Raw genomic sequence first — 71,337 nt, forward strand, 5'->3', positions numbered from 1 at the left:
GGGAGATGTTGTTATTTTTTGCTGTTGTCAGTCTCTGACGTCACATCCACCTGCTGGGTAAACAAGGCTCCGTGCAAGGGAAAAATAATTAAAAAAAAAATAATAATAAAAGCGGGGGGGGGGGGGGCTTGGGGGGGGGGTGAGGGGTGGAAGCCCCGCCGGCGCGGAGCTCCGCGGAGGACGGCCGGGGGAGGCGGGGCGGCCCCGTGGGGAAGCGAAAGTGGCCGCGGAACGCGCTGCGCCGCGCTGCGCGCCCCTGCGCGCCGCCGGGGAGAGTTCAGCGCGGGGGCAGGCGGGCCGGGGCCGCCCCGTCGGCGGAGGGCCGCGCCGCGCCCCCCGAGCAACTTTTCCGCAGCCGCCCCCCGCGGGGGGTCTGGGGGTGGTCAGGCCCACATAGCTGGGGGGGGGGGGCGCGGTAGACCTCGCAGGGCCTTCCGCGGGTGCCCGCGGAGCCCGCCTTACCTGCGCGGAGCGGCGAGGCGGGCGCTGCCTGCGCTCCCCCTCGCAGCGCACGCCGCTGTTGGCGCAAACACTGCTTAGAAACACTGCGCGGGTGCGCAGCGGCGCGCACCGGCCGCCGAGCGGGAGTGACCGACCCGAGGGCCGGGCTGAGCGTGGCGCCGCTCCGCGGGGGCTGCCCTGGCCCCGGCCGCAGCCCGGGCCGCGGGTCCTCATCCCGGTGGGTGCGCGGAGCGGCCCCGCGGACCGGCAGCCCTGCCGGCCGCGCCGTCGGGGCTCCCGCGGAGGGGTCGAGCGGGGGCGAGAGCCGGGACCGCCCGGCCCCCGGCTCCCCCCAACCCCGCGGCTCCGGCGCTCGGCACCGGAAAGTTTAACATCACCGGCGGCCTCAGCCCGGATAAGGAGCAACCGGCGGCCGCCGGACAGCGCGGAGGTTGCGCGGGCGGGAGCGGTCCCTGCCGGGCAGCATCCTGCCTTGCCCCGGGACCCCGACCCGCCGCCCCGCTGCAGGCAGGCCGGGACCTGCCGGCGGGAACGCGGCGGCGAGAGGAGCCGGGGCCGGGGCCGGTCCGTTGGCGGGCGCCCCGCGGGGATGAAGCCCTCCCTGCCCGGCGCTGCCCGGGAGCGGGGCGCTGCAAGGCAGGAGTTAGCGGGCGGCCGCCGAGTTACTGAGCGACCGACTTTGTTCGGGGAAAAACTCTTTTCTTCGGACCGCGGGGACCTGCGAGAACCCAATTTTCTTCCCTTCCTTTGTTTTTTTTTTCCTTTGGGCGATTGCGTTTGGCTTCCCGCAGGAGTGACACAAAGCTCCCGGGCCGGAGGGGGAGCCGCTTTTAAACACCGCCAGAAGCGATACCGGGCAGCGAACCGCTCCCGCGGGGAGAACCGCGCCTCCGCGGAGCCCCGCGCACCCCCGGCCCCGGCCCCGGCCCTCCCCGCCCGGCGCCGGCCCGGCCGCCCCGGAGGGCTCCGGCGAGCAGGGCCGGGACCGCGGCGCCACCTCTCGGCAGAAGCCCTCCATCGGCGCGGGGAACCGCTCCGGTAGCAATTAACACCTTAAATTACAGTAATGGCAAGGTACTTATGCCTAATTCATTATATTTTAAATAATTAAGAGGGGAAAATCGCTGCAAATAAATATTTGCGAAGATGATGTTTGCGCCGTACTTGAAGAGGAGTCTTCTCAGACCGTCGGGGGAGCGCTCCGGTTGCGCCGCCGTGCTGCTGGAAAGGCAGGGCGAGCGAAAAAGCTCCAGGAACGGGGCGCTTTTGCAACCCGGTCCCGCCAGCCGAGGTACCGCAGAAAACATGGGGGTTTGTGTCACTGAGAGGGACCGCCAGCCTTAAACACAAATGCTTCCCGTCATCTTCTGTTGTTTAGATTTTTTGGGTCATCTGTTTCTTCAGTAGGAAGGAGAAGGAGATGAACCTATTAAAAGAGCATTTTTTTAAACACTCCCCCCCACCCCCTTACCGTTCTAAAAAATATTTGTTTTACGTTTCATCCTGGAATAAACGTTGTTTATTGGAAACTTCTTCGTCTCCTGTTTTTAACTTCGCGAATCTAAACCAGTACATCAAGTCTGTAAAACATGATTAATTCCATAGGCAATACCAGCGGTGGGACTTCTCCCTCCCCCTCCGCCAATGTAGCTGCTAATTGTACTTGAATTGTTTACTGCTGTATGGTTTTACAAGTGCCTGGAGAAAGATGCTTGCTATTCCCACCACCGGCAGAACCATCCCAAGAGCAAATGCTTGGCAGATTCTGGCAAGGGTGTACACGGGCTACAACTACAGCTTGTTAGCTAAAAAAAAAAAAAAAACCATTATGAAGGTGATGACGCCTCCGTAATTATAGGTGTTACTTGTTTTAAAGTCAGAATGTTTTCCAAGCTACTGCAGTGCCACACCTCCGATGTCCCAGGAGCCAGGCCTTGGAGTCCTTTCCGCTTTAGTCACTGGTTTATGAGGCTTTGCAGAACACATCACCAGGCTGCACGGTTGGTTCCCAGGCCACTTCGTGCTCCTGCCTAAGTGCAAAGCCCATGTGGGTACCGGGCTATTATTCTACCTTTTATATCAGGCATGAAAAGTTGAGGTATATACTATATCCCCCCCAAAAAAGCTGGTGGACATATCAAGAAGAGAAATGTACGTTGGTTTCGCGGCCTGGTTTTATGATTTTCTGACTTGGTTGCAAATAAGTCCAATGTTCTCACAGTGCTTTGTAGGAGAAGAGAACATGCGAGTACCCTCGTACTGCAGCTCATGGCAAAACCCGTCCTGGGGAAGTCGGCGGTTGCTGCTCGCCACGTTCCCTCGCCTTGTGTTTAGAGTCGGGGCGAGTCAGATCAGTCTGGCAACAGATACCCTTCAATGAGGCAGGAGATGCAGCTCTGCCCATCACACGCTATGCATGTGAGGTGAATAACGCCGGACATTTCTTTTGCCCAGATAACTTCAAGGATGAGAAGGGTTGACTTGGTGATGAGGGGGGAATTTTAAAAGGCATAAACATCCAGCTTAGAGGCTGAGCCCAAGGCTATTGGCAACGCTTGCACCAACTTTAGTGGAACCAGGATCTGCTCTCCAATTGGGGAAATCCCACAGAAAGATAAAAAAATGACACAGCTAAAGTCTCAAGTCGGCTTGGCTGACAAAAGAAAATGTCTAAGTAAGTCCTCCCCAATGAGGACTGTAACCAGACCCAGATAATTTTTAAAATTAAATATTGTTTTATATCATCTCTATGAAAAAAAAAGTTGGGTTTTTTTTTCAGCATCCCAAACTCTGATGCCTGCTTTGCAAGCGCGTTCGCACCCCTCGTCTGCTTTTGTTATTAGACTTTCTTGATTTCCCCGGTCACAGTGGAAGCCACGCCCTGGCCTGCGCCGAGAGGACGAGCTGGAGCAGAACCGAGGGCCGGTGCGGGGCTGGCCGTGACACAGGAGGCAGTGAGCAGCACAGCCTGCTTACTGCTGCTTGCAGGGAAGACAAATTGCTGTCCCGCCCCGTGGCAGCATGATCTGGGGAGAGCAGGCTGGAGGCTGGCTTCGTGCACAGGGCAGCGGGAGTCGGGCACAAAATAAACTGCATTTCACTCCGTTGTGAGTCCAGGGGAGCCCCACCGCGGTCGGAGTTGCTTTGGATTTGCATTGGTAGTGCAGAGACATGAGTTTCTGATTCACCCCAGGCTCCTCGGGGTTCCTCAGCGGACGGGAAAGGCTCCCCACTTCCGTACCCACGCTAATCCTCTTTACTCCTTGAGGTGTCCCTCCAGCTGCCCCTGTATCAGAAGCCACCCAGAGATAAATTTTCTATAGCACATTTCCATTTGTCCTGAGCTGCCAGCCAATACATATTTCCTTTTCCTGCGGGGGCAATGAATAGCCATTGTATTTGCATTGGACTATTAATCTGCCTGAATTTGGTAGGGATTCTTAAATGAATATTCATGGCAATTAATGTCATTTAATTCCTATTGCTTCCTGAATATAATTACGTGCTGTACGTGAATTGGCAAACACCACAAGACATCCAATCTTGTTGAAAGTCTATGACCAATTAATTTGAAACACCACAAGCTGGACACTCGTGCGGTACTGAAGATGCACAAAGCGCTACCAAGATGCAGCCTGGCTTCAGGAGAGGAGATGGGCTGGCGAGGAAGCTAATGAAAGAGGGAAGATGTACACTGTGGAAAGCAAACAATGCCTTTAGGGATGGAAAGTAAGATTAAAAAGGTATTTTAATACAAGCTCTTCCCCGGGTATTTGTCTACAGATAGGGACTACCCTAAACATTTGTATTCTTTTGCGAAAGAGCTTTGATTTTTCCCTTTCTCACCCATAGAAAAACATCTTTCAGGGCCTCCTGGTCCTGGTCCCTTTCGAGACGCAGCATCTTTTGGAAGACCTTCAGCACATCCTACAATAAGAAATGCCCAAGTCCAATCCTCCTTCCTCACAGCAGCCCGCCTGCCAAAGTTCACGCTGTTCCTCCAATAATAAAGCAGTAATCAGCTCAGTATTGAAGCAAACCCCGTCCCCAGCATCAGTGCTACCAACCCCTGTCGTAACATAACAAGGACTCTTCCCAAAATATTTGGGCTTGCCCTGTCACAGTGAGAGGCGTTCAAGTTCAGCACTCTGTCAACAATGCCAGGTGTCTCCTGAACCTCCGGCGCCCGAGCCAAGAGGGAGAGCTCAGAAGCACAGGAATAATCATTATTCACATTACTAAAACATAACGGAATGTTTAAACAGATAACGTAACAAAATCCTTCACAGCAAAAAAAACCAAAACCAGAAACCTGTTTATTATTTATCCCAGTCAGATAGAAAATGAACTCAATCTCCTGGAAAGCAAAAGCGAGGCTCTTTTTTTTTTTTGCAACTGACAGCCATGGAAAAAAAAATATTCTATTGTGCCGGCTGTGCCCCTTCGAAGAGCCTGACGTTCTCTGTGGCTCTTGATAAACCAACTTCAAATTTGGGGGGGGGGGAAGAAGTGACTCAAAGCCAAACACAAACATCTAAGAAAAAAAGATGGTGAAACCAAAAATCCAAAAGCAATTTCATTTTGAGTCAATCGGAAGATTTCATTTCAATTTTGATTTTTTGGGGGAATAAGAAAAAAGACACACACCCCCTTGCTTGAAAATAAAATTAAAGGACATTTTGAACACAGAGTAGTTTCAAAATGAAAAATCAAAGTGTTTCATGTCAGAAGTGTCAAAACTAACAGCTTCAGCATTTGTCAGAGCTTTTTTGGAGTTTTTATAAATGACAAGTTTGGCATGTGTGCACAAACCGTTTTGGTGCTGCTGAAACTGCATTTTTGCATGCAAAAAAAAGGGTCAGGCAAATTTTTCTGCGCAGAAGCCCTGTTTGCCGTTCCCTTTGTGCGGAGGCCAGCGGCGCTCTCCCCGGCGGCTGCGCTGCGACGGAGCCTCACTGACACCTCTCAGCGCCTCTTTGGCTTATTAATATTTCACCATTCGGTTTGCAGGACTTCGCAGGCCTGGTCTTTTCCAGAACTAGTTCCCTGGTTAGCGGGAGGAGGTACAAAGGTTAGGAGAGACCGACTGTGCATCTCCGGCTTGACACGCTGCTGTGTGACAGGCTGCCGCGGACCTATTCTAAGGTGACATTAGGTAATTTATTAGTTCATTCCAGCCTTAACAAAGTTGCAGGCTAAGCTCCCTTTCATCGGCTCACTGCCTTCCCAAAGTGAAGGTTTTCAAAAAGTGTTTTCTGCCGAGAAGTTTGGAGAGGTTTCGGTCAGGTTTACAACTTACCTGGCAGGAGGGCAGGGGTGGAAATAGGAGTATGTAGCACCTGAAATACAGCATTTAGTTTAAAATCTCTGAATTACATAAAATGCTATTGCTATAAAAATTTACCACGAAGCCTTTACAATATTAGCAACTGCATATATTCTTGCTATGAAACCAGCAGCCATCCGGATTTTGCGTGTCTGCTTCCAGTAGAGCTGACTTTGCTGCAGGTTTGGGACAGTGCCTAGTCCCCAGGGAAGGCAAAAAATAAGATCTTTGCTGTAAGCACCATAGGGCCTGCAATCGCTTCTGCAGATAACAGACACCTACCTGCCTTTTGCTACCAGATTTCTGTAACGCTTTCTACGTCTCTCTGGTGACAGCACCGCTTCTTGCTGTATCTTGACAGCTTCTAATTAACCCAGTCTCAGAATCTTTGAAGCTTCTGTAGAAAACCAATGTACTTCCCTAGAGCAAGAGACCCAATTCAAAACACCATCTCCTCCTCTGACTTCCAGGACAGCCTTTACACCACAGGGGCTTCAAAACCCGATCATACATAGTCTGACTCGGCTGAAGGTCAGCCCAGCTCCTTCCTTGCCCTTGTTGGAAGGCAGTATTGGAGGCAAGCGGAGATGGAAACAGGTTTCTCGCATCTTGTTGGCATTTCTTGGACTGCTCGAACTCCTGCTGCGGTACACACACAGAAATCCCCACAAGGACATGTTGCTTTTTTAGCTTCTAGCGGGATGACCAGTCCCATCTGAACGGGATGGTCTCCTCACTCCCTGCCCGCTCTCCCCATGAGTTAAGCAGTCCTTCCCCAGAGCTACGCTGTGAAGGCAATGCAGTAATTGCAACTTTCCTCATGAAGGATTTTCTGTTGATGCTGTCTCAAAAGCGTACTATGCTGAAATATTATTTCATCTTAAATTTTGCACTATTATGACTTTTTTAATCCAAAAGTCCAATATCAACAAAGATTAAAGCTTTTACTCTAGTTACATATCTATGAAAACAGCAGTCTCCTGTGTCTTGGGAGATAAACACTACCAGATGCTCTAGTAAGCACCAGAAAGGGGAGAGAGGAAAAAAAAGAGAGTGGCCAGGAAAAGGAAAGGGTTGAAAATAAGTTAGATGTAGCAGACGAGGAGACCAGAAAAGTAAATTCCTGGTGGTTCTTGCTATGTGGCAGTGAAGAGGTTAAACCCCAGTACACTGCCATCTCTAGACAGAATTGGATGTTATTGCACTGATAAAACCCTGGGTTGTGTTTTCCTTGTCCATTTTGACCTGTATCTGACGTTAGCATTGCAAATGATGTCTGCTGCCATTCAACTAGTCAAAGTGAGCGGACAGAAACAAGACAGAGAGCTCAGCAAAGACGATACTAATGGAAGGGGTGGAGAAAAGTCTGATTTACATGTAATTAATTATTATTTATGTAAAAAACATATCATTGTGGTGGTTCTTGACATCATTTAAAGCCTCTTTTCAAAAGAGGAGTCTCCCCTGTTAGGGCACTAATCTTCTTTTCTGTGCTGCAAGTATGAATTGTGATATGGCGGTAGCCGCGTTGGCCCATCACCACCACTTGCAGGGTTGACATCTGACTGCCCAAAAGAGCTAAGCAGAATAATCCTGCCTCCTCCTAAACAGGTGACTTTGCATCACTAGGGCCACAGGAAGATAGCAAGTCATTTGGTAGGAAATCATCAGAGCTAAGGCCAATGTCATGCAGAAGATGACAGTCACGCATAGCCATTGTGAAGAAGTTTCAGATTAAATAAATGTATTTTCTTCTGAACTTGTAAAATGCTAAAATTAACTTATTTATTTGGTATCAGCATCTAATCGCAAAATAATTACCTAGCCCAGCCCCAAGGTATCTTGACAATGGTGTTTGAGAAACACTCCAGCACAGACAAAAGCTCCCGTGGGAAGACATCAGTCTTCTTCCTGTGCAAATGAAACTGGTCCACAAAAATGAAGGGCACAGCTCCACCCCAGGTCTTTCAAAATTCAGCTGTCTCAGACATAGCTCCAGTCCAGCTTCCAGACACGTCCCTGCCCACTAGTTTTCACAGGAACTAGATCAAACCTCAAGTGCATGGATTACATATGGCAGCATGACCTAATTTATTCAGGCTCCGCTGGACAAAATCTATACGGTGGAGAGCTTATTGGCAGCGTCTCGCTGGTTCTCTCTAATTTGCCAAAGGAGGTGCTGGGCAGGAAACTCAGTTTACCTCAATGTCGGTAGGGACAGATTAAAGGGAGCTGGACTGAAAAAACAGGCAGGTCTCAAGCAATCTTCTTAATAAAGAAAAACAAACCACAGCACTAATTGCAGCAATTGGATGGGGTAGGAACTTCGTCTTGAGCCTGGGAGTGGAGGGGACGGGCAGTGCTCATCGGAGGGAGGAATGTCACCTGGACGGATGGTCCCACGCACCCGATGCACTCTCTGCAGAGCCCACGAGCTGTGCCAAGGGGGTGTCCCCAGCCACATCTCCCCCATCCTCCATCTCCCCCACACCCACCTCCACAGCATTTCTACACAGCGTTTCCTCTGCCCACTCTGTCAGCTCACGGGGGCCACGCAATGATGTTAGCTGGCTGCTGAGCCCTCAGTACGGTGCTGCCCAGCTTCTGGAGGACACACAGAGCAAGCCCAGGTTTGCTTGCCATAGGCCATGCAGACAAAACCAAGAGCACTGCAGGCAGAAATCTGCCTGCAAGGCTCTCGCCTACCCTTCTGCTTTTAGGAAGAGCATAATATTTCATGTTCTCCCATTGTTGTTTCCTTGTCAGCTGCTGGGAGCACCAAAGCATAGCTAATCCCACCTGGGGTTGGGAGGGCCAAATCTCCCCCCAAACATACACCTTTGTCCCAAGCAAGCAATTTCCAAACAGCAAAACCCAGTATTTCATTCAACCCTTGTACACCCCAGAGCCGTGGTAGGATTTTCATCCCGGGTGAAATGGCTTGTCCAGCCTTGCCCAGTTTGTGAACGAACTCTGATACCAGGCAGGGACCCGATATCCCAGTTGGAAGAAAAAAAAAAAATTTCTCCTAACAGAGAATCATCTTCCCCTTTGCATTATTTCTTTTGTCAAAAGCAGCAAAAGCTACTGGCATCAGCTTGAGACCAAGCGAGCTCAGCTCACGCACAGGGCACGCTAGGGCACACTTGGCACAGGGAAATGCTTTCATCTCTTGGAGCAGGCCCTAAGAAGGTCAGCTCGCCTTGCTACCCACTCCACTTCAGACTTTAAATGTTTTCCAGTTTGGTTTTGGTATTTTTTGCCTACATCATAATCAACACATTCAGGTTTTTTGTTTTACTTTTAAGCCTTTTTTAAGTCACATTTACCATACGGACAAGTAGGCTGATATCTCTGTATTCCAACCTTCAAACTTTGTAAAACTGAATGAGGTCAGTAGAGGGACTGTTTTTCCTAGCGAAATTAGCACAACCGTAGGGCAGAAACATTATCAGAGCTACCGAAAGCTTTCTTTATCTGGTCGGCCTAGAGGCCAGATGTTTTGCTACAAATTCTTTGGCTCTCGGTGGTTCACAGCTGCTCTCTGCCATCTTTGCACATCAAGCGTCTGCAGAGTAAAGACAGTGTTTTGAATCTCAGCAAAATTTCAGACTTTCAGGAGGGCTATTATTTCTGCTGTGGGTTTTTCAGAGGGAAGAAATTATTTCAATGGGAAACCTCACACCCAAGAACCTTCTGGCTTTTTATTCCTACACAAGATAATTCTCTGGCTAACACATTACAGCTTCCACCCCAATACTGTGAGAGTCAGAGGCACGTTTCCATCAACCTCTGACTTGGTTAATCACATCAAATAATTTGTTTATGAAGTTCAATTCTACAAAGCCCAACCTGGAAGCAGGTATTCATCCTCCCAGATACAAGCGCTTTTGCTATAATTTCTTTTAAAGTCAAAGCTGATCTTTATCTACAAAAGGCCAGAGCAATAAGTATTTAGTGTGTTTAGAAAACACGGCGCTCTCACCACACCTGCAGCCCGGCTGCCAACTGTCAGCCATGTGGACTCTCCACTGCTCTGGGAGACTCCCGTGCAGTAAACAAAGTAGTTATCCCTGGCTTCCCTTGTACCAGGTACTTCTCCCAAATGTCTTTACGTACTCATGCCATAAAGGTCTTCACGCAGGTCCTGTTTCTGCAGCATTTCCAAGGGCTCGGATTTGGTGGTGGTGGGAGTTGACGGTAGTTGGGTTTTCCTCCACTTCCTCTAGGTCGTCCTGTTAATGACTTTGCAATAGATGCAGAAGAGCCTTCACTGTTGAACAAGAGTGGGACCTGTTTCAGGAGCTACTCCTAAGATTTCCGCCCCCCACCTCCCCTTCATGTAAGAGACAAATGAAATCCCATCTTTTTCAGGCTTCTGAGGGAAATTTGTTACAGCACCCAAATCTACAGCTGTCTCCCACAAGCTGCTTCTATCTGACTCAAGGTAACATCCCGTAAGCCTCTCCCTTGGCATCTCCAGTGTTCATTTTGGTCATAGCAATGCCACTGAACAAACAAACTTCAAAGTAAAAAGCAATGCCAGAGCCAGGGAGACGTGCCTGGGGGTGAGAGAACTGGGATAATAAAACTCACGGCATCGCCCCGGTGCCAACAACCCTGTACTTTTTGTGCCTCTAATTTCTGCAGTTTCTTGGAATGGTTTCCTAAGACACCATTTCATTTTAGAGATGAAAGGAACAGGCAAGGGTTAAATCAGAGCCGCCATCCCCCACCCCCAGTCTATTCACAGCAGAAGGAAATCTGTCTCTCTCCCACCCCTCAGCATCCTGTCTCTGCTGCCTTGGAAAACACACAAATCCCTTACAGCTTCCTGAGGGGCAGAGACCTCAGCCTGCTCCCAGCCGCCCTCCTCCCCGGTGGACCCTGCAGCATCCTGGTTTCCCCCATGGCAGAGCACCCTTCCCGAGGGGCTCGATGCCCCATGCCGCAGCAGCTCCTTCCCTCCCGCCTGGCCAGAGGAGCTGCTCTAGCAGCACCAGCTGGGTCTCCTGGGTGTAACCCCAGCAGCTGCTTGTCCTGGCCAAGTGCTAGAACTTGGCCTCGGATGCAGCAAGTACCCAGCAGCTAGCACAGCTCTTCCTTGATCACGGGCTGAATGATTCCAAAGTGGCTTTTGTCCCCTTGTCCCCCTTACCAGGTCTACCCCAGTGGCTCATTTTCCCTTTTTTCTCTACAGTTGATGAGGACAGCCAGAAGGGACTTGAAACTGCTTCCTCAAGGTTGTCCCGAGCTTGTCCGATGTGTTCCCCACTGAGCATCCAAGACTTTCCCCTTCCCACTGATGCCTACCTTGTAGCTCCAAGGAGCCGAGACATGCTCATGGCAATCAGCCACTGGAGATGGGGAACCCACAGGCAAGTTTCAGTGTTAAACAAAGTCACCCAAGCCTCGGGAAGTCCCCCAGAGGTCACACAGGTGTCACTGCTTTCCCACACACGGCCCTTGGGTACTGCCGAGCAAGCCTGCATCTCTGCTGAGCGGAAAGGCCAGCTGCAGAGCCACAGGTCCTCACCCTCTTCCCCTCCAGCAGGCTCAGAGAATGGGCCAGCCATCCAGCTCCCCCTCGAGATACAGGGGATGGGTGCTACGAGGAGAAGACAGCCCTGGGCACCCAAGGAGGCTCAGCACCGCTCAGAGCGCCCAGAAGGCATCCCACCCACCACGACCGCACCGCACGGCAAAGCCAGGTGCTCAATGTCTGCACAGCAGCATCACCTCGGAGCTGTGCCCCTGCTAATAAGTGCAGTTTGAAGCACGAAATGGCTGTGCTACCTCTGGTCCATGAGCTGGAGCACGTTGCTGTCGGCTCTAGGGCCTCCGAACTGCACGCCATATGTTACTCACATAGAGGCATGCCCTGAGAACGCTTTCAAAGGGCAGGTACTGCACACTTTGCATCCACGTGGGGAATCTGTGCAGCGTAACTAGGGCACTGTAAATTCACACCCCGGCTCTCTGTGCTGTAACTTGTCCGTGGAGACAAGCCCCGCATGGCTTCTTCCAACGCTCCTGGTCACAGGGGAGCGGCACAGAGAACTACAGCATTGCCAAATCTAAACATTCAAAATCATGAGTCATAGTTTCCAAAAATTGTCTAACTGGTGTTAAAAAAAAAAAGAAAAAAATTCCTTTTTTTCATCTTTCAGATGACACCCAAAAGTTTCTCCACAGTTCTCGGTGCTAGAAACTCAAGGAAAAACAAACACATGACAGAAAGCAGAAGTAGAGATTTTCATGCATTCTTATGATTCCAGAAGCTGGAGCTTTAAGGGAAAAAAAAAAGCAATAAACAACAAAAGGCTTATGATATAAGGATTATGACTTGGCTAGCAGCAGAAGCAAAACCTCATGATTTATGTGACAAACCTGAACTGAACAACTCAGCTCAAAAACTTGGAAAAAGAAGGTGAAACATTCCAGCATCATTTTGGCTGCCAAAATAACAGAAACAATCATGCAAAATTTCAACACAAGAAAAAAAAATTAATGAGATTTGTTCCACTTTCATGAACTCAAAGACAAACAGATGTTGACAAAAAGATGTTGCAAACAGTTCTTGCTGTTGTTCAGCCGAGCCCAACTTGCAGCGATGCGAATGCATCTCTCCTTCATTATGTCACCCCCTTTGCTCTCGCTTTTCACTCACTCACACAGAGCAGCCAGTGTCTTTGCACGCTGTGTGTTCTTTCACGTCTTTTACCAACACAATGGGTTTAATTTCAGTCTCTTGTACGCCACGTTAACAGTCGCAATTAATTATTCTCATTTATTCTGCAAGAACACACCTGTACTGGGTATTTCCCTAAGAGAAAGAGGCACAGACCCTGTTTCAAAGACACATGAAAAATCCCCACTCCTTAGTAACATCTGCACTTTAATACGATTCTACAATTTGGACTGCAAGTACCAAAGGGCTCAGCTGGCTCCTGTGTACTACTTTCTGTCCTCCTTCAGTACTGAAGCAACCCTTAATTTTATTTACTCTAGATTAGACCTGTAGGACCCAACCTGAACGATACTGAGATCCACGAGGTGCTCTCCTGGAAAAAAGGCTTCAGAAATGGATCCCATGTCCAAATTGAAGATGACGCCAGCACTGGTTTCATTTCAAGGCAATCCAGATGTTCAGTAAAGTGATTAGGAAGTGGTGTGTATCAAATATAAGATACTCTGCATTGAACTAATGCATTTATTTGCTCTGAATGGTTTTCCAGTTCAGGGCAGCACTTTGCCTGTCACAAGTAAAGTGCTTTGACAGAACACATGGACATTTCTGCTGCTTAAACTGAGCCAGCAAACAGAACGGCCAGCAACTCCCAAGTCTCAAAAGAGTCCAAAGAAGTACTGTCACTCTGATATATTTATTTCCTGGTCAACTAAATGCATGAGTTCAAGTCCCATTTGTCAGCATCCTGCGTATCCACGGCCATTTGAAAGGAAGCAAATAAACATAATGATGTTATCATGGGGTCATTGAGTTTTCACCCTATTACTGGCTAGCAGGTGTCCAGAGCATCACTAAAATCAGGTAATACGGCCCTTTGCTTTGAAGACTGGAGGCCAAGAGCTTGTCCCAGCTATCGGTGGTACAGCACCTCCGCCCAGACAGACTTGGTTTGTTCCAGCACTGCCTCCGAGTGTCCACGCTTGCAGGCACGGGGCTCTGGTACGTAACCTGGCCTCGGTTGTGTAACTGTGACAAGGTAGGTGAGACCTGTCCAGGGCTAGCAAGAGGCGGTAAAGCCTTGTCTCAAATTGCTGCAGAGGGCAAGTGCCACCTGCCTCTCCCACAGGAGATAAACCCTGTTGGTGGGTTTATCATTCCCTTCAAGGAGGAGGAATGAGGATGAAGAACAGCTGAGAACGAAATGGGTGCATCTTCTCTTTTGCTGCCATATTTAGTAATCTGAGAGAAAGGGTAGCCCTCTTCTTCCCCTCCCTCCTTGGTGGAGAAGCCTTCAGTGGATGTGTTGACTATTACCCCTGGCTGCCTTAGTTTTCTAGGGAGAGTTTCAGAAACAAAGTCTCCAGGCAATCACAAAAACACTAAATCCAGAGGCATCACATCCTCTACTAATATAAAACACTGTAGCTCCATCCAGCTCAGAAAAGGCACCAGCCGCACCATCCCATCCAAATGCAGCATCCACAGACATGGGCAGGATCTTCTGTGCTGCCAGGGTCCCTTTTGACTTTGGGCCTATGTCTCTTTTTCTCACTCAAGTTTCTCTTTGCACCTTCTACTTGTGAACAGGGGAAGAACTCAGGCACATGGGGGAAAAAAAAAAAATCCAGATAAGAGAATGCAGCTGCGTTGTAATTTGTAGTTTCACAGTCCTCTGTGGATAAGCCCCAACACAATACATCCATTTGCCTGCAAATTGAGAATTGTGTTAAACCCACAGTAGTTCTGATGTAACAATATCTTCACGCTGAGAGACTTGAAGACTGCTGAGAAATACAGCACTTAAGCAGAACAAAAAGCAAATTCCCAGCAGCACCTTCCACCCCCATGTTTTTGTTGAGTTTTAGTAGAAAAAATTTCAAAAATACAGAGGGCCTGCAGACCAGACTAGGCATTGTCTGCGTTAATTTGGGGTATATATTACTTTCAGCTGATACTCAGATGAGAAGTTAACCCAGCATTCCTCCATGGTTTGGGATTTCGTAAGCGAGTTTTGCAGACACATCTCTGCTCCCTGGACCTGGTGATGATGATTTCCAACTTCCATGGGCACATGGGAAAAGGAGGAACAGCTCCGCGTGTGTGTGTGCATGCATGTTGGCAAGACAGTCTCCCAGATGAAAAAGGAACATGCAGAATAACAGCAGCTCTGAACACGAGAGCTCTTCTGGAAGGGGTAGTGGTAACGTGGCTTTTCCACCAGCTTGAGTGACAGCAGAATCTGGCCACCAAGACGCCTGATCTGTACTGGCCATGCAAAAGCATATATCAGAAACTGATTTAAGTGGCACTAAGACTTTTTCAGTAGTGTCTAGAGGAGCTGGAACCCACATCTTCCTGCACGTTAGGGGGTCTTGGGCTCCTCAGTTTTTATCCTAAGATTTTTCCTTAAGGCAAAAAAAGTATTTTGGGTTATAAGGGTACTATGCTCCCAGCTGCCCTTATCCCATTATCATGAGATTCTAATTCTCAAAATCCATAACTTCACAGTTGTCATTTCATTACATAGAATGCAAAACAGAGCACTGCCTTTATACAGATTCATCAGTGGAACATATTTACATTTTCTAGCTTATTTCTGATGGAAGCTAAATTTTTAGCAGCCACATGTAAATTCAAACACCTAGGGCCCTCCCTTGCACCAGAGTTTACAAACTTGAGCCACTTCTCCCAAGGACCTCTAGGACCAACAAATTCTTTCCTGAAGGGGCACTAATAAGCAAAAGCTCCTTCTGTGAATGAGAGGGACGAAACGCGACTGTGGGAGGATCACAGGGCATCAACACGACCCTGCTGAACAAAGCACATGTTGAGCACTCCATCCAGACACCTTCAGCAGCAATCCCACATGCTTCACCATCCTGGAAGGACAGGCTCCCTCTCCTAGCCACAAGCCCCTGATGCCCATGGAGCAGATCTCCAGGGCCCTGCAACACCACCACTGTGCTCCCACCTCCCAGGGAAAGGCTGACGGTCTTCTCCAGTAGTGCCACCGCCAACACCCAGCCACCTGGGAAGTACCACCACAAAACTCACCGAGTCCCGCTACTAAACCCTGCAGCCTCCCAGGGCACACAGATCACTCCCGGCTCTACCAAAACCGCTTCTCTCCCAGTATTTCATGGCAGCCCCCTCCCAGCAGGCAGTAAAGCCCCCCCGAGCAGAGCCCAAGGAGAAGACCTACCTCCCCACAGCAAAACAAGAGCTTCCCTCTCTCCCCTGGCTTCAGTCCCACCAGCCTTGATACATAACTGGCAGAAAGCTGAAATGTACGGGACCCCCTTCTCAGGGGCTGCATTTATCCTTTCTCCTTCCAAACCACCTCCTTGGAGGGGAGCTCACCTTCCTCATGGGCTCTTATAGCCTTGGGGAGCTCTGGGAAAACAGCTTGTGCAGATGAAGCAGGTCAGGCCCGTTCCCCCGCATTGTCTGCTCACAGGTGTAGGCATTTTCCTCTCCTGAGCAGGAGCTGGAGGTTGCAGAAACACTGTGTGAACCGTCGCCCTGCTCTGCTTCCTAGGGTGGGGTGGCTGCCAGAAATACAGGGACCTCAGCTCCAGGCTTTCTTGTCTGGACTGACACCTTCCAGTTAAAGGAGTTGGACCCTTTTTACATGAGGCAGACAGGGTGGCAAAAATCAGGATTAAAGCAGGTCAAACATTGGGTTTTCAAAAAAATATAGTAAAAGTAACATCAGTCGCAACTGATTGCCAAGAATTAACATGGGCACCCTCACTGGAGCGAGATCTGCGAGCCGTAGCAGATAAATATGGGCATTTCTATTGGGCATTGCTTTATATACACCCTGCAAAAGCAAATCGTTGGGTGGGAAATGAAAATCAAGAAGGAAAAATATATATGTTTCTGATTATTCTACCCTAATGTTGTGTTCTGTCATTATGGCAGATTGCTTAATTGTGCTGCTGATTACTTTTCCTGAATTCTTCCTCCAGCTGTAGCTTTTGCAGTGCCGTGGAAACACTAATTAGCAGGAGGAATGCTGCCTTAAATTGTGTTACAATGTATACAGGTAAAAAAATAGAAATCCTGGGCATTTACTTACTTAGTCCCCTTCTCTTGTTTATTTAACCCATCTCACTCCCTGTTCATCTGTCCCTCCTGTAAACCGTGCCTGGGCAAAGGTGGAGAGGTTGCAGGCAGACACGTCCCGCTGCTGGCTGGAGACAGCAGTCCTTTCCACCCCACAAAATTCACCTTGTAGAACAACCCAAGCGTGCATTCACTGTAGGACGGGCTAGTCTTTGCGTGCATTTGCTACTAGGAATTACCTATATACTTTGCAATATGCAAAATAAGCTGCCTGTTATAGGAACATCTGCACGATGCTGTAATCTTACCGCACATTTAGACTCCACATTCTTAATGATCCATCACGGGGAATGATTTGATGTTGTTTAACTCTTGTTTCACTAAGCTGTGGCATGTGTTTGCCCTGATTCTTCTGCAATATATCCACTCGCTAAGGAGAAATGCTTCTTATTTTGTGTAACTTAATGCTGTGACATTTTATTTTTTTATTTTTTTGTCCTTAAGTGCTAACTGCCGGTTCAGCCAACCTTCCTCTTCCTCCTTCTCTTCATCCTCTCTCCAGCAGATGCAGTGGGAAGAGTGCAGTTGCTCTTCACTCAAAAGCATGTATGGAGCCCTCGTAGAAGTTATTTTAAGAGGGGTCAGAGGGGATCCCAGTCTTACACTTCCATAAACCCACCAGTGTGGGACTGTTGGGATTGCCAGCAAAATTTGAAGGGGGGTAAGCAGCACAGGGGGTGCTGTTTGTAGGATTTACTTCTCTCTGAAGTGACTGATCCATTGACCCGATCTAGTATAGCACTTTGTGCTTCTCTTGCACATTTAACCACGGACTGAGCCAGCACCTCAGTTGTGACCTGGGGCCAGCCAGCTCTGTTTAATCAGTATTTTAAGCCTCCAACACAGGAGTTTTTTGCTCTGGGTGCTTGAGACTACAGCTATTCTGTCAGCTCAGTTTGGGTTTGACTCCCCAGGAGCTCGTGCAGCCCACGCGCCCCGGCACAGCCACCTCGCTTCCCAGGAAAGGAAACTCGGGTGGGATGAGAAACCTCTTCAGGCGCCCTCGCTGCCCAGCACGGCGGCGGCTGACTCACGAGCGATGCCCGCAGGGCTGCCGCCCATCACTGTGAAAGTTCGGTGGCTCAGCTGCCTTCCCCCGGGCAGCCCTGCCTGCGCCCTGAGACGCAAGTGAGCGATGGGTGTTTCGGTTCACCAGCAGCACCAAAAAGTCAAAACGAAGCAAATCAAAAGCAGGTTGGGCTGAGCTGTTTAACGGAATGAAACGCAAGGCGAGGAACGCAGTTCAGCTCAGCTTAGCAACTTCAGTGGGTGAAAAGTGCCCAAAACTCACTGCAATGGAGTTTGACCATCTGAAAGCTGGGAAGGAAATCAGAAATCTGGGTACAGTCAAGGGCAGCTCATTATGTCCCGTTTACAAGCAAGAAGCCAACCTTGGGGCTTAGAGCAAGTGCTCGAGGAGCAGAGGCTACGCACTGACACGGATCTCTCAGAGGCAATGCTTTATGCATGCGCACAAAATCCATTGGCTTCTTCCTGCGTATGTTTTTCCACCAATATATTGCTCCTGAAACACTGCTAAAATGACTTGAACAAATAGTGCTGCACACCAGGACAAGGACTTCAGGATGCATCACACCAACTGAAGCTGGCTGTACCACTGGCACAGTGTGTAGGCAGAAACCCTGGCATCTCTTGGGCTTCCTACGCCCTCTTAAAAGGACCAGACAGCACGTGCACGGCCGGCCCTGTGGTGCTGGAGGCACTGGACTTGCTTTGAGCCTGCCGTGGAAGAGCTCGTGCATGCTTAGTGGGCGAGGTCAGCGTCTCTGGACATCTGGCAGCTCCCAGCAGGCTGCCAGACATCGGGAAATCTGAGACAAACACACAAAAGCCTCCAAATCTGCCTGTACACAACGTTCAGGTGGAAAATGTCTGGGGAAACCTGCATATATATAGTAACCCTCCGCTCTGCAGCCTGCTTGGCTTTAGCCGTGACTGAAATGCAACCAGTTCTGGGACGGGCTTGGACACCTGCGGTGCCAGGAGCTGTGCTGGGCTGTGGTGGGAGGCAGCAGCCACGTGAGCTGAACGTTATGGACCGGCCAAATGTTGCTTTTGCGATACAAACCTCAGCAGCCCCCATGCTGTGCACGTCTGGCCATGCTGCTGGAGCAAAGCGAGTACAAGAGCACAGCAATGCCCGGCATTAGTACTGTACCAGTCACTGCTGGTTAGAAATGCTCCCACCGAGTCCTGCTTCAGAGCTCGGGCTTGTCTGGGTCTTGGGTTTTTGGAGCGAGCATCCCTGAAGAAGCTGCACAGCACATCCAGGACAAGCAGTACCTGAGACATCCCTCTGCATCACAGCTGGGTGTGAGGAAGTGCCCCAAGGCTTGGGGTTTTGTGGAGTCAAAATTAGGACCTTTATCCGTGAACCCACTCCAGGGTCAGGTTCACTAAGGTATTTAGGCACAAGAATGTCATTGAACAACTAAATCCCATTGATTTCACTAGACCTCTGTTCGTAGGGAGCAAGTCCCTACCCAAAAGAGCTTGCAGGTGAGGAGCAGGAATGTCAGGTAGTATGGATTATTAAAAAACAACAGCACATAGAGCAGATTATTAAAAGCCAACAGCAGATACGTGTCCTCTAGGAGAAAAGCCTATTCCTAGTAAGTACAGGAAGATGTTTCATGGTCACCGTAAGTATTAGGATTGAATAATGTTTGGCTATACTAATCTGAAGTGCACAGCAGGGAATAAGGTATTTTTTCCATCCTTCTGATTATATGTAAAAATTTGATATGAGCTTTTTGTGGATTTGATTGCAACAACTTGGGATGTTTCCCAATTTGCTCCTCTCCCAGGACCGTTTTTCTGGATCAGCTGCTAGCAAGCCCTGGTGGAACACATGGTATTAAATATTTGTTGCTTTAACATTTTAAACAACTTAGAGAGAGGAGGTCACACTCTCCTGGCCCGTGGCCCGTGCGCAGTGCCTTCATTGTCTCAGAGGCCCTCCTTTAATATCTGCTGCAGCCGAGCAGCAAGGAGCGAGATGGTCCTACAGCACCGTGTTGCTCACAGGGACACATGTGCAAACATAAATCCATGCTTTCCTTCCCTGGCACTCTCTTGTCGATGCCACCTTTCAGTTTGGTTAAGGCTGGCTAAGAACGGCCTCACCCACCCTCTAATGGCAGCGCATGTAAGTCACTTTGTTACTTAAAGTCTGTATTTCTTTATTAGAGGACATGCTGCAAAGTACTTGAAAATAATGTTGGCTGCTGTGAACTGTGGTGCCCGATCGATGAGGGACATGACAGTCAATTACCCTTCCACTTTCTGATTGTCCCCAGCAATCAGCCCGGATCAATACCTTCAATCTCAATTGATAGCAGATATCAAATCTGAAATAATGTTTCATTGTTTTGGAAGTACTATCACATTGTGTGCAGGCGGCCACTGGATTTATTTAACCATTCATTTCACTTCCATCTGGTCCAATCTGGCCGGGCGATGTGCTGTCCAAATGGCTCGCGCACATCCTTTCAGCATGAGCGCCTGGCCGCGATCAGTTCAGCCTGAGCGGAGGGGAGCAGCAGGACTGCATCTCATTGCCGCAGGGCATCTTTAGTGCAAAATTAGCTACCTGAGAGAGGCTGTGTTGGAAAATAAGGAGGAAAAAAGTTTAGGCCATTGCAGCAGGGCAAAAGCATGAAAATCAGGAGGGAAACTCAGGCGCTGAAGCAAGGAAGATAATTCATAAGGTGCTGCTCCGTGGCAGTGCTGTGCGAGCGGGGCAGTCAGGAGACGGGCTGCAGTGGGGCCGCTACAGCCCTTGCTGTTGTCCCAAGCAGGTGGCTTCTCTGTCCCTTGCCACCCCTCGTGTCACCCAGTTACCGTTCAAGCAGTGACAGCCTTTCAGTGTGCACTCGCAGAGTGCTTGGCTTCGCGGGAGGGAGGGTGGTGGAGGAGCAGGAGGTTGCGCCTGCCTTTGTTTCAGGAGACTTAGCAAAGCTTCCAAATATTTGAAGAAGCGCTGTGCCAGGAGCTCTTTCAGAGTTTCCTTTAGAGATGCCAGTTCGCACAGGCTTTTGTAATTGAGAAGGATCATTTACATTTGTAATGGCTTAAACAAAAAAACATACACACCGATAGGGGTGCGATGAGCCAGGGCCCTGCTGTGGTGGCGGCGGCAGGGACAGGACTGACTGGGATGGAAATGGTCTGGAGCAGGGGAGAACTGCTCTGCACTCCTGCCCTCCCATCCCAAAGCCTTGTGGGGTTTGATTTTGGTGTTCCCCGAGCATCCCTGCAACCACGGGCTGCATGGCATCTCCCTGCCATTGGCACCCATAGGTGCCTGGCCCCCCCCCCCCCCATGCCAGACATATCCTCTTGGTGGCCCTTCAACACCAGTCCTTTGTATGGTGGTATAAGCTCCTCCATGGGATGGCCATGGTGGCCAGAAATCCCCATGCTGACTTCTGGGGCGTTGCTGCCAGGTACATGCAGGCAGCTTGGCTGTGATGCCAAAGGTGTCTTGCATGCAGCAATTGTTCCCCATGGCTGAAACCCAACCCCACAACTTGCCACCATGGTGCTGCCAGCTCCTGCAGACTTCACTGCAGGTAACTGGCTTCTTTAAAGCCCCATGTCCTGGGATCAGATGGCCAAGGCTCTTGGCTTCCCCTTAAAAAGACTTGGGAGGGGTGGTGAAAATAGGAAGGGTATCTACTGCATCCTTCGAGTCACGGAGAAAAAGCTGGAAAACATAAACTCAGGAGCTCAGGGTGTAGACAGCAAAAAACCCACTCTCTTAAAAATTATTTCCTACTGAGGTTGGCTGTAACAGGTCTGAGCTGCCGGTCCCACCACCTTGAGGTGACACCCTCAGCTCCCTGCAGCATCAGGAAATCCCACCAGACATCTCAGGATGCACTGCACGAACAAACACCACAAGCCCAGGCCAGGACCATGGCTGGCTGCTTGTATGGAAAGGAGGGGAGAAATAGTCAGTTAATCCATTCACCAGGGGGACTGAGCACGGCACAGCTCCAGCATGGCCTGGGGAGGACCGGGCTGGGTGATGCTTCTCACAGCCGTGCAAGTAGGAGGTACTCCTCATGCACCTTTGGATTCTCCCACCCAGCTGCTTACAATCCCTAAATAAAAATATCCAAGGCAAGCAACCTCCCAGGGAAATTCAGGTGCCCCAGGGTGTTCTTTCAGCCCTTGCAGCCCCAGCTCCTGTCCCCGCAGCATCCTGCTCTGCTCTTATCGGGGCACTGGACACAGGCTACCATTTTTAGAGGACAACCTAATGAAATAGATCCTGATTAGCTGGCCGTGAGTTACTTCGTTTCAGTGCCCGCATGCAACGGAGGCAGGAGCGCAGTCGAAAGATAATGGAGATAAAGCATTAGCCCTACGATCGCAGCATGGCGAGGAGCCAAGGCGCTCCCTTTTTGTTAATACACAATACTTGTTATAAGATTGAATATCCATTTGGGGGCAGAATTCACCTACTTTCCTTTGTGCACTCCCCTCTGAAAGCATTGTAATGCTTTACTTATTGGCATTTTATTTTGATGAATAGGCTGCAATTGGTGCAAAAATATCCTGAATGGCATTAGGAGACTCAGCCATGTGACCGTTGGCCCATTTGCACTAAGTACCATCAGTCAAAGTTCATATTACTTATAGGATGCTTAAGCCAGTGTATTTTCCTAACAGGCACGGTCCTCTGAGGGTAGTGCTAAGCGTGCTGGGGACTTCTTTGAAGTAGCATAAAGGGTAATTATTCCCCAACGTCCTATTTGAAAAAACACCCTTAAAAACTAAGTTTTGTGCCTTTGGAGGAAAAAAAAACCCCAACCCAATGCTCCTGCCTGTGCAGTAGCTGGCTGTTCATCAGAGTAGTGCCTGGAGGGCCCAGTGCAGCACTGGCTGCCGAGCTTGGCTCGGAGCGGTGCAGGAAGGAGAAATGTCCTGTCTGCTCCTTGTCTAGACTGAAATGCAGGTATTGGGGCCGGGGGGGGGGGGGGAAGGGAAGAAAAAGGAACCTCGGAGAAACATGGGTCAAGTACAAGAGGCTGCTTTTATTTGCTGTATTTTATGTAACGGGCAGGGATAACACTGGTCACGGTGCCTGGGAAAAGCAGACTTCAACCAGCAGTCGCAGCAACAAAGTCTCTGAGCTCAGGTGGATTTCTGGAACCTGTTACAGCCACGAAATACCTTCCCTGCTGACAAGCTGGCCCCAGGACCAGGCTACCCCTTACCAAAGCCCTTTTCCTATCAGGAGCCCAGGAAAATGCAGGTCCCCGGGGTGGTCTGCGTGAGTACACCTTGGCGGGTGTTTTGGGGTGCACATCGCTGTGCTGTGCAAGGTGGAGGGGTCTGCCCGGTACCATGGAGCGGGCAGCAACCGGGGGGGGGGATGCTGAAGTTGTAACCACATTCAAAAATGCTTGTGCAACACGGCCGGCTGCCCCCCAGCACTGCCCACGCCCTGGCACCGCTGCTGCCCGGGCAGCACAGCAGGTTATTAACACCACCAGCTAACGATCACAGTTTAACACAGCAGCAGGGAAAAATCCCGCTGCTGGCTCCAGTCACCAAAGCCTCCTCGTGCTGTGGGGCAGGAAAAGGGCATCACCACCCCCAGCCCACTCACGTGTAGGGGTTTTGCCAGTTTCTTCCAGAATTGCTCCTGACCTTGTCAGTGCCGTAGGGAAGTGGCGGAGACGCAGCCCACTCTTACTCCCTGACTGCAGAAATGCAGTTGATGTGCTCTTGTTTACTTTCCAAGAGTTAGACCCAGCCAAGGCCCTTTCTGAGCACTGAAAATGCATATTTCTGGGTGGGGAGAAGAGGGGGAAAGGCAGCTGTTCAGTTCAGCTCAAGAGAAGGAAGAAGCCACTCGCAGTACATAAGCCCCCTCCATGGTTTAGTATTTCTAATTACAATTAATTTCTAATTACAATTAATTAGAAATTGTAGCATGCTCCACCCCATGCTTTCCGTGTGGCTTTGGGCAAAACAGTTGGCAAGAGTTTTTTTTCAAGAGCGTTTCATTTACGGTGTCAGAGACGTCACCAACGTGATGGAGCTTTGCTAGCCATGTGTTACGTGGCACTTTGCGACGAGGACGCTGCTTTGCCCCAGTGTGGACACAAAGTGCTTCTCCCACGTGCTACCAGGAGCACAGACCCCAGGGAAGGCACCCTGTCCCATCCCCAAGGAGTGATGCCTGGGTGGCACAGCCAGCCCCCGCCTCAGCTGCGAACCTGCCCAGCCACGACAGCTTCTCCCTTGTTCCTGCGGCTTGTTTTAAGCTTTCTGTGTGCTCAAAGAAAGGGAGAAACACACAAGTCTAGTAGAGAGTTATACCACGACTATTTTTAACATGCAGTTATGCTCAGAAATCCCCCAGAAATCAAAGACCCTCTGAATTTGCCAGCAACAGTTAAAGAAAATCCATTTCCTTACTGCTGTTCATAATTTAGATAGCCTTCCCCCTCTTATTTGCACTGTTTATACATGAATTCCTACAGCATTATGCGCTTCGTGTAAGCGGGAAAAGTCCAGTCCAGACACGGCTCCATGACAGCTCCCCCTGACTAATAGCAGAATTATCCTTACATAAGTCCCTTCTCTTCCCTGGCATTTTTTCCCCACCAGGAAGGGTGCTTCTCTGCACACCCCAGCGGGATGAAAGCAGCTCAGGCCAGGCGCTACAGCAGAGCGCAGACTCGCTCCATGCTTTATGTTGCAGTGCCATCTTATGGCAGCTCTAGTGCCAGCCTGCCGCAGGAGATGCATTTTCTTTCAACTCTTTGCAGGTATTTTCTTGTTGAGCTGTTAAGGGTTTAGATTTATAAACACCCCCCCCAAAAAATCCAAAGATTAGATAAGGTTTTAATTAGCAAAAGCTCTATGTCCAAAACTTAAGAGCCTTCAAAGTAAGCTCTGGGATGGAGCACAAGCAGCGAAGAAATAATTTATTTTCTTAGGAGATGATCAGCTTTCCAGTCCAGGCTGCTGCTATATAAGTGGTAACACTATACAGACATGTGTCTTCCATATTACAAACCATCTCTAATGGCTCCTTTAATTTCACTAGAGAGAAAAAAACAAAGATAAAAACCGTACTTAAATCTGGAAGCCATTGCAGGCTTCGCACAGTAAAACTATTGCAAATGTTGAACGTCCCCACCCACCTCCTCTCAGCGCTGAGAAGTTTCCAGCAGTAAAAGCCCGGGGGGTACCAAACGCCAAGAGCAACCCCGGCTCCATCCCGCACCCTTGGGTCCGCAGAGGGAGCACCTCCAGCCAGGGACGGCTCCTTTGCAGAGGAGGAGAAGCAGAATGAGCAGACACCGAAACTAGACGCTGCTCTCTGCCTTGTGGCGTGTCAGCAAGTCAATTAGGTGTGCCGGGAAAGCCAGGCTTTCAAAAGACCTTTTCTTCAAGGCTTCAGCTCATCCTGTGCTTGCAGGAGGATCAGAGGGAGGCCTCATCCCAAAGATTAAGCTCTGGATGCGAGAGGTGGAGGGAAGCTTTCTGCTCCTTGGAGCAGTAGCACACACAGCACTGGCTTGGAGGGCATCCTGCTTTAGCAGGCAAAACCCAGGAAAATCAGGCGTTCTTTCCAACCAGCTCAGGACTCTGTTTGCAAAGGTCAACACCAGGGTGGGAGATGAGCTGTCAGCACCGCGGAGGGTCTCCTGCCCCCCACACCAGAGCCAGGTCAACAGGTCCCTCCTCAGAAAAACCCGGGGTCTATGTCTGATAAAAACAATTAGGGAAAATAACCACAGAGGAAGAGGTACAGCACCCTGCCCTGCCCTCGGAGCTCCCTGCCGGGTATTTTCCACACTGCAGAGGAAGAGCTTGGTCCCCAGGGCCGCATCCATCCCTCTGGTTTGGGTTTGACCCTCTCAAGACTGTGGGTCCGGTAGGATTTGGATCTCCAAAAAAAGCCAAGAAGTTTCCTGGAAGCGTGGCAGGGCAGCGCCGCTGTCAGCGGAGGGTTTGTTGTTCGCTTGTTTTACATGAAGAAGATGCTGCAAGAGGCAGGGGAGGAGCAGTGGCCACGTTGCTCCCTGCAGACCTTGGGCCAACTCCAGAAATGCGCAAAGGAGGGACAGAGGGGTGCTCAGGGGGACGAGCACCCAGAAAGGGTGAAAAAGGAGCAGGAAGGCTGGAGGCAAGGGCAATGAGGATGCTCACATCACCTTTTGTCACTGGCTTGACTCCAGAGGGAGAAACATCACCCTGATTGCCTCCAAAAAGCTGGAGAGGGGGCTGCCCCGGGGCCCTCCAGTTGGGTGTCCCGTTGGGAGAAACTCTGGGGGGAGCCACCTGGTAACCCCCTGCAACACAGCCACAGCGAGAGGGTGGGGGATCTGAGACACGAGGCCAGAAGAGTGGTGCAGCCACTGCTGCAGGGCGTGGGGAGTGACTAACAGGCTAGTTGGGAAATACTGAAAGCAAAACAAAACAAAACAGTCCCCAAAAAATTATCCCCCCCAAAAAAAAGCCAGCAAACCGTCTGTGCAGACCGTGCCTGCAACACACATTGCGGGATCATTTCGCATTTTACCTGGCAGGCCACCCTCTCCTTTTACAGGCAAATATTATTTTTAAAGGATTTTCCTACTCCAAAAAGACTGTTTCATGACCAAAAGACATTCAGGAAAAATCCCTTCTACCTTAGATTGCATTTACGATGTGATCCACCCCACGCCTCTGACAGCTGCAGCGGGAGAAGGCAGGGGAAGGCAGCAGGAGTCAGGGATACAGGGTGCCAGGCTGGATGCTTCCCCAGTAAGCACAGGAGGCCGTGCAATACGATTACCGGCCCAGGGAGAGCACAGCATTGCACAGGTTTACATGCGCCATCCATCAGTTGCCAACTGCATTGTTTTCTCTTTGCACACTTGTATGGAAATTCAGCTACAAAACATTCCTACGAACTGTTCCCTGATGTGCAAATATAGCTTTAAATGACTTCTCTAGGAAAGAATCCTCACTATTTTATACAAGTTGTCTTGCATGTTTATTACACAGAATCATGATCCAAAAAGAAGGGGATTCATCCCATGCCTATTCATAACACTGCTCTCCTTTACGCATTACAAGCTGGAACATACTCCAGGCCCCCTTGCATGATGAATGATACCTACTTTGCTCTTCACTTCCAGCGTGCTCCGATTTGCTTATTTATGGAGCCTCAGTGCACTGACGGAAACCCTCCTCTCCCAGTTTCTCCATGAGACAAAGCACATTGTGGGCACCAGGCTTGCAATGGGCAGTTTGGAGGGGGAGCAGCAAGGCCTGAAACTCGGCTCCCGGCCTCGCCGCTGTGCAAAGGCACCCCGGGACCGCTGGGTCCAGAACTGCTGCACTTCCCACTGACACTCTTCCCAACAGCTGGTAGTTTCTCCACCACATTTAAAGCCCTTTCTCCCGCCCTGTGTCTCAGAGCAGAGCACCAGGCTGGATGCAGGGCCACGGATGCCCACCCGCATCCATCCCACTCCAGGGATGCTGTGCCTGGGAGGTGCGAGTGGGACGTCTCCTGCTGTATTTAGCTTGGCTGGCTCGGCCAGCCCATTCCACTGCCTGCACGCAGCCCCAGGGAGCGTGGAAGGAAACAGCGTACCAGCCAGCCAAGCCAAACACCGGCAGGTCAAACGCTGCAGCACGGCTTCTTGGAGATGACACAGGCACCCGAGGCAAGTCCACTTGTCTCCCGGCGCGGGAGCATCTCGCACAGCCCTGCATTAACACCGCAGCTGCAAATATCAGCTCCCGACCCCGGGCTCCAGCACACGCTGCCTCCCAGGGATGATGATTTTGCAGCCTGGGTGGGAAGAAGGTGCTGGGGTGGGTAGTCCCGGTGCAGAGCGCAGTCCCCCTTCTCCAGCGGCACGGTATGTACGGCTTCGGAAATAATCCAGTCTTCATTAACTTGTCAAATTAGGAAATTGAGAGCTGTCAAAGTGTAGCAAAGATTGGGGGTGGCTTTTATAGCAAGCCGTGGGATCTCCCACTGTTTGTCTAATCTAATTTCCTCATCGTCCTAAGAGAATCATTACAAGAGAGGAAAGAGAGGGAGAAGTAGAAAGATGAAGACATGAACGGTTTCCAGATGAAAGCACCTCCCTTCTGTGTGCAGGTGCAGACGAGAGGGTTTATATAAGCTGCTCGGGATCAGTAATTTTCCTCTGTCACAGTCACGTTTGTGTTTTAAGACAACTCTTAAGCTTCATCCCCTCTGGTCAATCCTGCCATAGGAAGAATATAAAAAGTGATTTCTTTTGTACTCCCATCAACTGGCAAAGGCAGAGCATTGACTGAGCCCTTTCTGACCCGTGGAGCTTTTGTGTTCCTCCCTCTGAAGTATTAAGTTAGTTAATTATTACCGAGGAGAGTGTGCCAACCTTCCTGAACCTGCCATACTAAAATAAAAGCACACAGAAGACCGAGCAAAGCCCGTAACATGAAGCGGCTCTAAATCGAAGGCACTTTGATGCGCTCCTCCGCAGCAATCAAGCAGCATTGCTAAGGCACGTCACACAACGTAAAAGCACCTTTCCCTCTGGCTTGTTCCCGCTCCACCCATGCTCTTTTTCAACCCTACTCTCCAAAACAAAACTCCACAAGCATCTCCACGGTGCAAATAGACCAAAGTAATTCATTCTGGTATGTCTCTCATTTCCAGGACCACTTTGCAAAGGCAGTTAAAAAAGCCCCCCAACGTTACAAAGTGAGAGAGCCCAGCAGAGAGAAGCCTTAATATGCAACCGCAGCCCGCTTCGGTGCATGCGAATGGTGCGAGCGTCTGGTGAGGAAACCCCGTGTGCTTCGTGTGACCTTTCAAACACGTGTAGCTCAGAGGGGAGGGAGATGCTGCTGTGGGTGGAGTAACCATGGTGGAAACCCTCCTCCCTGCAGAGGAGGCACGACGGGGTTGTGCAAAGGCACGCACGGCTGAGCCGGCAGCCCCAGCACCGCCACTGCAGCAGGAGGGCAACGGATTTATTCTCTGGATGGCAAACACTCCTGTCCTCCAGCCTTGGCTTTTAAGAAGGCAGCACCAGAGAGCCTTATGAAAAAGCAGCAAGTGAAGTGGGACATCTCAAGCCCCTGCAGCTGAGATGAAGCCCTAGAGGAACCAGCTGCTGCAACAGCAGAGAGAGAACAAGTTGTCCAATGCCAGCAGCAAAACCAAACACATTAAGAATCAATACCATCTTTGCTGGAGAATAAAAGGTTAAAACCATACCAGCAGCTGGTTGGGGATAGGCTTTTGAGGCAAAGTTGACATTCCTCGCCTGCTAATTGTTATGTTTTCCAAAGATTTCATCAACTAAGTTGTGTTCAACAAACTGCTATTTAATTACCAGAGTAGAATCCTGTTAATTAGCCAGCCCCAGAAGACAGCCCTTCATCCCTGTTAAGTGAAATTCCCAACTAATCCCTCCAGCAGCAGTTGTCTCGCAGCCTAGGGAGCCAGAGAGAGCAATCAGAGATGCCCCCGAAGTTGGGGGGGAATGATCGGAGCTCAGCCCCCGCCTGCCGCCAGCGGCCGTCTTCAGCCCCGGGAAGGTGCAAACCAGCACAAGAACTATAATACTCAGAAGTAAAAAGCTAGTCCTCTTACCATTTCCCAGCTGTCCCTCCTGGCTCCATTTGTCCTGGCTGCTTCAGCCACAGCCCAGCCAGTGGCTCCTCTTCCCCTGGGGCTGGTGCTGCTGGTGCTCCCGCTGCATCCTCGTGCGGAATCCCCATGCTCCCCCTGCACAGCCCGTGCTTGCGCCCATGTAAGAGGCCAGCAGCTCTCCTTCAGCCAGCTCACCACTTAACACCACACAGCATCAAAGCTTTTCCCGGGAAGGTGCTGTGAGCACCTTTTACACGGTGCTACGAACATTTCTGAAGTCAGCCCAAGATCTGCCCCTACTTCTCATCTCACCTGGCTTCCCAGGATAGAGGCTAAAATGATCCCCCTGCGACAGTAACTCCGCACCCGGCAGACCCGGGTGGCAGGACAAGGGTGTGAAGTTCCTACAAAATTCATAAGAAAAGCCTGGGTAAAGGAGACGAGCGCTCCAGCTACGTGAAAGGCTTCAGTGTGACCTGCCACACCAGCAGACACCAGATAAAGCCCAAGGGTGCTATCCCAGTGCGGGCAGGTATCAGCCAGGGCTCGTTACCACCCCAAGAGGGAAGCAGGTTTCTTTAATTCAGCTAATGCAGCAATCTGGAGTTTCTTTGTTGTCTGTCACCTTGAATGTTTTAATTTTATGTTGAAATGCCAGCAGAAATTCATATTGAGAGGAAGTTTTAGGCTCTTCTTTGACATCCATGTAAACAACGTAGATAATTTTGAAGTAGTGGGGGGGTTCATTCAATCAAGTTCAATAACGTAGATAGATCTCCAGGTGAAAATAATCAATATTTAAAAGACTAAAAAAATTCACTGTTCAACATCATTTGGTATAAATACATCTGTGCTACGGAGATCAGTAGGGATGAAAGGACAGTTGAAAAATTCTACAAAGTCTTTAAATTAATGGTTGCAAAATTCCAATATGCAATTTGTCATGTTCCTGTAAACTTGCATTACCCATTTTGATTCAAGCCCAGTTTTGGATTGTGGCATATGATATGCTGAATTTTAGACAGAAGATATCCATCAACTCAGATGCTAAGTAATAATAACAATTATCATCAGAATTAAGCCATACAGGAAAATCTCTAGTTTTATAGACTAGGGATTTAGAACGATGGAAAATTGACAACAGTTCATAATGTGGACTTTGGTGGTCAATGTGCAGCTACCCCGTCCTACGGCCAGGATAAAGTCTCTCTCAACCTCTACCCTATGTTCGAGCAGAGAGGTCTTTAATATAAAAACGCTACGCAAGGCAACTACAAAAAAATAAATTTCCTTCAATAGGATGAATAAAGTAATATCTTAAATTAGCAAGTTCCAGTGACATGACCAGATCGGCCACTTCTGCCAGCAGATCCAACTCTACTGAAGTCAACATCCGTGCACAAATGAACCTGGAGGAGAGGTAAGAGGCTCTGGCTTGTTTCCAAAAGTAAAAGTAAGCGAAGGGTGAGGTATGCGATTAATTCCCCGTCAGTATTCCAGCCACATTTCCTCCAAAACCAGGAAAGTATTTCAAGTGAGAAGTCTTGCTCATCCAGCTGTGGAAAACATTTTTCCTCAAAGTTTTCTACCCCTCACTTCTCCGAAGTCACTTTTTGCCTCTATCACGCAGGCCTGGAGGCTGTCCATGTACACCACACCTGCAAATACCAGCCAGCACTTCGCTGGTAACTGACGTCCCGGGGCCTCCCTCTACCCATTCCCTGGAGAAAGGGGAACCCCACTCATTGCAGATAAAAATGAGGGTCGCAGCAACAAGTTCATTTCACCTTGCAGGGAAAGCACCTTCCCACATTCCCTTATTTCTCAAGGAGGCTGGGTGTCTCCGCATAGGAGTCGATGGGTGACGACGTACCTACAAGAGAAACTACGCTGAGTTTCAACCCTGTTTGTAGTCAAATATAAAACGATTTTTTTTTTTTAAACAGATCTCAGACAATTTAGAGGTAATCCAAAGGGAGTAATATTATAAAAAGAAATCCTTGAAGCGTTAGATGCATCTTGGAAAGTCACAGTGGTAAGAATTATTCTAAGCAAGGCTAGCTGGGGTATTTCACACACTGTCACTGCAGTGTGAATTGAAAAACATCATACAATTAAACTGGTAATAGTCTCTCTGCTTTTTATTTTGAAACCTCAATCTAACTGCAACTCAAAAATACCTCGTGCTAACTGAATACATACAAGAGATACTACTAATAAACTTCACGCCTCCTTTCTGATTTAACAACACACAAAAAAAATCAATTTAAAAATATTTTTAATCTATGAGCAAAACAGATGATAGCTTCCAAGAGAATAAGTTTTGCTGAAAAATACAAAGGTTTAAAAAAGCAGGACCGGTAATATTTAATCTCAGAAAGCAAATACAGAAGCAAGATATTTGGATTTTAGAAAATTTGTTTAATTAATAATGCTCATTAACTGCACAGTTTTAATTCATAAATACAGATGAAGTTATAAAAAACAAAATCTCAAATGTGCGATCCTTATTTTTAAATTTATTTGATTTTAATGGCTGCCTCTTAATATAGTAAAGATGTGGAAATCGGTGCAACTTGAACAGTTGCCAAACAAAAGCCTCTTAACAATGAAGTTGTACGCTCAGTGGAGCGTACGTTCATCTCTACCTTGCAGCTTCTTCTTGTAAAAGGAACTATATCAATCTTCGGTAGTATATTAAAACAAACCAACGCCTCAAAGAATTAATATAGGCAAATAATTAAAGATTAAGGTGTTTTGTATTCACATTCATGCTGCCACACAAAATCCATTTCTTTTCTGTATTTTTTTTTAATTTTTTTTTTAAAAAAGGCCGCTTAGGAAGTCACGATGGCTTGAAACTACACGTGATGGGATCTCTTCCTCTGCACTGAAGTCGACAGCAATTCTGATACTGACCTTTGTGGGTGCAGGCACGGGCCTAAAATACTCAGAGAAGTGTGAGGGATGGATCTAGTTAGTCTAATGCATTGGAAATGATTCATGACACTTTCATGAATGTACAGAAAAATATCACAAGGCGGCATACAATATAAAAACATTAAAAAAATCCACCCCCTCTTCAATAAGAGAGGTGTGGAGTTTGCAGGGTTTCCTCCTGAAAGATTTCTCATTCTAGTCTGAACAAGGGCTCTTCTGAAATCAATACAGTTAAAGCACATTAACATCATCCCACACAGGGTTAGTCCCAATATAAATGTGTTCTCTTTAGTCGCTCGTTTAGTGAACACTTTACTATTTACATTTACAGTATGTGTGCTGTTGTCAGTGCAAGACCAGATTACATTGAATACGAGGATAAATGCAGGGCAATTTCTTTCTCTCTTGGGACAAAACCAGTGAGTAAATCTTAACACGATAGGAATGTTTCAAAATGAAAACTGAAAACACATTTCACCAAGCCAGTATTCCTCTACGTACAGCGCATCCAGGAAAAGCAGCATACCATCTTTGTGCACGTTTGCATTTAACTAAGTACAGTGCAGAAGAAATGAAAGCCTGCTATCTTAATGAAATAGGAACAAATATCATCTGATTGAAACAACAAGTGGCCACAATATCTTTTTAAAGAAACGACGAAGAATTAAAAAAACCCAACCAAACAAGAAGTAACGTATTGCGCATTTAGCGGTCAAGGCAACTGTTTTTCCTCATTTTCAGTAGCAACAGCCCAGTTTGAAATGTTAGAAACTCAAAAGGGCCCGCTGCGTGTAGCGCTTCCGCAGGGCTTCCACCGTCCTTCTCCAGACCACCTCAAAACACCAGGTAACAACGAACGAGCTTGGCACAGGCTGCACTTAACGTTTTCCACATCGGCCTTCAAAAGCGTGATGCTCTCTGTGTGCTGAGGAAGGGCGAAGGGAAAAAAGAATACAAGAACATGCAAACTCTGTCAAGGAGTTGAAAAGATTAAAAAAAAAGAGAAGACAACAATGTATAAAGCAGTCAAGGAAGACACAACATGCCAACGAGTGATCTTTGGGAATATGCTATTCTGATAATACATTTCTATAGAGCCTAAAATAAAGAGATCCCTTAAAATCCCGATTGTAAATGGTTCCTCTAAATGAATACTTAAATTGAACAGCATGTAGTCTTGAGACTTGAAGAGATTTGTCTCACTCATTTTATGAATCAGGCCTATTAAACATGAAACCAAATATATTCTACAATTAAACTAAAAACATCTTATATTTTGAATGATAGCCAACTTGTACCTTGAAGGGACATAATTTTAATGCAATGAGAGATGCTACGTTTCTAAATGGTTAATGATGAATCAGGCAGGATATTCCCACGGAAATACCCTACCAGCGTCGTGTTTCTCTAAGGAAGGTGGAAATCCACAATACGAAATACTTACATTTATAAAAGACCGCTTTAAAAGGTGTGTGTGGCAGAAGTTTATGTATCTTTTCTAAAACTTTTGCTTCACTTGCTAAGGAGGCATTCACGTTCCAGACTTGCACAACATCTTCACGGTCACGAACGCTGACGCTAACCCCTATTACTTCATCATCTGCACAGAAGAAGCATAATCATTAAGGAATACTTTAAAAGTGAGACATGTCTAATTTGATACTTATGTATTATGAAACAGTGCCCAAAAGCTGAACAAACCGAAGAAATGAAAAAGAGCAGTCTCCAGTGAGGAGAATACCGATGTTCAAACCAGACAAAATAGTTACCAGAAAGAAACAAACACTGTATTTATAGAAGCTATTGGAAATATTACCTCACAGTGGTTTTAATAAAGTGCCACAGGATTATTCATCTTTGCTATTAGCACTCTTTAACTTGATGAGAAGGGAATCACAAGACTCCCTTCAGCAAGGTTAGCAGTGTAAGCTACTAAAGATAATTTACCTACAGTAATGTCAAAATGGGGTGATGAGGGTGAAACAACTAAAACACCAGGAACAGTACCTAGAGGAGATCAGACACCAGCTTTTCCAGACTTTGCTCTCTTTTTTCTTTACATTTTGTCAAGGCAGCAACGGGGGCGGGAGGGGGGAAGGAAAAAAAAGAAAAAAAAAAAAAAGAGAATAAAGCCACAGTCAGGCTGCTGCTGCTGCTGCCAGTGTCGGTAACTTCGGTCGGTCCATGCTTCGCTGAAGAAAGACCTTTTTGGTGTGAAATTCTCAGGATGCAGCTTCGTGGAGAGCTCAGCCTAAGGCCATGCCATGGCTGGGAGCGGTGGCTGCCTCCAGCAGTGACCTCCACGGCGCAGCTGCACCGCGCATCCTAAGGAAGGGGTCAGTAAGAATAATGCAAAGGTGGTGTCAACAGCACACGGCCAAGGGGACAAGCTACCGCTGCAGGCAGCAGAATGTCATGTATTTGCTTAAACTGACCCTGAGACCACCCTATCAGTATAAAGGGCAGGAACACTCCCTTCTTGACACCAACTCAAGTATGCATATTAAGGATTTTGAAAAGCAACTATTAGAAATGTCTCTCGCAGCTCAAGGATTTCAGACTTGTATTCTGTATCTTCCAACTCTGAAAGTCAGGAAGACAATGAGAGAAATAAACTATTGGAGAAACTCATTCAACAAGACTTTCGTAGAAAAAACAAAGTCACCAAGGTGAATATACCAGCAGCAGCCTACTGCAATATCCCTGCTCTACCATATTAGCTAGGTGTAAGAGAAACTGTTTGAAAAGTTTTTGCTGAACTGCTCTGTGAACCCGAGAAATGCAATTCTTTTCTCTGGAATGATAGAGCAGTGAAGGAACGCTCCTAATGGGATATTCACCGTCACTGCAACAGCCAGTTTAATCAGATATTCATGCTTAGGAGAGAAGTAAATATGGTCAAAAGAAATGGTGGAGAAGTGTCATCTGAACTGAAAAGTAACCAGCTCCCAGAACAACCTTCCCTCTAGGCCAATGGATCAGTGTCGTGGTTTAATCTCAGTCGGCAACTGAGCACCACGCAGCCGCTCGCTCACTCCCCCCCCGGTGGGATGGGGGAGAGAATCAGAAGGGTAAAAGTGAGAAAAACTCGTGGGTTGAGATAAAGACAGTTTAATAGGCAAAGCAAAAGCCACGCACGCAAGCAAAGCAAAACAAGGAATTCATTCACTACTTCCCATCGGCAGGCAGGTGTTCAGCCATCCCCAGGAAAGCAGGGCTCCATCACACGTAACGGTGACGTGGGAAGACAAACACCATCACTCCAAACATCCCCCCCTTCCTTCTTCTTCCTCCAGCTTTATATACCGAGCATGACATCCCAGGGTATGGAATGTCCCTTTGGCCAGTTGGGGTCAGCTGTCCTGGCTGTGCCCCCTCCCAGCTTCTTGTGCACCTCCAGCCTGCTCAGTCGGTAGAGCACGGGGAGCTGAAAAGTCCTTGACTAGTGTAAGCACTGCTCAGCCACAACTAAAACATCGGTGTGTTATCAACATTATTCTCATCCTAAATCCAAACCACAGCACTGTACCAGCTACTAGGAAGGAAATTAACTCTATCCCTGCCGAAACCAGGACAATCAGTAAGTTCATCATTCGCTTCACCCAGAAGCAAGAAACAGTTCTGTAACCGAACCTTAACGAATTAAGGTCACAGACTTTTCACGACTAAGAAGCAGCATTTGATGATCTATCTTAAGCCAGCCAGCGTTCACAGTCCCTTCCCAGAGTCCATTTCCAAATGAAACGCGCAACCTTGCAAGCCTAGAGAAGATATTTATTCTGAAAGCAAATTCATTAAATTATTACCTCTAACCAAAATCACATGTGAGCTTCTGGATGATTAATGCCTGTTTTCCAGTAAACCAGCAAAGTATTTTAAGAATATTTATGTAAATTCAATTGCATTAAAGATTACCTTGACCTAAGCAGTATTTTTAAGCCATAATGAAAATATTGCTTCTGGGTAGAGTGCTAACCTGGGATTCAGGAGAGCCAGGTTTGTGTTATGGCCCTGCTATGGGCTTTTAATGTCACCACAGGCAAACCACGCAGCTTCCCTCTGCTTCAGGTCTGCACTAGTGCTTCCCCTGACAACTCCTAACCAGAAGGGACCATGAGGGCTAATGGGAGCATCTATCTAATTTAGTTGCTTCCAGCAGTGATAGTACAAACAATCTGTACAGAAGTGTCATTTGGGGTTCCAGCATCCTCTAATTGGAGAATGAATATTAATCATTTAAATACTGGCTAACAGATAGATATTTAATAACTAGAAAACCTGCTGGCTTCCCAGGGATGCAAGCTGTTGAGCTTGAGTCTTGTGCTAAGACAGTCAGAATACCTTGTCCTCTTCTTAATGACAACAGGTATAAATATGATTTCCAGCCCTATACCCCATTTTAGCAGTGTTTCCATGTTCTGTATTCAAACTCAATTTGTCATGCTAGCCTCAATCATTTTTACGTTACCTGCTGCACAACAATCTGTAAACTGCTCTCCAATAGTTGCTAACAGTAGCTCTTTCCAAACTGCAGCCTAAGGAGGGGAAAAAGAAAAACAAAAAGAAAAAAAAAGAAGAGTTACATTTGCATTATTTTTCTTTAATTTAAAAGTTGGGTTTGTTAGCTCAGTTTTGAGTGCATTCTCTTTCTGAGGTTGTCTAGACAAAAAAGAGTATTTATTGTAAATACATGCTGTGTTATATAATTAATTTCCTCAGTCCAGTTGGAGCAAGAATTTAGACCTTGAAAATACATACTGTTACACAGAATTGTTCTAATAAATATTTTAAATATTTAACAGTAAGTTGTTTACCTTCGCTATATCTGTGTCCACGACTCATCCTGAATGCACTAGTTAATGTAAAGCCTGAAAGTAGATTTCTCCCAAGAATTTCCCATGATAAAAGATGGTAAGGCTCCGCTTGTGATCATTTGTTTCTACAGAAAAGAATTACTAACCACTTTAAGAAAAGTATCTGAAAACCCTACCAGTAAATTAAATTGATTTATATTTAAACGTCACCTCTCATTTGCCTGGACTATGAAATAAGTCTATCTTTCAACAAATTCAAATGCTCACTAGAGAATTAAAACAGGGGGGGAAGCTATCTGCCAGTTTATTTTGGCTGTTAGACTAATTACTCTGTTACTTGCTTTTGACACTTGTTATCACCTAAGCCAAAGCCCATGCAAAACTTCAAGTGCGTCTGGACCAACGTAATGCTCCAAGGTGTGGGTTTACAGGGACAGAGTGTTTTTACTTATTTGTTTTTTAAAAGAACACGGCAACATGTGTATTTGTTTGTATCACCGTACTGACTTTTTCATATACTACTTTTAAGGAATGTCTTTTCTGCTATATGAAGTTAGCTTGAGTTTTAGTACTATTAAAAAACCCAGCAAATGAAGTGCACCAGGTTAAGACAAAAAGCAAGCAGCCATGAAGATGACAAACTAATAAACCGCTTTAACGGCGTTCCTGAGTACTCCTAAGCCACCTTTCAGAATACAAAGGCTTTCTGTGACTCATCGTCATCTAACCCAACGCATCACATAAAGCCGTGCTATGGGAAGGACCATCTGATGCGATGGTTCCCGAGGCAGGTGGAAGACGTCGGCGTGACAGCCTCTGACACGGTGCCTTTTGCCTGCCAGCGGAACAGCTCAGAGATGAATGATGGGACTGACCACGCACGCTCTCATTGCCAGGCGCAGCGCTCACTACTGTGAGTTGTCCTAATGGTCTCAAGGGTAGGAAGCACTTCATCCAGTAGTAAGCAGTTGCAGGATCAGGCTTATGAGGATCTAAAAAGTATTAGTTTTCGTATTAAAAATTGGCACACAGAAGCGTCACTCTACACGTGCAACAACATTTAAGTGTCCGTATTTTGTCGGTCAGTTTTTCATACCACTTGAAAGACTAGTATCTTTAGAAAAAACCCTGCATTTCCCTCCCTCCACAGCCTCACCGAGCACTGCCACAGCGTATCATCTTTTTGAGTTCGGTCTGTATGTGACGGTTCATCTGAGCCAAGGAGATGCTGCGTGCACATGTGACGATTTGAAGAATGAAGCCAAAAATGAGAAATATGCATAAAGGTATTATTTATGCTATTTACAGAGGCACTACAAGCTGACTGAAATTCACCTTCAATTAAACCTTTCCGAAGTGACCTGGGATGTGTGGTATGTCATTTGAGAGATCAAAAAGTACCTTCACTTCAAAAAGGGGCTGTCATTCGGCCTCTGAAAAACAAGGCCTCTGAGGTCCCTAAATTCACCACCCAGCAATGCAGGCTCCCCAAACCACTTGTCACTTCTGACAATCTTCACCCCTTGGATTATAAGGGGAAAGAAAATTTCAGTCTTTTCTGATCCCTTGGGACTGCAGGGGAGGAAAGCTGCAATTCACATATGGGGAAAAAGCCCACAGGCAAAAATCAATTAACTTTTGGCTGAAATTTCAAGTACCATCTTTCAGCATTTAATGCCTTCTGCAAGGCTATCACATTTTTCTGACACTTCACTTCTTGTGTTTAAAGTCCTAATCCAGAACACACTTACACACATACACGCCATGTGTGAAGAGGTCAAACCTCCTCGCTGTGACAGTTCACCGGAGAAGTTACTCACATGCGTTTGATTAGGGGTGCAAAGAGAAACCCAATTATTTCAGCAGGGCTAGAACAACGACATGCCTGAACAGATTTTCTTTCACATTTTTAAATTCAAAAAAAGAGGGGAAAAAAACCGGAGCAGCACTGCAGTTTCACAAGATGCACACAAGGTGATCTGACAACTCACTGTTGCCAAAGGGGGTGATCCTACTTGTCTCTTCTCCTTTAGCCCCTACGCCCATCAAAAAACTCTCCTGGCCATAGACTCAAATTAAAAATAAAATAAATAGGAGACTTTTTGTGACGTCAGTGCATTAGGCTGGCTCACAAGACAGTCCGGTGAGCACCAGAGCCAGTGCAAGAGCGATCAGGAGAGAATGAGCAAGATCTTCGCCCTTCCAGCGGGAGCGAGCCATGAGACAGGATTAGCTATCGGTGGAAACAACACCTTGGTCCGTGCTTGGCTACAGAAAGTGACAGCGCTACTCACAGCCCTCCATAGGTGCAAACAAGCAGTGCCAAGCAGAAAAAAGGCCAGAGCCTTTAGGAGCATTTCAGTGAAACTCTGAAAGTTGTGCTGGACTGTGCGTGTGGACTTCTGAAGAGCATTACTGAGGTTCTGGCTACAATTTAGCATATGATATTATCACAGAAAGATTTTTATATTTTTCTTTGCATGCCTGTAAACAAACGGTCTTGAGAACACAGGTGATTATAAAATACTGTGTTTCCAAATGGAAAGAGAGTATAACACTGCAGCCTTCATTTGCTTGATAATACATCAACAAGTGTTACCAAAAGCAAGAGAGGTGGAATTACCTGAAATGAAACTTTTGCTCGTTGTCTTAAAATAAAAGGTTCTAGATGTTAAAATAGCGTTCGGTTGTTGTGTTGGGTGATGTCAGAACTAAAAAGCTTTACAACAGCTTTATTAGATGGAGTTTAAAGAAACCCCCTTACTGAACAATGTGTAAGTAAAAAGTCAATATAACATACCGTACTTTCTTTAGGGACCTTCATTTTCCATATACCTCCTTTGGCATTGCTTTCTTCTTCCCTGGTTATGGGAAATAGATCAGTAAAATAAATATTCGAATCCACATCTAGATAAAACTATGTTTGGGCTTCAATTTTCCCAGAAAAATCCCATTTGAAAAGCAATTACTAACTCCAGGTAGCATGACTTGAGCTACGACTTCCGACATCAGGGACAATTCTTTCACTGTTCGGATGAAGTGTATCTCTCAACACCTAATCCCTTTCCTAAGTTTTGTGTGTTGGAAAACACATTTTCCCTGACTACAGACCATTTTTGAGGTGGCTGCACACTATATGGGAACAAGCCACAACGCAATTTTATGTTTTACTATGGTAACCTTTTATTTTGGAAAAAACTCTGGCATATTTTCACAGAAGCAGCTTATTACTCTCAGGTTTATCCAGTTTAACAAAAGAACAGGAGAGCACTTCATTTCAGTTTTGTGACAGTTAGAAATTAATTGCCCTTATTAAAGGAAAGACTGAAGCTGCCCAGGGTCAGGGCAGACATAACCATTAAACTGCCTCATAATGACAAAGGCACAACGTACAAACCTGTGAGCTTCAAGTTTATTCTGTCACAATTCTTTTTAAAAGATTTTAAATTAGGGTTCTAGTTTCCCGTTAAAACTCTGTAATAGCAAAGTTTAAGGAATAACCTAAAATTCATCTTTGGAATATCTAAGGGCAGTATGAGACCTATAAAGATTCCCCAGGGTCAACGGCCTCCCACCAATCTAGGCAAACACTGGGGAAAAGAGGGGGAAAACTTCAGAAGGACACCTTCAAAAACCTGCAGTCCTCAATTCTTACTTCAGAATTTGTTTTTCTTCCTAAAAAGCAATGCTGCAATTAGCCAGTATACCGTAACTGTAATCTGAGAAAAAGCTTCTCGGCAGTAATTACTGAAGAGTTAGCGGGTTACTGATGAGATCAACCTCTTGCAATCCCTTTCCTAAAATACAGCATCTACATTTACTTTGACAGTCTTAAAACCGATGTAGTAGTTTCAGAAAAGATCTCTGCATTTCACACCTTTCATAGTCACTTGCCAAATCAAAACTAAAAATAGAACAAACCCCAAAATGTTCCCACTCATCCTTACAAAAATATCAAGACCTGCACACAATGGCCCAGTTGATTTACACAGACACCAATATTCCTTTCAAATCCAATTTAGCTACCCTGACCAGTCACGGTATTTTTAAAGCAATAACGTAGCCCTTCAGATGCATTTCACTTGAGAAAATTATTTACTTCTTCAGTAGATCAGGACAGAAACCCCCTGTAGTAAGTCACCACCCAGTCAGACATACTACGATCAAGTTAAAGAACCCTAATCCAATCTCAATCTATGCAAACGATGCCAAAAAGATCAAAACTCTGCAGAAAGTGCTTAGGCTATCTAATTACGATGTGATGGAACTTCACCAAGAAAAAGGTAGGCAAAAGGCAATTTCTGAAAGGGAAACCTCAGTGATTTATACTTTGTTCCATTACTATCCTGCAATCAAGTAGGAATTTGCTGCAACGAATCACTTCATAATGCCTTAAGGTAGTTTTAATCCGAGGTACATGTGCATTTATACGCTTTTGCACAGGTGAAGAACAGTTAAGGACCATCAGTCATTTGCATTATTATTACACTAGCTTCAGTGGAAAGAAAAAAATTTGCAAGTTAAAAATAATTCAAATAGAAGTAACATATTCTGTGTATTCTTGAATTGAAATTCAGAAGTATATTTTAATTGCTTAATTTCTTTCTTACAGTTATGTTCAGAGGTGGACAATTAAATTACAGTCTGGTTTTAATAGAGACTCCTTAGTACAAGTCACTTTTAAGCTTAACAAGATCCTTAGGATATTTCTTTCGTAGGTCTCATAAGTTCAGGCATTTGCAGGCAACAGAAACAACACTCCTGCCCCGTGCCTGCCTCCTTTCACCACTCCAGGTTTTTTCACTGCCGATTCCCAGAAATGTCTAGTGATAGCATACGTACCAAAGCGGCCGTCTTTCTCCCCGCATTAAATGGTAACTACATCTCAGAGGCAAATTTGTCACAGGAGGAATGTTGTTGTAGACGCTCCAGAAATCCTTAAAAAGCAAAAAAACTAGTTGCATTAACACTAAAGAGTATGTTTCATGCAGATTTACTTCCTTGTTCATTTTCTCTAAAACAATTACATATCCTGCTCTTAGAGAACTGGCACCTTCTACGTTATAATAAAATGCTCTGAAAAGAACTTGTTGCCATTTCTCTTCTACTTTTTTTTTTTTTTAGATGCCAATCCTGCATAAGGTGGAGGTAGAAAGAAGGGAAGCAGTTGAACTGTGGATTACTTTAGAATCAAAGACCTTAGGAATAGAGAGACAAAAAAAATCATCAAAATCAGAGTTACACTAAGTGTATCAGAACAAACCAGTACATAAAAGCTTCCTTAGCACATTAAAAAGATATACTTATATCAAATATCCACCTTGTTTCACGTAAGACTAGTCTAAAACTTCATTATGATTATCTTGTGTTACAAAAACACCACAGACAATAATTCTGTTGAACTAAATGCCTAACTAGCAATCCGACTACTTTGTCTAGATCACAGTGAAAAGTTTCAACCGATGCAAAGAACTTGAGATGCACATATTAATACAGGAATGGGGGAGAAATTAGAAGATCCAAATTACCAGGAACCATCAGATTACTTCCCAGCGTTTCTGCTGGTAAAAGCAGAAGCTGTCATGCATGTTTGGGGTGGATAAAAGGCACCCAAAAGCAGTGGCGAGCAACAGGGAGGGATCATTGAAAAGATCCCAATCCCCTTTCTTCTTTATCCAACAGTTGAGAATAAGAAAGGATTTTTAAAGACTTATGTTGCATCAACATGCAGTGATGAAATATTAAGCATTAGTACAACTCATTAAGTATTATCTAACACTTAAGCATTAGCACAACTTTAGAAACGAAGATTGCAACCTTGTGCGATACAATTTTGTGGCCCTTGGCAATTCTACCTGCCAGCCATTACCGTTACCCAGCCATGAGAAGAGATGGAAGACTATTAAAAATATAAAAAATTGGTATGCAACACCTGTTTCAACTTTCATCTTACTCTTACCTGGTTGTGTGCCCAAACCCTAAAGCTACCGACAGAAGTAGAAGGAGCAGAGCTATGCCGGCAGATGGCTGTGGAAATATTTGAGAGCTCTTGTGTCCTGAACCAGGGACTTAGTTTGGAAGGTTTTGGTTTTCAAACATCCTTCAGGTGGTGCAGACTGGCATTCCTCATTGCCTAGCTACTGCCCGTGAAGGACAGTGATGAAGTTAACGAAGGTTTTGGTTTTGCTCCCCAAGGAAGATCATATTACGTGTATGATGGCACAGTAAGACACGTCATGGGCCACGCTACTAGCTTCTGATAACCTCATCCAGATCATGAGTCTTCCCAGATGACCTGAAGCAGGTTTTTGTATTTTAAACCCCGACCTGATGAGAAGAAAACCTCAAGTTTTTCAGTCAATAAAAGCTAATTATTTAAATAATAAAAGCTAGATTCAGAGTGGGAAAACAGGTACCACCAGGTACTGTGTACACTAGTCTGTGGTCTTACGCTGTCCTTTTTTCAACAAGAACCATTGCAGGCAGTTTTGAAACAAACCCACTTCTGTTGCAACTCTAACTTCAGAGTGTCACTTCATTGCGTGACCGATGGGGACATTCTGCTGACACGGAGAGGTGAGAGGGAACCTCTCCCAGGAGTCTGCAGGACACTTCCATCCTTTATGCCAAAGTACTTCCACTGATAACCTCGTCTCCAGAGAAATCCAAAAGCCAATTTGTTTCTTAGGCCAATTAGCTGGGAAGAAACATCTCATGCAATGTAACAAGTTGGGCAGACGTTAATGAGAAAGCCTTATTTAAAACTTCAGTAGATCACTACGACTGGGCTCCTTCAAAGAGAAGGTTGTGGCATTACCTTAGAATTTCAGAGATTTAGTGAACTAGAGTCAGCTTAGCATTAAGGTGAGACAAATACCAATTCACTACACTTCACGCTAACTGTGGTATTAAAACAGAAATGCAATTTTACTTGCAAGAGATGCCCACTGCTCGGCACTGGCAGACGATATAGAGACATGCAGAATTTCTCATTGCTGCAAGTATTGCATGATTTAAAGTACTTTAATTCAAGTCAGTTTGCTAGAATTTTTTTTTTTTCCATGCTCAAGGAGAGAAAGAAGGAAAAAACCCCACAAGCTGTAACTTTTAGTCTGTGTAATGATTTTCTGTATTTAAAAAAAAATGGAGAAAAGGAAGGAAAAATATTTAAAATACATCAATTTTAACAATCCAATGGAGGCACAAGTAGAAACTCAGGAAAGTTTAAGAAGTGGGGGCTTGCCTGATCAATCCAATATGCTTCCTCCTTTCCTGGTCTGGAAAGCCAAATGGAATTCAAACAACGACAAAGTAATACCACACACAACCAGCAACACTCACATTTCATACCGCAGGTAAGCAAGGCCGCAACTGCGACTGTATGAGGAAAAACGAAACTTAAGGTGTGAAGTTACACTAGTAACGTGTGGCAGCTCCTGTAGCAAAGCTATACCCCTTACCTGGACTGTTTGTACTGTATAAATCTTCTTCAAATTCGAGGCACATTCAGCCGCTGTCGTCCCAGGGAGTGACCTTGAAAACAAAGTAGAGATTAATGAAAAATATTTATTTTATCAGGGGTGGCAGAAGGGAGAGGGATGGGGAAAAGGAATCATATGAGGGTGAAGTTGAAATATTCACATGTCAAAGTTGCATAATAAACTCCAATTCCAATTATCATGAATCATTTAAAGATAGGAATTCAAGTGAATAAATTAAGGTATTTTGTAAAATATTTTGATTGAGTAGGTGAATTAGGAGTTTTAAACCAAGAATAACAGTGCTCCTTCTAATGGCCACCCCGCACCCTCCTGCCGTCGGGCGTCACAGAACGTTCCGCAGTTCCAACGCCAAGGGCTGCCGGTGAGGGACCGCGAGCTCCTGTCCCGGGCTCCTTTTTTAACTGCCTTTGACGTAGCCCAGAACCCACTGCCAGCGTTTCAAGGCACTCTCGGTATCCCACACTTTTAAAAAGGAAAGTCATCCGCGGGCTTTGTACAACGGGTTAACGATTATTTCCCACAGACCGGAGAACGGGCCACTAGGTGGCAGAGGCGCACGGCCGGCGGCGGGGGGCGAGCGGGGCCGGCGGCGGGGGGCGAGCGGGGCCGGCGGCGGGGGGCGAGCGGGGCCGGCGGCCGGATCCTTCCCTCCCCCCCGGCGCTCACAGGACCTGGTCCCACCTGCGACAAGCTCCTCGGTATCCCCGCGTGGGGCAGATGGGCCGATGAGAGGACCGAGTCCCAGAGGACAGCGCTCTCGTCCGGTGCGGCGAGCCACGTAGGCCAACACGGGCAGGAAACCTCCAAGACTTCAGGCAGCTCTTCCACCACCAGCATTTCTTTCTTCAAGCCACGTCTACTGCCAGCACTTCCCATAAAGCCAAGAGGTCCCTGGGTTGGTTTCATTGCCGGATCTCAGGGTTACACTGATGTACACCAGGCACAGTTTAGCTTCTCCAGCTCACCCTCGTACCGACTATTCCCAGTTCCCACCCGGAGCCGCTCCCTTTAGGCACACGCAGCACTGACTGCACCCCATCATCTTAAAGGTCTTTTCCCACCTAAATGATTCTGTGATTCTATTTATAACCTTCATCACGACTCTTCAGTGCAGGCGACATGGGACGGTGCATCCACATCCTCAGACGTCACCGGCTCCTGTCACCGCGCTGACAGCACGTCGGAGCACCCATCTTACAATTCCCACAGCACATGCCCCCGCAGGCACAATTTGGGGGGGAATAAGGTCAAAATTGCAAAGGCGCATTCAGTTTGTTAGAATTGGAAACATTCCCCCCCCCCCGTCCCAGAAGCTGAAGTAGGACTTCCAAAGAAAAATGAAGATCAAAGGCAAAGCAACCTCCCATTGCATCTCAGAAGAGGAAATAAAAATGTGTAAAATGACTAAATCGGGAAACAGAAGCAACAGAGCAGATTTAAGGAAACAGAAGAAAAGCAGTTGTTGCTCAGGTACCTGCTGAAGAAAGGATAAGGGCAAACCAGATCTCAGTAACCCTCCCATCAATGTGGCCGTTTGCCCCGATACATCTGATCAGCATGAAAATGTGTCCAGGAAAACACTGAAGTAACCCTCAGCTGTTACAGATGTAATTCAGGCTCCGGGGCAAAAACTAGATATTCGTGTAAAGGAAGAAATTTAATATGCAAAACTACTGGAACAGCATCACATCTTCAAAACTTTAATAATAGCTCCAAGGTTTTTTGAAGGCTCCTATCAAAATAAGTTACTTTAAAAATACATACAAAACCAGCAGAGAAATCCCTCTCAACTTTTTCAGTATAGAACACACGAACTAACATCTGCTTTACTCTTTGCCTGTTAATCACGAGACATAAGAGTACATTGCAACGGTGGAACTGATGAGAAAACAGCGTTACATGTCCAAATTTCAAAAACCACTTTAACAAGAGGTTATAAAAACAAACCAACCCCAAGAAATCGCTGTGGTGCAGGTTCTAATCCTGTGGCTCATGAACTATGAAAACTCCCATGGGAAAACGGATAACTTGAAAACAACAACCACCAAAACTTTCATCAATGTGCTCAAAAGGAATTATCATAGTAAGGGTCCTCTTTTTTTTTTTTTTTTTTAATGCTGAGTGTAGAGTGTAAAGAACAAAAAGAGAAATTCACAGTATTTAACAGAAACGGAGTCAGTCCGACGGCTTTTGAATGCACCAAAAAATAAAAGCAGTAAGTTAAAACAGACAGAAAATTTAGCAGGTGATTTAACTGTGTTTGTCAGTAGGGAGTAGTGGATTTGCAACAAACTACCATTTGTTTTTAGCTTGTTGCTGACAGAAGTAGCACCTCTCTACTAAGCTTCGTTTCATGTGTTATAGAACAGAAAGCAGCAAAACTTGAGATAACTTTGCCTGTTGGTGTCTCACACCACTGTCCAAGAAATTACTTCTTAGGCACTACCTCTGCCAGTTTGCTAACTTAGCAGTCACCAATACATACAGGGTTAACTTTGTTGTACAACGTATAGTATCATCGCTCTCTATACGCACACTGATACTGCCACGGAGATGCTGCGATAGTAAGGTCTATTCAAATAAAAGATTAAAATCTATTCTCTAACAATAGCCTTCAAAGGTTATCTAGATAGTCATGGTAGCCATTTAGCAAATTCAATGCCATTTAAAAGAGCAGCTAAGACAGACAGACAGAATATTCCTCTCCCGAGGTCATAAAATGGTTCGTTTTGATAGTTGCAAATAACATTTTCCAGAGAAATTACGTGGCCAGCTGGCAGAAAACACCAACCGACCGGCAAATTTTCTATTTTAAAAGTTAAGGTGACCAACCACTTGTTTCTAGTAACCTGCCTGGCAAGTGCTCCATGCCCACAAGATTACACGGCATTATTTCAGCCTTGCACCCAGCTCTGGAAAGCGTCAGTGATTTATTGGTCTGAGCATGAACCCCAAAAAACTATTGAAGGGACTGCAAATGATAAAATGATGACATGCATCATTTGCTGCAGAAGTTACACCTGCACACATTTGATTTAATGGATGAGTATAAGACAGAGACGGTATTTTAGTCACAGACAGAAGGAAAAAGCCCAGAATTTCCTGCAAAATTACTGATCGATGACAAATCTGAACCACAGTGATTCCGCCACAGCCATCCATAAACTCAGCAGATCAGCACAGATGACAACTGAGGCGGGTTTGTGCCTTGAAACCCATGAAACTGCGATTTTTGTTTTTTAACTGAGTACACAGAACAAGTTTAGATCAAATTAGCAGAAACGGCAGATGAGTTCCAAATGAAGAAACCTGCAGAAATTCCTATTTCTGTAACTCTTCCAACAAACACACTGTAAGCTAGGAGCAGTAAGATGGCGGTGGACTTTGCTGAAAAACCTCAACACACACGCTACTACAAAACAGGAACCCTGCAAATACTGACCCCTAAAATGAAGCCGCTACAGGATTCCTCCCTTTTGGATAATTTTACTGCCACGAACAATAAAGTTAATCCGATATGCCATACTGAACTGTCGATTATTGCCATGGTGAACAATTCATTTCCAAGTAACTCAGAAGGCCCTGCAAATCCCTAGGAGCATACTAAGAGGAGGGGACGGGTCCTCCCAGCTGGGTCACAGCACCAGGCAGGCACCGACAGCTCTTCTGGGGATGGAGACAGTTGATCTGTCGCCACACCACCTACAGATGCACATCTGCATTCCCCACGGAGAGTCTGCACGTAAAATATTCAACAGTTCTCCCGGTCTGCCTGTATTGTGCCCTGCGATGCCACTTTTCTGCATCTTCAGAATGTTTATGGGAGAAATTTTAGTGCAATATCAGGAATAACGGAGTTGCCTAATCAGGCCAGACCCACCGTACCACATCTCACAGTAAACTGCAGGGGCATCAGCTAAAAGGGGAACATGCAAGCAGGAATAACCCGCGCGAACTGAATCCTGACGCCAGCTTGCTTCACTACTCCTTCATTATTCCAGCACGAAGAAAGAACAAAGGACACAAAGATAAATTCCATTGTTTTATCCATGACTAAACCTCCAGGTGGTTGTGCTTATGTTAATGTCTGATGCTGAACTGTAGCTCTTCTGTTTCCCTGCAAAGAATTAAGGATAGAAGTTTTTTCGTATGTGCTCACACTGGCCTTTGTTTCCCAGTGGGAATCTAACCGCGGCCTTAGCGGGAGCTTTAAAAGCTGCCGAGCACTTTTGAAAACGCCCCTGTAAGTACTTAGCCACAACTGCTTTTGGTATAAATAAGCAAAATATTTACTTACAAAGCATAAACTCAAAAACATGCTGTGGCAACTAAATAAATCTGGTAATCCATTCTGAATACAAAGACTGATTTCAAGCCATCAAAGCCTGTCAAAATGCATTTACTGGGTTGAACGTTCCTATAATATTAACCACCATTTTTCATTGTAAGCCACCTACTCATAAGCTTTAATAGATGAAACAGATGATCCTAGATAAATAAGATTTTGCTATAGGGAAGAAAGGAAATTATTAAGCTTAGTTTCAAATATCTGATGTGTTCAGTTATAAAGATTCACAATTATTATGAAAATGGTTCAGTTATCAGAATTCCTCTACTAAACTTTATTTATACAGAACTCATCAGTATAACACGCAGAGAGAAAAATCAGCACATAAGGATAACATGTTTATGTAAGAACATTTTCACCTTCCTGCAGTAGACTAATAACATTGCATTGCATTTGACAATGTTTATAAGCATATTCTTCCTCTCAGAAAGATACAGAAGAGTTAAACTGTTCTTGCAGTGGAAACAAATTACCTAAAAAGCACTTCGAAGTCAGGCAAGAAGACAAGGCAGGCAGGCCATGATCCTGCAACGCAATCCTGACTTCCATGGAAGCGAGGGCATCGTTGACGAGGTTTATCTAGAAATGGGACTTCTGTACGAGGCTTTTGTGTGATCTGTGCTCGATTTCCGATAGCACTGATTTGTGTAGAAGGGTACCGGTATTTTCCTCGCTGTTGACTGAATGCGGTCTGTCAGCAACGCTGGCAGCTCAGATGCAGTTAGATCTTCAAAAGAGGTCTTTCTGCAAGGATCTGCAACATCTTCATTATTGCGTGTGCACGCACCCATTGGACCGAAAACTGTTACCGCTGACAAAACCTCAGGCTTCTTGTCATGAGGCTGAAAAATCAGACAACTACTAGTACTAGCACGTTCTTTTGGAAGGGAAAGGCTTACTTGGTGTAGCATTAAACATAAGATGGCATACGATACCCAGGCTAAACGACAGTCATGATTTGCGAGGTTTACAAAGTAGGATATTTGCATCATGTCCACGTGTACATCAAAAAGCATAATCAGCTTCACAGCTTCGCATTTACACGAAGATCGCACCCAGATCCACAACCCCAAATCCCATTAAGGGATGGTTTCAAGTGCCTCATGTGGCTTGTTACCCAGGACATCCCAGCCTTTGATGGTCATTTCACTTGACTTCTCCTTTTGTGCAATCCCCGTGTTGAATGAGCTACACAACATGAATATAGTGACCAGACTTTGTAATCCTTGTTTTTAATTTGTTATATTCAGTGATGCATATCGACACTTTGTTGTAAAAAAAATGAAAGACTACAGAGTGTAGTAAAAACTAGAAAGGCACCCTTTCATTTCAAAGCCAGAGGCCATTATAAGCAGGACCCTGCACCAATCCAGAGCCTCACTGAGATAAGCACGAGCGTCAAGAGCCACCAGCATGGATCAGCTTCCCAAGGAGGCACCGAAGGCATCTGCAAGACTTTCCAAAATTCCCCATGCGTCATAACGTCACTGCGTGCAAAAGTACTACGAATGAGACATGTAGGTACGAACTTGGAAACCTGCAGAACGGACAAATGAACCAGCAGATCTAAACCCCTGGTTTCAAAACTTTTAGCACACGTCCTTAAAACATTTTAACAGTTAAAAAGGAAATCTCGTTTCACTTAAGAGAAAAACACCTGACAGCTTCTCTGAAACTGCTGACCTGCAAGCATTTGAAGACTATAGATGGAATCTTATTTGGCAAACTGGTGAATAATATTCTCCCAAACGCTTTCATCCTGCTCAGTTTCCTAAAGCATATACGGGGTAAGATACAAGAGAGTGATATCAGATGGTTACTATTTCAGACACACATACCAAGAAAGGCTTAGCACTTACGGGAAATGCTGATGCCCCGTGACACGTGTGAGATAATGGCAATGAACCAGAACCTGGTCACAGGATCCCAGTCTCCAGATGTTAAGCCTGTGCCAAGGCATTCACAGAAACAAGTGCCGATGTAGATAAAACAAAGGCATTTACTTCTAAAGCAGGAGATGTATCAAGTGACACTATGATAAAAGCAAGGTCACGAACACCAAGGGAATCCCTTGGTAGCGTATCACTAGTTGCTATAGAAAGTACTGCTTAGCTGATGGATATTTATTTTAAATGTGACTTAATGAAAAGATACATTTTGGAGAGGTTAGAAGGTATGTCATGGATCTCTCACAGTAATTCAATAGAAAAAGATAACTATATATCCACCTCAACATCTATTTATCCGTAAGCGTCACTTCTTCCTGCTTTTCTGTCCAAGTACAGGGTAAAATGTAATAGCAGTCAAAAATCAATACCATCGCACGAGGAAACATCACTGCTCCACACTATGTGTTACTAAAGTAAGTTAAAAAAGTGCCCACAGTTGTCTTCTGTGGGAAGCCCACCCTGTACAAGCCTAAGCGATGATCCCTCCATCCAAGCTGCGTGGGTGTACCAAGAAATGTCACAGCCACTTCTGTGGGACTCTGTAGGGAGACATGAACCTCCACACACTGCAGGAAATTAAGTTCAGGGTCGCATTTCTTGTATGCTTTTTAATGCCTTAAATGTTTTTTAAATGTACGAAGCAAGCCCTGTTTGCTGTCATTCTTGTTCCCTGGCATTATTCCATCACAGCTGCTGGCAAACAAAACACACAGTTTTGTGTATATACGGTCTCACCTTTTTTTTCCTCCTTATACATACACTTTTGGTTTTATAAGTTAAGGAACAACAATACTACCTAATTAAATGCACTTATATGTGATCAGAAAGAAGAAAAAAAAAAATCTATAGAATAACTGAATTTTAAGAGTCTAAATTACAGTGGAACCAAGACTTAGGGGGGCAAAAAAAATCATGATGCAACTCAGGAACTTGAAATTGATTTTAACTCCTGACGCTGATTATAAAAGATAGACATGCTTATCTCCACATGGCTTGTGTCAACAAACAGATCTGGATGGTAGGTTGCTTAAACAGCAGTCCAAACGGTGCTTTGTAAAAAGAAACAAACAGAAAACACAACCCAGATCCTGAACCCGACCGTAACTACGTCATGAGTTCAAGAGGATTAACCAGAAATAATTTGTGGGGTTATTTCTAAGATTTGATTTGCAGGACCTGAGAGTAGTTGTGTGCTTTCAACAGGTTCTTGCTGTTTCTCTGTCATGAGTTGAAAAGTTACACACACACCCCCAAAAAAAAAAAAAAGAAAAAAAAAAGAGGAGACTTTTACCAATAGTATGAGGCAGTTTGTTCAGTGGCAGAAAGGCTTATAAAGGAGAGAACTTTCCTTCTGGAGTGGGGGGAAAGGAGAAATCCAACAGAAAATTGAGAAAAGGGAGATGTAGGAGATTAAAAACAAGATGTCAGAAAACACACGCTAGAAAAACAATTCTCAAATTCTGGTTTCAGACTTTCTATTTCAGTTTTGACTTTGGTACTTTCTCCCTGTGCCTAGCTGTCCGCATCACGGGGGGGGGGGAGCTCCCTTTGCAGCAGCTTTCCGCGACCACTGGAGACTAAAACTTCAAGCACGTGAAACGCGCTACGCCTAGATGAACACCGCGGTTAATCACTACATTTTAGCCAATGTTAACATTTCAGACGTTAAGAACTGGTCATCCACAGGAGTCAAACCCGACTACTAAAGAGTTCGAAAACGCGACGCGTCACGGCCGGGCCGGTGGGACTCGGGTCCGTTTGGGGCAGGGGCGTCAGGGACAGCCCAGCGATGTACAAGCACCGCAGCGGCAACGCATAACCTGTAGCCTTCTATTTCTGGGGCTTGCAGGCGTCGTGCCTAAACGTAGGGCTTAAACCACCGCCGACGTCGTCCGCATCAATGCGCGTCCCTTGAGCTGCAAAACCGAAAGCGTTTCCGAAACCGACTTCACGAACTGGCTCCCAGAAAGCGCCAACGCTCCCCCCCCCCCCCCCCCGACGGGGAGGGACAGCCACCGGCTCTGGGCGCCCGGCTCCGGCACGCAGGCAGTTTTCCCACACGCAGCGCAAGATTAATTTCCCCTTCTCCAAGCTGTTCGACGAGCAAAACTGATAAAGAGCAGAGATGCTTTCCACAGACGGATTTCGGGGGGTTTCCCCACCCCCCCCACCCCCCCTTTAAGCTCCCCGCCCGGGTGGGTGCGTCCCGCAGTGCTGTTGCCCGCCGCCCCCCCGACCTCCCTCCCCCCCCCCCCCCGGCCCCGCTCACTTGTCCAGCCAGAAGGTCCAGGGCGAGTGGAGCGGTAGCCCCGCCGGCTCGGCCGCCTGCCCGCCCCGCCGCCGGCCCCGGCCGCCCGCCGCCTCCCGCTCGCCGCCGCGGCGCTCGGGGGGGCTGAGCGCCATCTCCCTGGCCGGGGCGGGGGGGCGAGGGGCGGGCCGGGACGCGGGGAGGGGACAAGGGACGCTGCGGGCGCGGGGGAGGACGGGGAAGAGGGAGCCGGGCAAGGGGAGGGACGCTGGAGAGGGACGGCGGGGGGAGCGGGACTCGGGCAAGGGGACGAGGGACAGGAGAGGGACGCATCCGCGGGCAGGGGAAGGGGCAGATCCGCAGGGCCGGGGGGGGGGGGGGGGGACACTGGGCCAAGGGGTTGTTGGGACAGACGGGTGAGGGGAGGAGGGAGCCACACCGATGGCGACAGCAATGGACGTGGCCAGGGCCCGCCTGAGGGCACGGGTGGCTCCAGAAAGGGGCCCTGACCCAGGCCCATCACATGTGCTCACCCCAACCCACGCCTCTGCCCCTCCTGCGGGGCACAGCAGAGGGGAAGCGCTGATCTGCTTCGTCAGACCCTTGCAGGGTCCCACGGCCGTAAGGCGTTTGGGCAGGCACGGTACCCGATGCCACCGGCGTTTGGGCAGGCACGGTACCCGATGCCACCGGCGTTTGGGCAGGCACGGTACCCGATGCCACCGGCGTTTGGGCAGGCACGGTACCCGATGCCACCGCCCCGCACCCAGCACGCTGCTCGCAGCCCCTTCGATCGCACCGCAGAGCTGATGAGGCTCTGGGGCTGCCTTTCTGAAGGCAATAACCTTCGGGCTCAGCTTGGCTTGGCAATGCTGACCAGAAAACTAAATCTCTCTAAAAACCCAAGTTTTAGGACACAAACCCCTGACACGTTCACAAAATGAAAGGATGAGTACCGTGCAAACTGACCATGGATGAAGACAATAACGCAACAATGAACCTTTCCAGACTTGGGGTGGGGGAATAATTTATCTGTCTTCTCATCTTCTCTACAGCCTATTTAATTTACATGCTTGGTTTTATAGGGAGATGGTCCTCATAATCCAGCATGGACACGTGCTAAAACCCTGACGTTATTTTTATCATAATATTTTTTAAATTAAGATTCTCCCCAGTGGGACTATGCACAGTAGTAAAGTTAAACACCCACATAAGTGATAGCAGGATCAAAGACCATGAGTTAGATAGGATTCCTTGCAAGCACATTTAGCAGGATGAGTAATTTTATACATACTTCATCCTAAAAGAAAAATCAATAGACACGCTCCTTTAAAGATATAAAAATCTAACAGTAAGAAAGGGCAGAGATCACCCTTAAAAAGCAGTCTGTACGGTGACAATGAAGAAACAAGAAAAATTAATGATTATGTTGTGCAGATGGAAAATGCTAACTGCTAAGCCAAATTAAATAAGATCTGGAAAACCAGTCACACCATCTCTTGCAATTTAATTTACTCCTCTTTAAATAGAAGGCAAGATAATGACCGTTTGGGAGAGCTTGGAATCTAAAAATTCATCGGTATGCCCACTCCAAGCTTTTTCTCTCTCTATTTTAATGGTGAGCCCGCCAAAAATGTTAATCCTGAAAAAAAAAAAAACCCACAATAAATGGCTGTATCTAGGCACAGATTTTCTCAGAAGAGCTGAAGAAGACAGGAGGAGAGGAGGAGAGTGCTAATTTCTTATGAGTCTAAAGGGCCACATCTTGCCTCTGTGACTGCCGTTGACAGCCTCCACGCCTAATACATTTTTGGTGTCCTCTGCTGAGGTTGCCAGTGAAGTACTAATTTTCGGATATGCAGCAGCACCACTCTGGAAATAAGGCCAAACCCACTAGAGTACATTACAGAAACTAACTTTGAATCCAGCACCTGCCTCTGACAGGAACCACACGCTTCAGTGAAAACCTCCGGATTCCATTATTAGAGAACTGCTCATCATTTAAAACATTATAGCTCAGGTTGAAAACAAATTATTCTGTTATAAACAATCTGAGCTGCAAGGAACAATATAGAAGTACAGCCCCCACACCTCCGAGACACAGCACAAGTACCAGGCGGCAGAGCCTGTATCGTTATTCCAAGTGAGACATGTAAAGCCTCCGTTTATTTCTTGTTTACATCAGTAAATACCAGGCTTCACAGTGGCACAAGGTACATTGTGGGAATCTCAACTAACAGTACATTAGTCTAGTTGTGGAGGAAGGGCAATCACAGGATGCATCGAATTAGCACATCCTTTGCCTACAGAGATTTCTAAGAAGTCGTGACACAGGCAAAAATGAGTCTCCTGACGTGGATCTCACAAGGAAGAACGATGGTGAGAACAGCCTCCTGATTCTGCTTAGCCACCTCGCGCTGCCAGCACACCTTGAATAAAATCAGTTCAAAGACTAAAAATCCCAGGAAGTTATTAGCATTTTTCAGAGAGATATTTATATGGCTTTAATTAAAAATTTATTTTATCGGTATTTGCCATATATCTGGAAGGTTCCTTTTTAAAGAAAGCCTTGTGATGCCTTCTCCTGTGCTTTTGTACCTTCTCAAGCAGTTTTACCATAAACAAACTGTGTTATGGTGCATTCCTGTGCTACAAGATGGTGCAAAGGTGAGATGAGTTGCTTAAAGTTCACCACCATGGGAGGGGCTCCTGGCTCCGTTCCTTACACCTTCTCCCAGCCATACCCTCCTTTTGCTTGCAGGATTCTCCAGGTGAACAGATCATTTTCTGCTAAGGTCTTATAAAGCAGAACTGTGTGGCCGAGAGCAGGAGTCAGCCAGCAGATTAGCTCAGCTGATTTCAGATGGGTAACAGCTGAAAATTCCCCAGGTAACAACTGGGAGGAAAAAAAATCCCCTGGAGTGGGAAATACTGTTCTGCCCCATTCTGTGTGCTCCTAGCATTGCTTTTCTGTACCCATTTTCAAGCACCTGAACCTCTTTGCCACAGCAAAGGCCCAAGTCGCTCCACGTTGGGGCTAATTAGAGCTGAAGTAGGCACATTATAGCTGGAAGAAACGATGAACACTTCATAACTCTTTCCATGGTTTTACTTGAGATTTAAATCCCTACTCATAATCCTTGCTGATCCCAAAAACTTGACAGCAATGGGTATGTTACATGTGATTGAAATGTTATTTGCCTGTTCCGGTAGCTTTTCCCGTAGCCCCCGCTCCCAGCTAGTGCAAGGAATCCCTGGGATACAAAGCAATGGTGGTTCGAAGGGGCAGACTGCTTCTTAAAACCTTCAGGACCATCCTTTCTCCTGCTGACAGTTGTGTACCATCACTGTGGCAACTGCAATGCCTGCGTACATGAGAGATATTAGGAAAGCATTAGGCTTATTTTATCTATATTCTAATGCAATGTAGCACCTGGAAGGGAGGAAGGGAACAGGCACCCTATGAGCAGTCATATTTATTTCCACACTGCAAGTGTTCCACAGCTATTTCCGAGGCGATAGGTACGACACCTTAGGTAACATCTAATAGATAACCGGGTTTTGTTTGTTCAGTGCTCCTGGTACAAAATGAACTGCAGGAAATGTTGGGCTAGACCTCTCTCCAGCCGAAGCTCCTCTTTTTCACTCCGAGGCAGAGCTAGTTGGAGCATAAACCTTCATGGCCTTGAGGGATGGCTCCAGCACAAGCCTTGGCTGCTGTGCCCAGCTGCTGCTGCTGCTGCCCTGCTGCCTCGCAGGCTGAGACAACAGCCATGAAATGTAATTTCTCTACCAAACACTGGTGTCACGATCACTTGCTCTTGAAACACTGCCTGGGACTTCAGAAGCATATTAAGTAACACAAGAGCTGCTTCTGAGAGGTTCCCGGGAAGATAAACTGATCAACCGAGAGCCGAAGCAGAGGTGAGGATGAAGGGATTTTATTTGATATTTGCTTCCAGAGGCTTAAATAAATGTGTTTTTTTTTTTAAACCTAAAACATTGTATTAAAGTGTTGAATCCCAATGCTTTTGGCAAAAGCTCCCTCATCTAGGAATGATTTCATATCAGCCAAGCTGTTAAGCGGAGGTTGTCATGGAAACAAGTTATATTCAAATGATATGGCCAGAGATATACTGTATTTAGTGAGTTCTTCATTTGCTGCACATTGGGAACATGTCAGAACTAACTGATATTGCATAACTTTGTTTTGTTAAAAGAAACTGGCTCACTGCCCCTGTTTTTCTGGCAGGCTTGTGTCCAGTCCTGCCTGGGACGGAAAGTTTTCACGCACAGTACTGAGCACCGCTCCACGGGAGAGGCTCCTCACACAGCTGGTTCCTGCAAGCTCCTGTTCATTGAAGTCTTCCTTCAAATGCATGAACCTACCAAAGTCAAACAAGCAGAGGAACATTTCCGTAGCTTGTACAATTGACATAACCATACACTGGTCCAAAAAGAAGTGCAGTTCAACTAGATCCTTTCCTTCCTTACTAAAAACGTTCCTACATCTGCATTGTGCAAGTCTGAAAAAAAATCTATACAATTACATAAAAGCAAAGCCAGTTCATGTGTTCATGGGCATCCCATGAGTGTCCATGACTTCCTTGTAAACATAGGACTCCTATTAACTTACTGTCTGTGAGTGATGCTAGAACAAATCTCAGAGAGGACAATGTGCGTACTGAATTTGTACATCTGCTTTTTTAGCTGTGGAGCTGTTCAAAAGCGCAAGAATTTTGTTCCACAAGCTAGGAGTAAATGCATATTTTTTTATAGAAGCAAAATCAATGGAATAGCCCTTGCTCAGATTATAAACCAAAATCATATTGCCTTTGGCCAGGACACTGCGTGGAAACTTCAGCCTGAAAAGTGAAAACAAAAATGAAAGACAAAATTGTCTCCAAAATCACTATCCTGGGAACCGCTCTGCAGCTTTTACAGAGCAGCATCCAGAGGAAAGTGTTTTAAACAGTCTCCCAAGGGATCAAGATTCCTGGCTGCCCAATAGAAGCTGAGCATTAAGTAAAAGTCAAACAAAAGTAAAAACTTACCCTTAAAGTTGTTACGTAACTGAGCACACTGTAAAATGCTTCACAGGAAGGTGATGGCATCTCATAACCTCCGGGTCCAGGGGCCTGTGAAAACTGAATGGGAGCTTGCTCACTTCTGGGGCAGGCAATCCTAAATTTCTCCAAGCTTTCTCTCTTTACAGTTTATAAAGGAAAAACCAAGGCCAAATAGCTCCTCTGGTATATGAAAAAGCAAATCACAGGACGGACTTCTGCCAGATGTGAAGATGAAGAAGGCAGTACCGGTCCTCTACCTACCTCAGGTTAGTGCGCTAGCTGGAAAGACATCAGTCTTTCAGCATCTTTAATGCATTGCAGAATCACAGCTCTCTTTGGTTACCATTGCTTGTGAAGGAAGGCTGAGCCTCATCCAAAGCCCTTTACAGTTAAGAAAAGGCATGTATTGACTAAAATATGCTTTAGATTAGACCTTTTTTCTTTACCTTGCCATCTTCGGGGGGCTGAACTGGCTTGACTCAGCATCCTGCATCGGGTATTAGGAGACTTGAATTTCTTACTTAGCTTTGGATACTAGGCTTCTGCTTTCATCCCTCCCCCTTCCCATTCCCCATGCTCGTAGGGCACTGGAGCTATCTTAGGTGCTAAAGAAAGAGATGCCCAGCAAGGGCGAGGTCAGGGGTGTAAACGCAAGAAACCTGGCAGACCTCAAATCTAAGTTATATGTTGGAAACAAACTCCAAACAGCTTGCTTTTCCTTATTTCCCAGTAAAATATCTGCAGAGTGTTTCACTTAGATATCGCTTCCCCAAACATGGGCGTCCCAAAATAGCATCATCCACAATGCTATTCTGTGTTATATTAAATCAAAAAGCATGTTATTGGCACCTCATCTGGCATTGGCTTTGATGTGGAACATGAGCTTAAATACTGATCTTTTTTTAAAGGCATCCCAGTATACAGCTGAAGCAAACAATGTGCAAGAGTCACATCCTACACACGGAGCAAACCACGTTAGCCTGTACCGCAGAGTAAGCCTGGGATGGAAAGCCTCATCTACTACTGATATTGTAAAAAATAAATAAATTCTAAAATAGAAAAAAACACAGAAAATAATATTTTTATAGGTTTTATGCTAACCTCTTGCAAATTCTGAGCTCAACGCTGCTCTACGGCTCAGCTCATAGGGGTCATACAACTTTTTGCATCACGCTCCAGCAAATTCTGTACCCATCCAAGCCAGTAAAGCCAAGGGCCCCTCTGGAAATAAACCACTAGAGGGAGACTGACTTCAGCAATGTAACACCCACAGGGACAAAGTCCTGCACATCATTCAAAAAAACCAAGATTCAGATCAAATGTGCTCCCTATAGCTCAGGTCAAAACTACTCTTTGTGTTTCTTCTTCACAAATAAAAGTGGCTGAAACTAATGGGTCATGTTTGGCTTCGTTACTGTAAATTGAGGGAGCGTCGTGTAAATGGGATCAGGCAGTCACGTATTCTTCTACTGTTTGTAAGAGAGGTGAGGCTGACTCTATTAAAAAAAAAACACACCAAAAAAATACCCCAGCCACTGAAAATACTAATAGCTGTATCCTAGCAACATCACGGATTCCATGTGGACTTTGTTCTGGAGCCTACAGTCTTATTTCATCAAAATTATTGACTTTCTCAGAGTCTCTAAACGACCATCAAAAAACAGTTAGTGGTTAAAAAATACAAACATTTAATTAGTCACATTAATAGGAAAAAAAGAAAAGGAGCATCGCACGCTAGCGTTCCCTTTTCATGGAGCTCGGTTTAGCTCCCTTTGAAATCAACGTCAAACTTCCCACTTGATTTATTGGTGGCAGAGCCGGGTCACTCCTTCGAGAAGAAAAGCTGCAAATGGCCCTGCGGAACTTGGCAGATGAGGTTTGTTTCCCAGGCTGGACTCACACATTGCAGGGACGAAATTCATACAGCTCTCCACGGTCCTCCCAGTCATCACGTCCTTATTGTAAAAGTAATTCAATTGGCATTCAAATGATATACAGAGGCTTTCTACAAGGCTTTTGTACTGTGCACGTAACCAAGGTATTTTTATTTTTTCTAAGCTTTGTTTTTATTTAACCACAACAATTTTTTTCAAGATCACAAAAAACGTGAAATCCTGTTGGATCTTCCCAAAAGCCCATACCCTGCTCCTCTCCGGTATGAAGACTTCAGGTTTAACACAGCTCCAGGAGGTTTTCCCTCATCAGCCCGGCGTCACTGACGTGAACTTTATTAGATAAAATACAAGAGCAAAAGGCCAAATAAATAAAAAATGAAACTACCCAATCCTGCCAAAGAAAAACCCTTCGCACAAAAGGAACAACCAAGAAAAAAACCAACCCAACCCCAGACAAATAACCTGTTTGTTACCCTTAACAGCTTGTATGATGATCCGAGGAATCCTGCGGCATTTTGGCATTTCACTCAGGGTTTGGGTAGGCTCTGATTTTGGTCACAATTTTCACTCAGCTCCAAACTACATCACACCATTTCTGACAGTTTTTATCTGTTATTTCAAGCTCTGCTTCAGTAAGTTAGCAAGACCTTTTACCAGGGAGAAAGCGCTATTAAAATAATAGATTCCTTTTTATCAGCCTGCCTTAAAAGCTCAGTTGATAGGATAGTATGGTAAAAAATGTTTCTCATGCTTTACTTAGCCCACAAAGTTGGTTGAGACCCACGAACACTTCTAAACTGCAAAACCTTTTTACATGCTATTTCTATAGTTCAAAATTAAATGATGAGAGAACGCCTTTGTCGAAGAAGTAATTTAAACACAGAAGGGTTAGGTAGTGACTTTCAGCCCTTGAACATGAAGCCGGTGATGGCTTGATTTGAATTCCAGACATAATGCTGAGCTGTTTCTACTGCTTCAGCAGCGGTGGTGGAGAGCGTTGAGCTGACTTCCGAACCGCTGCTCTCGGTCACGGGAATACGCTGCTGGATTATCGTCCCGCTCCAACACCCTGGCAAAGGCTTTATCTGAACAGGCAACATCCCTTCAACGAAGAATTTAGCATTCAACTAGTGCTCATGGACTCTCTGATATTGTTAAATCTCACAGTTTTAGTCACATTGAAGGTTTTTGCATTGCTCATCCTTTCATTTCAACCAGCTGTGAAGGGGGGAAGGAGCCATAGGCAAGGAGGGGAGAGTGCCAAAATGAGAGAGTAGTTCCGGCTTCAGTCTGAGCGGTGCACAGGTATAAACCAAGAGGAAAGGTACTATATAAGGACAACAGAGCAGCAAAGAAATCAGCTTTCAGATTTTATTTACTCAAGTTAAAAGACGGTATCAGAAGGTGCTTCCAGCACCTCAGATAACTCTCCCTGATGGTTAGATTAATTCCAAAACTGCTCCAAGGAGAGGAACTAAACAAAAATTTGGGAGTTGCATACCAAATTATGTTCCCAGTTATACCTTGAAAGAGTGCTGTTGGGCTAATTTATACCTGGGTAGTATGTAAAAGGGGGGAAAAAAGTAAAATACACAATAAAGATGAAGATGCTTTGACTAGCCAAGCAGATTTATTTGGAGGCTCTCTTTAGCATTTAGTAAGAGTTGCAACTGCAGCCTGTTGACCATTTGCAGCAGGATTGCTTTTGATGGCAGACACTGTAGACAGCGAGTGGAGAACAGCAAGGGCTGAATTCATACTAAGGAAGTAAAAACCTGCTTTCACAGTGACTTTGAAAATGAACTTTCAGTTGTGCATTACCTCTTTTTTTTTTTTTTTTTTTAACCCAGTGAATTTTCTAGGCATTCATCGTAGGTCTATCCGAAGGCAGAGGAAGGATAGCAATGGAAATAAGTTGTTTCATAATCAAAACAGCCACCTTTTGTTCTGAAGCTGCCCACGCTGTCCATGGTGAATTTGCCGTTGGGTGCCGAAGGCCATTTCACCATGACGAGGGTGGTGGTTTCATCCTGTACTGACGAGATGGCGCAGCCCCTGTGCAGGGAAGGCAGTTTCCGAGGGTTGAAGTCAGTCATGCAGGGATACGTGACAACACAGTGTGTAAAGCCTGTTGTTGCCTGTTTGTCCTGCTGCCAGGTTTTACCTCAGCCTGTGGAGATGACTGCAGCACACACGTGTATGCATGTAATTAGGAATACACTTATTTATTGCAAGATGTTATAACCCTTCCTGCTAACGAAGAACTTGGGGCCTGAGCAGCACCACGGTGGCAGAGCCAAGGGCTGGCAGTTCTCCTAAAGGCAATAAGCTGCTTATCTCCAGCCTAAGGAGTTTATAGCACCCATGTATCTCCAAAAGCTCATTAGCTCCTCAGTAAGCAGCTGAGACATTAGACGCGCAAGCATAACAGCAGTGGCTTGAGGTTGCTACAGCACAGATAAAATTTCTGGGGTTGGCTAGTCTGCAGCAGGCTGGTGCAGTAGGCTGAAGCAATCCCACTTACGTATGAACTGGAGAAAGCCTGATCTTGTCAAATGCTCCTTAGTATCCAGCTTTGCTAGTAGGGGAGCGTGTAGCTTAAACTCAGCCCTGAGGATGGGCTGCACCCGCCTCCCTGGTACCCACCGAGAGCCGAAACCGGCAGCGCGTGGCGTCTCACAGCATCACCTGCCACAGCAGCAGAGGAAGCCACGCGCCCTGACATGGCCTCACATGGCATCCGCTTCTCCCTTGCCCTGGGCTCCTCCGGCCACTCACTGCCTCCAGAGGGGTGGGAAGTGCAACCCAAGCAGATGGTCTGTATCCCGTGAGAGAGAACTACGGAGAGAGGAAGAGAAGGAACAGGAAAATCTGCGCCTGGGGAGGTTCCCCTGGAGATTTTACAGGAATGGCTTTTCGTAACTTTCTAGGCATGTCCATGGGACTGGAATTGCAGCTACAAGCTCCTGTAGAAAGCCATCATGCCAGGGATATTTCCTGTCTCACTGCGGCTATTCCCTGTGTCACAGGGGAGCTCTTCCACAAAGGAGCTGCTTCTGAAGAACAGCATGTCACCAACAATTCAGCGGGTTAAGTTTAGCAGAGCCAGTGATAGAAGTGAGCAGGAAGGTGCTATTCTTCCCCTCTGCTTTTCTTCTCTCTCCATTGAGCAAAGTCTTTGAAGACCAGCTCCCTTTGCAGAAGGCTACAGAACTTTTAGCAAGTGGCATGCATGGAGGCATTCATAGCCATGATACCTGTGTCTGGTTATTTCCAGTCAAAATAATCTCCTACTCAATTATGGAGAAGAATAGAGAAGCTCAGCCTGACTCACAAGCACATGGGGGAAAAATGAGAGGAGTTGTTCAAGTTCAAAACGTTCAGCTCGCTGTGGAGGAGGATTAGTACTGCTGTGGAAGGAGGCTTTCTCTCCCTCTGCAACAGCACAGCACTAAGGGATGGAAAAGACCCGAGTCCACTTCCCTGCTGTGCCAAATATACTCCTCCGTTCTTCTCTCCTCCCTCCCCAAGAGAGCATATGAAGTATTAAACAGCTAGGAATAAGCCCTTGAAAAATGTGATAGCTAGCCGTCAGATACCTCTCTGCCAGATAGCTGCAGCTATGTGACTGTTCGCCTGCAGATCCTCTTCTGCCATCCAGGAAATCGGGATTCAACAGTGACATTCATACTCTCATCCGCTTCGGTGTCATCTGTACGTTTTGCACGGCCGCGCTAATACTTCCGTGAACAAAAACACATCCAAAATGCCTCATTAGTGTTTTGCTGAGCACAGATCCGGCCTCTGCTTGCCCGTGCTCTTCCCAGCCTGATGGCAGTCCCCAGTGCCTCATCCCCAACCTGACATCTGGACCCTCTGCAAGCGAGAGGTAGGGTGGGGGTTTTCCAGCGTTGGTTTAAATCTGTCTTTATTTCACTGACATGTACCATGGCTGTGCCCCAGTTACAGAGGGCAAGCATGACTCCTGTGCAAAGCAGTTCATTTGGGTAGTACTGTAAATTTTGCAGACTTAAAACTTCTCACACTGTTATCATGTTAGCAGGTGCCCAAACATTACCTTAATGTAAACTCATCTTCTGTTCTGTTGTTGTCACAAAGTATTTTCATGATCCTTGTAAACACCCACAAACCTACCTCATTATCTCTTCGCACTCCCTCCTCCCTTTGCAGGGATGAGTGATGGCCACGGTTATGCTGATGCCATTCCCTAGGCTGCAGCCTCGCTGTTCACTCATCCTTCCCCTTCTCTAGGGTTCGTATCGGCTCTCTCTCCCATCTCACAGTTGGATTTTAAGTTCCCTTGGAAAGGGACAGCTTTTTGTTTTGGTTACATAGCACCCTGGTCCCTGACTCACTCCGTTAGGTGCAAAGACAACACAAATAATGAATGTCATCTGGAGAGCTGTCTGGGAATTACAGGAAGCTGGGAAGGAGGATCCAAATCTTTCTTGTGCCAGCATCCGACTCAAGCCTCCGTTATCCCTTTCCGCTCCAGACTGACCTTTGCATCTCCTTGATTACTAAGCCTGAAAACTTTTCCTTGCCTGAATTATGTGTGATGGCAAAATTGTTTTGGCTGACTGCTCTCACCTGTCCTTCTACCCGGTGGCATCTCGGCCACGGAGGGGCTCTGGGTTTGTCCTTCAGGCATGTCCAGACATTTCCAACTTTTTCCCTTATGTCACACCAGAGATAACACTGATTTCTACTACAGTAGCACCAAGCATACAGGACACTTCTCTTTCCAGAAACATTATGCAGAGCTCCCAGACACAAGAACGCAAATAACACCACCAATAATAAATAGCTAAGGCTTCGGGAAGAATACCGGTGACTGGTGGAAAGAAAGCAATATGCCACAGTATTTTCTGTAAGAGTCAGTATTTCAGCTGTCTTTCCCGTTCGAGGCAGCGAGTGGAGAACATGAAGAGGCAGCCAATTCAAGTAAAGCACATCGAAAGGTCAGAGGAATCCATCTAGCTTGTGCAGCACCATTTTGCAAGCACAGAATAGCTCTTCATTAAACGCGTTTTGTGAAAGTGATTGAAGTGAGAACGGGAAGTAGCTTAACACACTCATTACAATCTCTGGAAATTACCTGTTGTCCACGACTGCTGCAATGGATCTGGCTTTTGTCCGGCTATGCCCAAATCAATATACAGCCCGTGTTTTCAGCCCCTGCCTGGGCGCTGGAGGCAGGAGCCTGGTGTTTCAGTGCCATGTCGTGTCCAGGGATACACCCGTGCACAAAGATGCTCCCACTCGGCTGGGGGCTGGATGCCTGGCAGCACGCCGCAGAGCCGAGCAGCACCAAGGGCGAAGGCTTCGCTGTGGGGATGTCGGGGCACTCCCTGCAGCTCCTTTTGACTCTTAACAGTGGACACCTCCCCGGGCACTCCAGTCCCTGTGGGCTGGAAGAGCTCCCCAAGCAGCTCTGCAACAGCAGAGAGGTTACTAAATACCCTATTTCTCATTTTTTAGTCAAATACTGTAAATGTGGCACTGTCCTAACGTCCAAACTGAGACTGAGACTAGGTGAGGAACTTGGTTGAACCTGATGGGTCTGATGCAAAGAGGAGGTGAAGCACCCCGAGGTGCAGGCATGCCCTGCCTGCACGGGCCACCTGGGGCAGGGAGGGCTCTTCCCCTGGCAGGGAGATAAGAACAAGGGCTGGGGTGTAACTAACAGGCAGAGTTATCCTGGCGGGTCTAACCCCATGTCAGCCCCTTTGGGAGGCGAGGAGCCCGCTTGTATGAAGACTGTTAACCCCCCACCTGCCTCTTGTTTTCCCCATTCCTTTCGGCTGATCCTTTAGCATTGCACCTCTCAGCCAGCCCTGCAAGAAAGCTGGCCCCAAATTCCTGGCTGACACCGCCTATAGCCCTATATAGCGGCCCCATCAGGGAAGCAGGCCTGGGAAGATGGATGAAACACTGTTCCCTGCCTGCTCTCTCCTCGCTACAGGTGGGAGAAAGATGAGCTAGCAATTTGCTGCTGGCCTGGCAAGAAAGTAGTGAATTACAGCAGCTCCTGAGCCAGCTCAGCTGCGCTGGCGATTGTTCAGGGAGAGGAGAAACCCTACCCGCAGGCACGGAGGAGGGAAGCAGGTGTGTTATTCCCTTTTGCTCACTTGATGGCAGAGATCACAGAGCTAACACGGGCCATTAGGTCTCCTCTGCTCCTCTGAAAACCCACGTGCCCCCAAGGACAACAGATCCTCGTACTCGTGCTTGGCAAAGTGCTTCGGCTGCTGGCACCCTGCCGTGGGAGAGTCTGTTAACGTGGCCCTGTGTTGCACTGGGGGCAAGCTAGGTACGTGGTGTCCCCGGCTCCTCCAGAAACAAACCGCTCCCGACGCCGGTGCCAGGGCTGCCGAGAGGACACCGCGCACCCGACGCTCAAGTCACTGCACGAATGTGAGAAACGCCTTGAAAATTGCACAAAGCACTGAACAACCCGTGGGCAATTCTCTGTCACAGTAGAACTTCGGTGCAAATGAGAAACCTAACAACTGAAAACAGCTCAGATGTACTGGTAGGAAGCAAAAAGCAGCCTCAATTATCTGCCACTTTTTTTTTTTCCCTCTCGAGTTCTTTGCTTTCCTAACACTAGCAATAAATAACAGACACAAACCAGATCCACAGGCAAATAAAGCCCTGCGCGTGATACAGATTGCCCTCAACACATCTTTGGGCCAAAATCTGGTTTTGGTTCTACCACTGTTTAAATGCCAGGAGTTCAGCAGAGCTGCTCTGGATGGCTGGTGGCACGATCGAGGTCGGTGCCTGGCCCCTGTCAGATGCAGTGAGACTTTCTGAAACCAGGCAGAAAGATCCGCTCACAAGCTGCTCCACCGACATCCGCTTTTGGGGCTGATGCAGATGATTTAATTGCTATCGTTTCTGGAATAACGCTGAATTTACTGATGGCTTTTAATAGAATGCTCAAAAAGGATTTCAGACACGTCCTTCACAAGAGGCCATGAAGGAAACTCAGTAATAGTATGATAATTGCATTAGCATCTCCAGCGAGCCCAGGGCCGCATGGTGGTGCGTGCCTTACAAGGCACACAGAGAGGCCTTGCCCTACATACACAAGGATGGCAAAGTGGGAGAGAGAGGACAAGGATCTGCATCTCACTGGCCTACATTAATTAAACTGCCCATTATAAACCTGCACCAACAGTACGGGTGCGTCAGCAGAAGCTCTGTGCCAGTCAGGCGAAAGGTGTTTCACCCAGCTCACAAAAACTTGCCCAGCCCTCCACGGGCCCCCTGTAACTGAGCCTGGGAGCTGGTAAGCCCCTCCACAACGCAGAAACGCAGAAAGCATCAATGTGGACATCTGCGATCTCCCCTCCCCTTCTGTCTTCTTAGGAACCCCAGTCAGACCCCAAATGTCAGGCTCCTGATTTGCAGAGGCAGCTTTTCCTTGACGTTCGCACTGAAACGTTCGCCACATAAGCATGCTGCAAACCTCCTTCCCCTGCAAACCTGCCTGCCCAGCAAGGCACTGTGCACCCAGACGCTCCGTTGCAACAGGCGCTACCGGACTTGCCTCCCCTGCGTGCAGAGAGAGACTTAAACGGCTATTTAGTATGGCTAAATCTAGCGAAAGCACATTGGTGAATGAGACACAGGTATATCACTAACGTATGGATATATTGGATCAATACATATATGCGGTAGGTATCGTGTATATGGGCATATACACACCTGTGTCACGCACACACATACATCAGCTCCATAAGCTGTAAACGGCTTCACCCCTCTGCCTCCAAAAGGGGACGCGGGGGCTTTCCGAGGCCACACCGCAGCGGGACGGCAGCAGTGGCCGGACACCCCACCCCACCCCACCCCACGCCGCAGGGATGCCCGCGCTCATCCCGGATGCCTCCGAGCCCCATCTCGGCACCCACCCCCGCCGCTACACTCCCCCCCCCCCGCTCCGCCCCGCGGCGGCGGTGGGAGAAGGGCGGGGGCCGGCGGGGCCCGCGGCTGCGGGCAGCTCCGCTCCGCTCCGCGCCCCGCTGCGGCAGCGGGACCTCCCCGCCGCTCCGCGCCGCTGCGCGCGTGACTCAGCCCCGCGCTCCGCAGGGGCCGGGCTGCGCGGGGGGCGGAGGCAGGGCGGAGGGAAGGAGGAGGAGGAGGGAAGGAAGGGAAGGGAAGAAGGAGGGGGATTTACCCCATTGTCCTCGGCGGGAGCTGGGCAGAGCCGCCGCCACTGTGCGCAGGCTCGGCCGGCCCCTCGCCCGGCGCGGAGGAGCAGCTCGCCGGCGGTAAGGGGGTGGCTCCGCGCCGCTCCGCGCCTCGCCCCCCCCCCAGCGCGTCCCCCATCCCCATGGGGCGGCGGCGGCGCCGGGCGCGGCCCTAGCGCGGCCGCGGGGCGGGGGGGCCGCATGGCCCGCGGGGAACGCGGCGGCAGCGCCCCGCGTCGCCGGAGCGGCCGGGGCGGCGGCGTTGGCGGCGGGGGGAGGACGGCGGCGGCGGCGGCGGGCATGGGGGCGCCGGGCGGCGCGGCCCTCGGCCCCGGCGCGCTGCCCCGGCGCTGAGACCCCGGCCCTGCCTGCGCGGCGCCGCCGAGGAGGAGGAGGAGGAGGAGGAGGAGGAGGAGGAGGAGGAGGAGGAAGGACCCGATGGCGAACAGCAGCGAGCTGGGGAGCAGCAGCAGCCCGCACCTGCCCAGCGCCGGCGGCCTGCTGAGCGCCTCCGGGCTGAAGCTGGCCACCCTGGGCTTGATCCTCTGCGTGAGCCTGGCGGGCAACGTGCTCTTCGCCTGGCTCATCCTCAAGGACCGGCACCTGCACCGTGCCCCGTACTACCTGCTGCTGGACCTCTGCCTGGCCGACGGGCTCCGCTCGCTGGCCTGCTTCCCCTTCGTCATGCTGTCGGTGCGCAGCGGGGCCGCCTGGCCCCACGGGCCCCTCAGCTGCAAGGTGCTGGCCTTCCTGGCCGTGCTCTTCTGCTTCCACGCCGCCTTCCTGCTCTTCTGCGTGGGGGTCACGCGCTACATGGCCATCGCCCACCACCGCTTCTACGCCAAGCGCATGACGGGCTGGACCTGCCTGGCTGTGGTGTGCATGGTGTGGACCCTCTCTATGGCCATGGCCTTCCCCCCCGTCTTCGACGTGGGCACCTACAAGTTCATCCGGGAGGAGGAGCAGTGCATCTTCGAGCACCGCTACGTCAAGGCCAACGACACGCTGGGCTTCATGCTCATGCTGGCGGCCGTCATTGCCGCCACCCACCTGGTCTACATCAAGCTGCTCTTCTTCATCCATGGCCACCGCAAGATGAAGCCGGCCCAGCTGGTACCGGCTATCAGCCAAAACTGGACTTTCCACGGGCCGGGAGCCACTGGCCAAGCAGCTGCAAACTGGACGGCTGGCTTTGGCAGGGGGCCCACGCCACCCACCCTCGTGGGCATAAGGCAGGCCACCCACAGCCAGATCAAGAGGCTGCTGGTGCTGGAGGAGTTTAAGATGGAGAAAAGGCTCTGCAAGATGTTCTACATGATCACCTTGCTCTTCCTGCTCCTCTGGTCCCCCTACATTGTGGCCTGCTACCTGCGGGTCTTCATTAAGGCCAGCTCCATCCCCCAGGTCTACCTGACCACCTCTGTCTGGATGACGTTTGCCCAGGCAGGGGTCAACCCCATCCTCTGCTTCATCTTCAACAAGGAGCTCAGGGTCTGTCTCCGAGCCCACTTCCCATGCTGCCAAAGCATCCAGAGCACCCAGGGCACCATCCTTTGCGATCTCAAGAGCTTTGGGATGTAGGGGGGCTTTTTTCTTTCTAAAAAAGAAAAATGGATATCATTTTCCATGTTTCTGCATATGATCTCAAGAGAGTGTGACCTGTGGGGGACATACTAAACCACCACCCAGCACCCAAACCTTAGGCTGTAAGAAGCTATTTTATTTATTTTTCTATATTTTGCGTATGCTCTCTTCAGAACATAAAAGGTTGCTGTCTATGGGAACAGGTACTTGAGCAGAACACCCCCAAACCTTAGGCAGTAAGAAGCTGGTTTTCTTTGTGATTGTGTGGTTTTTAAAAAACAAAACAGGGCTCCGAGTTTCTGGTCTGTCTTCTAACGTTTCTAGACATGATTCCAACAGATACGGATTAAGGCCATGACATTTTTTTTTGTTTTCCTATTCCTGTCTGTTTTGATAAAGGCTTAACAATTTTACTCATGTAATATTTGATAAGGGCCAAGACAATTTTATACTAAAGTTATTTTTGATGACCTCAAGAGGTGTTGTTTTATTATTATTTGATTTTAAGTGAAGAACAAGAAGAGGACGTTCCTAATGTGGTCAGAAGTCAGTTTTTGGTGGGAGCTGTTGGGTTCATTCATTCTGAAATGGTTTGAGTATTTGAAGCAGTTACTTATAACTTTTGCTTGACATGCAGTCAGTGTAGAACTAATTTCAATTTTCTTGTTGCACTATTCATTTGGTAATATTTCAGAACTATTTGTGAAACGTGATTTTAAAATATCAACTTTAAAAATAATCAACTATAGCAGTTTTTAAAACCTAGATTGAAATTCATATTTTACTGCCTTTATAGGAAGTTATCTACAAACCTGGGTAATACTTGTACATTTTGACTGTTTTCTTTAATAAAATACTGAAAACCTTTACTGTATGTAATTGTTTCAGAATGGCAGCATTCTGCTTTGCTGACAAATAACTTGTGTATGTGGAAGGTTGTATGTCTTGTGTCTGAGTAGATTTCACAGCTGAGGTTATTATGGACAAGCACAATCCTTATTTGCTGTTAGATCTCAATTTAGGTGTTTATACCAATAAAAGTGACTAAAGCTATTTTTAAGAAGACTTAAGTTCATGATGGGCGACAGGTTTAAATAGCACAATTTTTTGTGTCTACTAAAACCAAATTTCTGTTTTAGCTAATAGCTCCTCTGTTAATGATAGAAAAGAGCGCGTAATTGTGGATTGCTAATTTCAGTTGGCAAAGCAGGTTTTTAACATGGCTTGGTTAATACTGTACTCATTTGTAAACTAAATTCTTAACGGGTAATTTACATCTATTAAGCATGGCATTTTAACCTGCTTTATTGTTCTACAAAAACTCCTCTGAAGTATTTAAACTGTCAGCCTGATGGCAGGATCCTGACACAACTTTTTAGCCATCTCGGAGGAAGCTGTGCCTGACGCGCTTGCTTTCTGATGTATCACGTAACATTTAACAAACGTTAATCATCGCAGTGCTGGAGCAAGTCGCACACAAAATGACAGAGAGAGAGAAACTCAATTTCCATGAAGAAATCTG

General features: G+C 47.1%; 3 protein-coding genes across 3 annotated transcripts in view; 1 reads left to right on the plus strand and 2 right to left on the minus strand.

The window, feature by feature from the left end:
* FOXP1 (forkhead box P1) overlaps positions 1-481 on the minus strand; it is a 394,018-nt gene extending 393,537 nt beyond the window's left edge. The window contains exon 1 of the mRNA XM_076346645.1: positions 463-481. The gene's annotated coding sequence lies outside the window, so the exon portion shown is untranslated. The remainder of the gene's footprint in view (positions 1-462) is intronic.
* Positions 482-31,647: 31,166 nt separating this feature from the next.
* On the minus strand, positions 31,648-53,203 carry EIF4E3 (eukaryotic translation initiation factor 4E family member 3). Its single transcript, XM_076346653.1, has 7 exons — positions 53,070-53,203; positions 44,462-44,534; positions 41,844-41,938; positions 39,802-39,862; positions 36,656-36,722; positions 33,632-33,787; positions 31,648-33,112 (listed from the first exon to the last, which is right to left on the minus strand). The coding sequence occupies exons 1-7, from the start codon at positions 53,201-53,203 to the stop codon at positions 33,066-33,068; spliced, it is 633 nt and encodes a 210-aa protein (XP_076202768.1). The 3' UTR covers positions 31,648-33,065.
* Positions 53,204-68,657: 15,454 nt separating this feature from the next.
* GPR27 (G protein-coupled receptor 27) lies at positions 68,658-70,684 on the plus strand. The gene has a single exon (XM_076346654.1). It carries the CDS (start codon positions 68,670-68,672, stop codon positions 69,810-69,812), a length of 1,143 nt encoding a protein of 380 aa, XP_076202769.1. The 5' UTR covers positions 68,658-68,669; the 3' UTR covers positions 69,813-70,684.
* The last annotated feature ends 653 nt before the right edge of the window (positions 70,685-71,337 follow it).

The sequence above is a fragment of the Aptenodytes patagonicus genome, chromosome 8 (genome assembly GCF_965638725.1).
Source record: "Aptenodytes patagonicus chromosome 8, bAptPat1.pri.cur, whole genome shotgun sequence".
NCBI classification, from domain to species: domain Eukaryota; kingdom Metazoa; phylum Chordata; class Aves; order Sphenisciformes; family Spheniscidae; genus Aptenodytes; species Aptenodytes patagonicus.

Bases quoted from the DNA above. Each gene is read 5' to 3' on its own strand.
- GPR27 (XM_076346654.1), top strand. From the start codon at position 68,670: ATGGCGAACAGCAGCGAGCTGGGGAGCAGCAGCAGCCCGCACCTGCCC.
- EIF4E3 (XM_076346653.1), bottom strand. From the start codon at position 53,203: ATGGCGCTCAGCCCCCCCGAGCGCCGCGGCGGCGAGCGGGAGGCGGCG. The intron at 39,863-41,843 runs GTACGTATGCTA...TCCCATAACCAG, and splicing joins GGAGAAAGACGGCCGCTTTG to GGAAGAAGAAAGCAATGCCA. The intron at 36,723-39,801 runs GTATGTTATATT...TCCCCTCCTTAG, and splicing joins AGGTCCCTAAAGAAAGTACG to GCTGCAGTTTGGAAAGAGCT.